The 72,089-nt window shown below is 44.8% G+C and overlaps 1 protein-coding gene and 1 long non-coding RNA gene across 2 annotated transcripts in view; one reads left to right on the top strand and one right to left on the bottom strand.

Moving 5' to 3' along the window:
• The first annotated feature begins 21,843 nt into the window (after window positions 1-21,843).
• LOC308457877 lies at window positions 21,844-28,261 on the top strand. The gene is made up of 2 exons (XR_013977130.1): window positions 21,844-22,012; window positions 27,261-28,261. It is a non-coding gene; the product is annotated as an uncharacterized lncRNA (long non-coding RNA).
• Window positions 28,262-69,894: 41,633 nt separating this feature from the next.
• The window catches only part of LOC308486800 (uncharacterized protein), a 4,618-nt gene continuing 2,423 nt past the window's right edge, over window positions 69,895-72,089 (bottom strand). The window contains exon 2 of the mRNA XM_081023920.1: window positions 69,895-70,814. Within this exon, the coding sequence (XP_080880046.1) occupies window positions 70,240-70,814 (575 nt within the window). The 3' untranslated portion in view covers window positions 69,895-70,239. The remainder of the gene's footprint in view (window positions 70,815-72,089) is intronic.

Below are 72,089 nucleotides of genomic sequence, written 5' to 3' on the forward strand. Positions count from 1 at the left end.
CCAGCATGTCCATTCTAGGACTGTTGTACTTGACTGCTATGTGTTTCATGTCCCACATTACTGAGGTGTACATTTCATTGTGTAGCAATTTTGGCTGAGAGTCCTGGAAGACCTGCTCTTGCAGGACTTTTCCCACCTGGCCTGGGAGGGCAGGCATTGACTGACTCCGGCTACAAAAAAGAAGAGGCTGGTGACCAGACTCTTGGACTGGGTTGTTGTTTTCGGGAGGTGGTGATAATAATATTGCCCGGCGAATCATTCAGATTAGATTCCAGCCTTGCAAAGCAGCACGGGGCTGGCAGCGCGGGAGAAGAAGGGTGCAACAGCCCATGTGCCCTTTGATCCCAGCCTCGCCCTTGCTCTGCAAGGCTCGGATTGAAGGACACATGACTGTCACAACCTTCTCATGCCACCCTGCCAGCCCTTTGAGAGGCTGGGATAATCCAAGAGCCACATCAGCCGGCCAGGCTCTTCCCTGCAAGGATGGGCAGGTGGCATAGCGCAGCCCAGCTTGGCTCCAGTGGGGGGGGTCACTTGGGCGGTGATGGTGAGGGCTGGGCTGGCATGGGGGGCTGCATTCCCCATCCACATCCTGGCCCCCTGGCACATGTGCGCAACTGCCCTGGGCACCAGCTAACAACTACTCTATTCCGAACTTTAAAATGGAAAGCATAATGGGTAGTCAACAAAAGAGGTTCAAAGACTCTCTCAAGGTAAATCTTTTTTAAAAATGTAGTATATACGCCAACAACTGGGAAACACTGGTCTGCGAGTGCTCCAATTGGAGAACAGCCTTTACCAAAGGTGTCATGGGATTTGAAGACACTCAAACTCAGGACAAAATGGAGAAACGTGCTAAGAAGAAGGCACATTTGGCAGACCCTCACCATGATGAAGTCCCACTCGGAATCCTTTTTCCCCACTGTGGAAGGATGTGTGGATCCAGAACTGGCCTCCACAATCACTTACGGACTAGCATTAAGACTGTGTTCATTGTCATCTTACTCGGCTACGAGTGATCACCAAAGAAGAAAAACACTCTGACATTGAGGACCAATAAAAGAAGGTATTTATTCATGCAGAACGTAGTTAAGCTATGCCATTTACTCCCAGAGGAGACAGTGGTGGCCACAAACTTGGGTGGCTCTAAAAGAGGAGAGGACAAATTCATGGAGAAGGCTTTCTGACTACGATGGTCCATGGAAGCAGTGCTTCTGAATAGCTGTTGCTGGAAACCACAAGAGAGGAGAACTCAGGTCCTGCCTACATGTAGTTTGGCCTCTCTGGGAAGAGGATGCTGGACTAGATGGGACATAGGCCTAGGGATCTTAGGACGAGATCTGCCAAGAAAAATAAAGAATTTATTTATCTATGCTACAACAGCGGCAAGAGTCTTGCTAGCACAAGGATGGAAGAATGAGGAAATCCCAACGAAAGAACAATGGCAAGAAAAATTGATGAGTTAGGCGGGGATGGCCAAGTTGACATATAAATTACATGAGAAGGATAATCGTGACTTCAAGGAAGAATGGGAACTTTTACAAACTATTTAAAAAGATAACAAAATGATCTGGGCTCCTTGACAGGTTTTGAATAAACATCCACAAATTTATTATTAGAATACAGTCATACCTTGGGTTGAAGTAGCTTTGGGTTAAGCATTTTTGGGTTGTGCTCCCAGTGACCCGGAAGTAACGGAGCCCGTTACTTCTGGGTTTCACCACTCGCGCATGCGCAGACACTCAAAATGACGTCACGCGCATGCGCAGAAGCAGTGAATCGCGACCTGTACACGTGCAGACGCGGGTTGCGTTCGCTTCAGGATGCAAACGGGGCTCCGGAACAGATCCCATTCACATCCAGAGGTACCACTGTATATGATAGATAAGGCAATGATATGTACAAGTTTATAATATGCAGAGATTAAAATGTGTAAACAAACCAGAGAGGTGAGCTGAGGGAAGTCCTTGGTGGGTAGGAGAGGGAGGGATGGGAGGGAACAGAAAAAGGGGGGAGATGTAATCGGTTATATTGATTGATAATTTGTTTTGTTAAAATGGTTTAAGAAATAAACATTTTTTTAAAATAGATGGGATACTGGCCTGATCCAACAGGCGCTTCTTATGTTCTTAGGATTGCAGTTGGGACCAATGAATCCAGAAAGGGGTAAGAAGCTAGAGCTGTGGAGAAACAGCATCAAGGAGGATAGGAGGGGGAAGGAAATTCCAATAATTAAAATGTGGGGGTTTTGATGTGGGAAATGTTTCTATGTCCACCCTGAATTCTGTGGGTTGGATCAAAAAATCAAAATATTTGGCATAGTCCTAATATGAACATGAGTTGCTCATGTACACTCAGAGGTGACCAGAGCATATATTACTGACTTAGAGCACATCTTGCATGTGTTCTGGCTCTTATCTCTTTTGGAAGTACAATATAAGCTGCCTAAGGAACATCGCTGGCCTGAGCTGTATCGGATATTCTTTGTCCTGCGTTCAGATTATATTACAGATATGACATTTTTAACTATTGCATAAATATTTAAACACCACTCATCTCCACCTGATTTTAATTCTGCTGCCTCTCCCTCTGCATGCGAAAATTTAGTTTGCAATTTGACAGGGCGATATTATTGAGCAATATGCGATTTGGTTTAAGAGTAACCAGATTTGAAGCATCCATCAATCACAGCAAGTGCACACACAGGTCACTAAAGCTGTCAATTTCAATCAACTCTGTAATTAAATACATCACCAATATGGATTTTGTGTACGAATGTCACTTGTTCTTCAGATGTCTGCTACTAGGACAAATCACGCTTCCGTCTTTGAACGTGCTTTCTAAATATAGGGTGCTTCTTCTTCTTCTTCTTCTTCTTCTTCTTCTTCTTCTTCTTCTTCTTCTTCTTCAATGCAAAACATCTCCATCCCTCTCAGTCTAATGCTCCTGATCAGTGGTCGTCTAAACAGGCCATCTAAATGGCGTCTAAACAGTATTTATTTAAAATGAACAATTCCACACTTCTGCTTCAGTAGAACAAAAGTGCTGCAATATGGGGATTTTAGTTCCCAATGATCTTTCCCTACACTCTGGTAAGGGTCTGCACTAGACATTTCTGCCACCAAATGCTAGGCAAGAAGAGTCTCAAGTGTGTTTTGATTGTATATGTTAAAAATGTTGAAACTTAATAAAATATATTTGGTGGAAAAAACACATTTCGATACAGGGGAATCCCCAGCAGCCATGAAAGTCAGTGGGACACATGTAAGGCAACATTTCATAATGTTCTGCCCAGTTCTGCTCCTTTCCAGGTCTTCCCCGTCTCCTTTTGACACTGAAAATGGCACACATGTCAGCGGTTGCACACATGCCAATTGCACTCAAGTGAGGAGTTGCCTGTACAGTCATGCCTTGGAAGTCGAACGGAATCCGTTCCAGAAGTCTGTTCGACTTCCAAAACGTTCAGAAACCCAAGCACAGCTTCTGGTTGGCTGCAGGAAGCTTGTGCAGCTAATCGGAAGCCCCATTGGACGTTCGGGTTCCAAAGAACGTTTGCAAACCGGAACACTCACTTCTGGGTTTGCAGCGTTCGGGAGCCAAAACGTCCAAGTACCAAGGTGTTCGGGATCCAAGGTACGACTGTACTACAAATATATCAACAACGTGCAGCACCCCACAGCAAAAATAACACGGGAGCTGCACACCTTCAGTTTAGTCCTGGAAACACCCCTCTGACAAGATGTTGCTCACACAGTCCCTCTCTTACAGTAGTTTCTTACAAGGTTTCCAAGGGCAAGGGGCAGGGGAGCTGGCCTGGAGTACATGGAGATGTAGGAAAGTTTGTATTACTTCTCCGGTTAAAATGCTAGTGCTTCTGTTCTGCTTTCTAAGGCAAACTGTTTATTTCTGGAACCAATTAATGGAAAAATACATGCTGAACTTCCACTCTATTTTGCTATATTTCTGGACGTGGCTTTTACATCATGCGAATGCTTAAGTATAATGGAGAAATTAACAGGTAGGGGAACATCAGGGAGATGTAATAAACCTCTGCATGAATGCAGCCTTGGTCCCTCTTTGATTTCCTCTTGAGTTTTCTCCGGTGCAAGATTTTAATACTGTGTTTTTTTATTTTTAAATAGATTTATTAAAGGGTCTTTTTGCAGGGGAAGGTGGTCATTTTTATGAAGGTTGCTTCTAAAGCTCACCCAGTGGGCTGAGCATGGGATATGCAGGAGTTTTGTTTTGTTCTTTAAATGAATACATTTTTTATTTTTTTAAAAAATGATAGTTACATTGAAGCCCCTGGAACTGATATTTGGCATACAATAAATTGGAAATGAATGGAGCTTTTTTTTTTTTAAGGGAACCCTAGTCATTTGTTCTCAAAATAAAAAATAAAAAGCTTTGATCTTCTGTCATGAAGAAGTAAATTTTTAATTCCAGTTTCACCAAGAGAGCAAAACTGTTTCAGTTCTTTTTTCTTTTTTTTTTTTTAAGTGAGATAATAATAAAATAAACCACCACCCCACAACCCTCTTTTACTGCTGTCGAGTGTCAGAATCTTCTATTACACTTGCTGGGAGAATGGGGGAAAGTCTATAACAAAGCTGAATTACCAAATATATATTGCCTGCCATTTGATTTAATCTTCAAATAAGCTTCAGGAAGCAGGTCCCTGGACAGTTAATCTTTAGTTTTGTAGCCCATGCACATTTTCAATAAAGTTACCAGGGAATCATGAGTCGGCCCAGTAGGGAGGGGGAAAGCATATTGTCTTATTCTACAGGCAGATGCCTTTGGCTCGGCTAGCAAATTAAAACTTCCTGAATATAAAAACTTTATTAGATGCTCCTTTCCAATCACAAGGCATTATTTTCTTAGAGGTTGTGGCTCCGTGTGAGTCTCTCTCCACCCCAACACAGAAACAGATACCATATCAGTTAAAAATGCATTGTGCACTATCTTCCTAACTGGGTTGTTTTGTGATCCAGGTTTGCAATACAGTCATACCATGGGTTGCGAACATGATCTGTGCGGGAGGCACATTCACAACCTGCAACATTCGCAGCCTGAAGCGCCGCATCTGCGCAGGCGCGTGATGCAATTCAGCACTTCTGCACATGCGTGTGATGTCATTTTGTGCTTCTGCAAATGTGCGAGCACCGAAACCCAGAAGTAACCCATCACGGTACTTCCGGGTTTGGCGCGGTCCGCAACCCAAAACACACAACCCGCAGCGTTCATAACCCGAGTATGACTGTATGTGCTATATCTAAAAGAAGAACTAACTCGGGCTAGCAGGTAGGATAGGTATCTGTCAGGGAACTGACATCGGAGTCAGAGGCGGAGGCTAGCCTCTCAAGCGATGCTGGAGAAGGGCCCAGCAGGGGGAGAGGCAGCTCACCAGCTGGGGAAGGAAATCAGCGTAACACCAGGGATAAAGGGGGGCAGATGGGGGAATCGGCGAGGGGGCTCCAGGACTCCTCGCCGGAGACCAGCGAGGAGAGCACGGGTCCTCCGCTACCCACACCCTCCCTGCGCAGAAGACTTCCACGCAGGGAGAGTAGGAGGAGACTTGGGGTCAAACAGCTTTTATGCTGGAAAAGGTTTAAGAAACGCCCACTGACGGATTCTGCTAGCGACTGAACAGCCACGAAGTAAAGGGCTGTCCAGACAGAAAAGGTTTAACAAGGCAACCTAGCCAGGAGTGGCACCAACTTACGCACGAGCAACCCCTACATTTATTACAGCAATCCGTCAGTCTCTGACGTTGCTTGTGCGCAGCGACAGGCAGGCAGCAGAATGAGCCAAACCGGAGAAGCCGGCGCCACGGAGGGAGCAGCTGGAGTGCAAAATCTGGTGGAGAGGAACCGAGATTTGGAACAGCATGTGGCTCTTCTCACGGCGCTGTTGGAAGAAAGGCGGGCTCAATATGCACAGGTCAGACCCACCCCCGTAGCAAGGAAGGTACCGGGACTGGTACACAAGTTTGGGGGGAAGCCCCAGGACTACAACGCGTTCTGAACGGAAATAGAATACGCTTTGGAACTGCAGCATAAGGATTTTGCGGACGATGGGGAGAGGGTGGCCTACATTGTCGGGCATCTGCAGGATGGGGCCAGGGAATGGATCAGGCCCCTAATGGCAACGCAAAATGCCGCCTTGAAAGACCTGAGGAAATTCTTCCAGGCGATGGATGCGATGTATTCCAGTGATGTGCAGCAAAGTGTGACTCGGCGGGAACTGATGGGTTGTAAACAGGGGAACCAGTCAGTTAGAGACTACTGGTCGCGCTTTGCCATGTTAGTCCACCGGCTCGGGTGGGAATTGGACTCGGAACCCATTCAGATGTTGTTTGAGGAGGGGTTGTCCCCAACAGTGAAGGACGAGTTTTCCCGCGCGCCCCGCCCGCAGTCGATGGATCAGCTGACCAAGGCTGTGCTTGCGATTGGCGTAAGACAGGAAGCGCGGGCTCAGGAGAAGCGTGAAGGGAGAGGGGAACGTTGCCATGACTACCGCATTCCTGAAATACCGAGGCAGCCTTCCCCGCCGGCGGAGCCAATGGGAATAGATGGCGCGCGCACGTGGGAGATTTCAAACTCCAGTGAAGGTCGCAAAAGGGAGGGAAAGGATTGGAAAACCAATAAGAAGTGTTTCCTCTGCCAGCGGCCAGGACATTTTGCCAGGGTCTGCCCTCAAAGAAAGTGCTGGCAAGGGATGGTGGGAGCTGCTGGAGGTGAGGAGGAGGGGGGAAAGGGGCAGGAGCAGGGAAACGCCAATGCTTGGCTGCCACTCAGCGGGCACAGCAGCCAGGCCAGCAACCAATAGAAGTGCCCCAGCCAGACCCCCCCAGGGTGGCCATAGCCATAGAAGTGGTGCTAGAACTCCCGAATGGGCACCCAGTCAAGGTGAAGGGGCTGTTGGATTCAGGCAGTTCCTGCAATTTCTTCAGCAAGGACTTCGCCATAGAGCACCAGCTCCACCTGCTGCCCCTGGATTTTCCCTTGCAAGTGACCACCATTGATGGCAGGGAGCTTCTGGGAGGGGAAGTGACGCACCAGACCCCACCAATGAGAATGAGGGTTTCCAAGCACACGGAGACCATTGCCTTTCACGTAGCCACACTGGCAGGACCCCCAATAATATTAGGGATGAGCTGGCTGACACTACATGATCCAGTAGTGGCATGGCATCAGCGGACGGTCACCTTTGGGTCAGCCTACTGCTTGGAACACTGTCTAGGGGGGGAAACCCCAAGGATGACCATGGCCAGGGTGGCTGGGATAGCTGTGGAGCGGAAAGGGGAGGTGCTACCACAATATGCTGACCTGCAGGAGGTCTTCAGCGAGAAGGAGGCAGATAGACTACCCCCCCATAGGCCCTTTGACTGCCAAATCAACTTGCTCCCAGGGGCGCAGCTGCCGGTGGGTAAACTGTATGCCATGTCGGACAGGGAGATGAAGGAGTTGCGGGAATTTATTGACAAGAACCTGAAAAGAGGTTTCATAAGAGAATCAAAGGCGGTGGGGGGCAGTCCGGTGTTCTTTGTGGACAAAAAAGACACTAATCAACCCAGGCTCGTTGTGGACTACCGGGCCGTCAATTTGGTGTCAGAACCCGTGACCTTCCCAATGCCCAGGATTGACGACATTTTAACACGGGTGAGGCAGGGAAATTTTTTTACCAAGCTAGACCTCAGGGGAGCATACAACTTGATTAGGATGAGGGAGGGGGACGAATGGAAGACCACAATGTTCACACCCCTGGGGGCCTTTGAGTACTTAGTTATGCCATTTGGATTACAGTCGGGCTCCGCCTGTTTTCAAGCTTTCATGCACCATGTGTTGGGGTCCCTGCTGTACAAGAACTGCGTAGCCTTCTTGGACGACGTCTTAATCTATTCGGACAATGAGAAGCAACATGTCAGAGACATCAGGGAAGTGCTAAAGAGACTGCAGAAGCACCAGTTGTGGGTCAAGCTAGAAAAATGTCAGTTTCACACCAGAGAAGTCAAGTTTCTGGGGTACAAGTTGTCAGACAAAGGCCTAGCTATGGACCCAAGCAAGGTGCAAGCGGTGCTGGAATGGAAGGCCCCCAAAACCCGGAAGGACGTGCAGAAGTTCCTAGGGTTCAGCAACTTCTACAGGAAGTTCATCAAGAACTTCGCCCACTTGACAGCGCCCATCACAGATTGTCTCAGTAGCAAAAAGAAGTTTGTCTGGACAGAAAGTGCCCGGCAATCCTTTGAAAGACTGAAGAAGGCGTTCGCTACGGAAGAGCAGCTCCTGCACGTTGATCTGGAGAAACCCATGAGGCTAGAGACCGACGCGTCCGACTGAGCCATTGGGGCGGTTCTTTTGCAGCCAGGGAGGAGCAAGCAGGAATGGAAGCCGTGTGCCTTTTTCTCGAGGAAGCTGAGCAAATCAGAGCAAAACTATACGGTGTATGACCGTGAACTGCTTGCGATCTATGCGGCATTTCGCCTATGGAGACATCTGCTAATAGGGGCACAGCACAAGATCCAGGTTTGTACTGATCACAAGAACTTGGAGTACTGGAGGACCGCACGAGTACTCAACCAGAGACAGATTCGATGGGCACAGGACTTCTCCAAGTTTTCCTTCAAAATCCGATACGTGCCAGGAGAGGAAAACGTAAGAGCAGATGCTCTCTCCCGGAAGCCGGAGTACATGGAAGGAGAGGGACCACCGGAGATACGACACGTGATCCCCGAGGACCGATGGGTGTGTGGGGGAGCCTTGGTTGGCAAACGAGAACTGGCCGGGCTTACTAGAAACGACGTGTTCGCTCAAACTAAAATCCGGGAACTCCGAGATGGCAGAGAAAACCAAGGGGGTTTTGAGGAAAAGGAAGGGGCGCTGTACTATAAGGGAGCACTGTATGTACCAGGGGAGACCCTGAGGGGGAAGGTACTCAAACAACTCCACAACAACCCCACAGCTGGGCACTTTGGACAGCACAAAACCATGATGCTCGTCACCAGGCAGTTCTGGTGGCCAAGGGTGAGGGAGGATGTACGGGAATATGTACGGGGGTGTGACCGCTGCCAAAGGGCAAAGGGGGAGAGGGCTGCCCCCGCAGGGTTACTGGAACCCTTACCCACGCCGGGAAGACCCTGGGAGGTGGTGTCCATTGATTTTATGACCGATTTGCCCAAGTCCCGGGGGAAGACAGCAGTCATGGTAGTAGTCGATCTATTGACAAAGATGTGCCATTTCATAGCTTGTTCACATGTGGTGACCGCAGAGGAGACAGCCAAGTTGTTTGTGGATCACATCTTCAGGTTGCATGGGCCTCCCTCGAGGGTAATTTCGGATCACGGGAAACAATTTACTTCCCGGTTCTGGAGGAAGCTCATGAGCTTGCTACAAGTCGAAGTGGGCTTCTCGACAGCGAGACATCCGGAAACCAACAGGCAAGCAGAAAGAGCGAACAGTGTACTCCAGCAATACCTACGCTGCTACGTCAGCGAGAGGCAGAACGATTGGGTAGAGAAACTAGCGCTGGCTGAATTTGCGTACAATAACGCTGAACATGTGTTCACGGGAATGAGCCCGTTCATGGCCAATTATGGGTGTCACCCCAGGGCCTTCCCGGGGAGTGGGGAGGAAGGGTGGAGCGTACCTGCGGCAGAGCAGTTTGTGGAAGAAATGGAGGCCCTGCACCAACAACTTAAGATGAACTTAGAACGGGCCAAGGAAATTTACAAGAGGCAGGCAGACAAGCACCGCAGGGAAGGGGAGACCGTACGGGTGGGGGACCGGGTGTGGTTGTCAACCCAAGGGTTACCCTTTAAGGGGGGGTGCAAGAAGTTGCAGCCAAGGCGGCTGGGGCCGTTTGAGGTAACACAGCAGGTGAACCTCGTGGCATTCAAGCTCAAGTTGCCTGACAGCATGAAGATACACCCGGTGTTCCATAGGTCCCTACTCTCACCGTACAGGGAGGGGCGGGGATTCCTGGGGCGGGAAGGCGAAGTCACCACACACCCGCAGATAGAGGAGAGGGAACACCACAACCGGGCCACGGAAATACTCGATTCAAGGTGCCGAGGGCGCCAGGTGGAGTACCTGGTAGCTTGGGAGGGAGAACCCGGGTCAGAAAACACGTGGGTTCCCGCGGAGGCAATCAATGACGGGTATCTTGTGGAGGAATTCCACAGCCTGTTCCCGGACAAACCTAAACCACTAGCGAGATTCTGGAAGGAGCAATTTGGAACCACAGACGATGAAGAGGATTTTGTGGGTTTTTCTGCCTCCGAAGAGGAGGGAGGAGAGGCTTCGGAGGAAGAAGAATCAGACTGGGAGGCCCACCCCGCGGGGAGAGATCGGAGCGGGTGGGAAGCGGGTTTTGAATCCACAGAGGATGGCGACAGCTCCTTTCGGGGATTCCCTGCATCGTCGGCCGAGGAAAGGGACGAAGTGGGATCGATGGGTCGGGCCGGGGGTGGAGGGGGTCCTGGGGGGGAGGTGGATGTCAGGGAACTGACATCGGAGCCAGAGGCGGAGGCTAGGCTCTCAAGCGATGCTGGAGAAGGGCCCAGCAGGGGGAGAGGCAGCTCACTAACTGGGGAAGGAAATCAGCGTAACACCAGGGATAAAGGGGGGCAGATGGGGGAATCGGCGAGGGGGTTCCAGGACTCCTCGCCGGAGACCAGCGAGGAGAGCACGGGTCCTCCGCTACCCACACCCTCCCTGCGCAGAAGACTTCCGCGCAGGGAGAGTAGGAGGAGACTTGGGGTCAAACAGCTTTTATGCTGGAAAAGGTTTAAGAAACGCCCACTGACGGATTCTGCTAGCGACTGAACAGCCATGAAGTGAAGGGCTGTCCAGACAGAAAAGGTTTAACAAGGCAACCTAGCCAGGAGTGGCACCAACTTACGCACGAGCAACCCCTACATTTATTACAGTATCTTAGCAAGATGGTCCTCAAACTTAGATGGCCTGCAAAGAGAATTAGCAATATTGGTGGAAGATAGGGCTATCAGTGGCAGCTAGGCACAAAGACTATGTTCCACCTCCATGGTCAGAGGCAGAAATGCTTCAGAGTACCAGTTGCTGGGAAATTACAGGTGAACAGAATGTTGTTGCAGGAACTGGAAGTGATGTTAGAGACCATGTGAGGCCTCGGATGCCACTTCCAGTTTCTCGCAAGGAACTGGAAGTGACATTGGAGCCCGTGTGGGGCCTAGAATGACACTTGCCAGGCCCTACAAGGCCTCAGATGGGACCTCTGGTTCCTCATGCAGTCCTGGAGATCCCGTCCAAGGCCTTGCGGGGCTATGGAGGTCCTGTTTGCCTCGGGGGGCCTTGAAAGCAGTGTCCCAAGCCTTGCAGGACCTCAGACACCACCTCCGGAGGCGACGTAACGTGACATCATGAAATCACATTACATCAGCGTTGTTGGGCACCCATGATCTGGGGCCTACGTCTGTGCCCCTGCAGCCCACCAAGACGGTGCTGACCTTCAGCCCCTGCATGGGGTTCTACCTATTTCCTGCTTCTCCTTCCCAGAAAATGCTTTGCCAAGCAACTCCTTCTCTTCTTTCCACTATTCCAAGCCTGGTTTAAAAGATGACCATCTTCCGTCATGACACCACACCCACATTACCCTGGCAATCTTCCCCTCTGTGGAGTATTTTGTCTTGTAGATGGCAAGGCCATCATCTCCCTCTGTCCCCTGTTTGGCAGGAAAAAACCATCAACCTGCTTGCTCTGATTAAATTTCAGCACCCAAGAATCTAGAAGGGGCTTTCTGGCATTCAAGGATATGGGGGTCCCTGTTCCCCTATTAACCCATAACAATATGTTCTACTTCCACTGCAGAGGCAGTAATACTTCTGAATACCCATTCAATGCCAAGTAAAGAAAGCCCACACGTTCATTTGTTTTACTTGTGGTCAAGGACAGTTATTAACTCTTTTATTTGTATAGTTGTAAACTTTCAGAATGCATTTTGTATAGTAAACCATCTAGCTATATCTGCAAATCTTTAAAAATGTAGTATAAACACTGACAACTGGGAAACACTGGCCTGCGAGCGCTCCAGTTGGAGAGCAGCCTTTCCCAAAGGTATCATGGGCTTTGAAGATACTTGAACTCAGGACGCAAAGGAGAAATGTGCTAGGAAGAAGGCACGCTTGGCAAATCCACACCATGATCAACACCCTCCCGGAAACCAATGTCCCCACTGTGGAAGGACATGTAGATCCAGAATTGGCCTCCACAGTCACTTACAGACTCATTGTTAAAATCGTGTTTATGGAAGACAATCTTACTCGGCTACGAGTGATCGCCAAAGAAGAATCCCTCTATATCTGTATTTTATTGTATTTAATCCTTTGCTATGGCTTGTGGCTGATGTAAACAAAGATTTTATCTATCCATCCATCTTCTGAATACCAGGTGCTGGGCGCCTCAGGAGGGGTCCCGCTTGCTGGCTTCCTATGGGCTTCTAGTTGGCCACTGTGAGAACAAGGGGCTGGACTACACGGGCCACTAGCCTGATTCAGAAGCCTCTGTTTATGCCGTTATGTTCTGTTTGATAAAAGAATCTCTCCCTCTTTCTCTCTCTCCTGTTCAGAACAGGCTATTTCCTATATGCTAGAACTGAAAAACATCAAAAAAGGTTTTTAAAACTTTTTGACCGAAATGCCTCCTGTGAAAGCATAATCACTCTACAGCCCAACCAGAGAAATTGGAATAAAGTTACAGGTACATTAACCTCAATTTGCTGATTTAAGCTTCTTGCCCTCGCTCCCCAAACCTCCCCAACCACTTTTTTTCCTGGTCATCAGCAGTAACAGGTGATAACTTCTTGGCAATTTCTAGTGAATTATATGACACAGTTCATTATATTTCAGGAGAATCCCTCAAGCAAGGCTATAAGTCACCAGCCCTCCACATGCAGGCTTCAGATATAATGATAGAATCACCCAAGTGTATGCACATGCACACAGGCACTCTGGCACGTACTCACACACAATATATTTCCTTGGGATTTTTGTTTGCTTATTTTTCTGTGAAGCCAACAAGGACCCTTTGAAATAGTGAACAGGGTCGGAAGCAAAACAAAGGAGAAGAACCAGGAAGAGGTTGGTAGGAGAAGTCATAATGAAATCAAGGATAAAGACTCGATTTCAGATTCTAGTGGTGGGAAGAAGAAGAACCAGAACTCAGCATGATGGGACAGTTGTTTGGGTCCTCGTGCTTAGGCAGGGCCAATTAGGGTTGCCATACATCTGGAATTTCCCAGACATATCCAGAATACTGCAGCCGGACATATGGTAGCCCATAACATCCTCAGAAATAGCTCAAAGATGTGGGACTACCTTTGAAGGTGACCTGGAAACTACAACTAATCCAAAATGTGGCAGCTAGACTGGTGACTGGGAGTGGCCGCCGAGACCATATAACACCGGTCCTGAAAGATCTACGTTGGCTCCCAGTATGTTTCCGAGCACAATTAAAAGTGTTGGTGCTGACCTTTAAAGACCTAACGACACCAGCCCAGTATACCTGAAGGAGCGTCTCCACCCCCATTGTTCAGCCCAGACACTGAGGTCCAGCTCTGAGAGTCTTGTGGTGGTTCCCTCTGCAGTGAGGGAACAGGTAGGCAGAGGGTCTTCTTGGTAGTCATGCCTGCCCTGTGGAACGCCCTCACATCAGATGCCAAGGAAATAAAAAACTAACTGACTTTTAGAAGACATGTGAAGGCAGCCCTGTTTAGGGAAGTTTTTAATGTTTGATTTTTACCACTTTTTAAAAATTATTATTATTAATATTCTGTTGGGAGCTGTCCAGGGTGGCTGGGGAAATCCAGCCAGGTGGGTGGGGTATAAATTATTATTATTATTATTATTATTATTATTATTAGTGACTTTATCACCCTGGACTTAACAAAGTCCAGCAGCTTACCTTTTGGGGCAGGGCCCCTGCGCTAGCTTCCCAGCAGGTGAGTTGCTGTTGCTTACCAGAATGAAAAGGGTCAAGGAAGCAGGAAGGTCAGCACAATGCAAATGCCATCACAGCAAAAGCAAGAGGCATTCACAGATCTGAAGGGCATGTTCCAGTCAGGCAAAAACATTCTGTGTCCAAAGGATGGCCAGGCAAATAAAATCAGGGAAGGTACAATGCAGAACCGGTGAGGGCTGTGGCTTGGGGAGAATCCTGGGGTCCACATAGAAAGGCCTGGAGCCCAGAGTTGGCCTGAGGTTTGGCCTGAGGTTCCCCATCCCTGGTCTATCTGAAAAGTGGAGTGTTTGCCTTTTGAATCTCTAGAGGAAGCCCACAAAGGGAAGCGTGTGCAACAATTGGCTGCTTCTGAAGCAGTGGGGAGCCAACCGGGTTTGTGCGCAGAAGGTCATCAGGCGGCAACAATGATGCAGCAATAAACAATGGAGAAAGACCAGAAATAATGGAACTTCAAATAAGTGAGATGAAGAAAAGCGTCAGATTGACTTTGACGGAAAGGACAGATGGAAGATATGGGAGATTGCGAAGCTCTGCAGCTAAATTCACCACCTCAGACGTGCTATAAAACTCAACAATTATACAACAGAAGTTACCAAAACTAGCATTCATCTTTTACAGTGGCAGTGCACAGCCATATCACTCTCGAACTAAACTATAGTTGTTGATGCTTAAAAAACATTTTTTTAAAAAAGAGCTCAGTCACTTTGTAGGTACCACCCTCTTCCTTTGTAGGTGCTACCCTAAAAAATTGGACATTTTTGAGCTTTTCCAATTTTGTCCGGACACTACTTGTGGATATGTACAGGAAATTCTTGATGTATGTCAACCCTATAATGCAAACTTCATCTGCAGCTATACTCAGTGCAGGATACACACAAGCCCTCTTTAGATGCTTCCAAGATATGTTCATTGGAAGCCACCCTGCCTCCCCAATTCCTGACCTTTCTACACTGAATTGCAAGGTCTGAATGGAGATTCCAAGGATGCTCAGGAGAACGTGCTTGCTGTCCTTCCTGTGATCCAGACCCTTACACACTTAAGGGTTCCAATCACAAGGAGAACTCCTAGCACATTTAGCTGAACATGCGTGCAACCCTCCGCACACTTTTCTACTCAACATCAGAAAGTCAAGGAGAATTAGAAGCAAAAGAAAAAAGGGGGAAAGGGCTTTTACTAGAGAGTGGACTGGTGTTGTTAATACATTTTATTTATGAATCACTTCCTATGAAGCATCCCAAAGGGATTTTTACATCTCTGGTGGATAAATAAAATGACTGTTCTTCTCATAAACAAGACCATTGCCATCCCAGAGACATAATCTGCCTAGCTGAACTGTTGATCTGTCTGTCTGTCTGTCTATTTATCTCTTACTATTTATTAAAGTCCTGAAAATTCATAATTTATGTATGAATTTCTCCAAATATACATATTTTTGTATCCAATTTTACCTAATATAATGCACTCTTGTATGTTATATTCATTAATATACACATTTTATGCTAATGTTGCCCTAGTATATGCATCATATATACATTACTTGGCTGGAGGACTGCCTTCCAAAATTCAGAGACATGCTAATTAAATAGGTTTGCTTTAAATCAATCAAATCCCCTCTTCCTAAATATATATAACAAAGGTGTTATCCATACAGGACAATCAACCAACTCGCTCCCCATCTTTCTTTCTTTTTTTAAGGAATAGGGTTTTATTCATTTAAGCATTTTCATTATATATCTCACATTTAAAGCACTATGATACACTTGACACTTCCCTCCCAAACCCCTGTGAACTGTAGTTTCCTATAGGTGCTGAGTGTTGGTAGAAGACCCCTATTTCCCTCACATAGCTTCAAGTTTCAGTGTCCCCTGGGAAGAGAGCTTGATCATTAAACCCCTCTGAGAATTCTAGCACTATGAAAGAAACAGGAGTCTCCTAACAATTCTCAGCACCTGTAACAAGCTACAGTTCACAGGGTTATTTAGGGGAAGCCAGGATTGTTAATGCAGTGTAATTGTGCTTTAAATATATGGTGCAGATGTGGCCTAGAAGCAGAAACCAATAGTGCACAGAAGTATTTCCATGAGAGACACCCTAGATTGAGATGTTCAGGGATGAGGGCGTGACGCTGATGTTCAGGTGCTGTCTTCCATCAAAATTAGGTTTCTGAAAGTTACATGGACTAGGAGCATGGCCTTCTTCGTAATGGCACTTTATCTGTAGTATACATTCATTTGCTCGAGAAGCCCAGAGGGTATATTGCTTCTTGAGTTGCAGGAAGCAGACCATGCAGTTATGATATTGCTCCTGTTTTTCTTCTGCTGCTATCAATTTATATATTGTTGTGTCCACATTTTATTCTTCCCTTTAGCTGCTCAATTTGAACCCCCATGATGGGGTGAGCTCCTGTTGCTCTGTCCCAGCTCTGCCAACCTAGCAGTTCAAAAGCACACCAGTGCAAGTAGATAAATAGGTACTGCTGTGGCAAGAAGGTAAATGGCATTTCCATGCGCTCTGTTTTCCGTCACAGTGTTCTGTTGCGCCAGAAGTGGTTTAGTCATGCTGGCCACATGACCTGGAAAGCTGTCTGTGGACAAACACCGGCTCCCTTGGCCTGAAAGAGAGATGAGTGCTGCAACCCCATAGTCACCTTTGACTGGACTAAACCATCCAAGGGTCCTTTACCTTTTCCCCCCTCTTTTAACCTTATGTTAATGTTATGCCTACTGTTTTCCCAGCTGAATTAAGGGCACAGTGAAACAAAACAAAAACGGGGGCTAAAAATATTCAAAGGAAATAAATGGTTGTCTCTGAAAAAGCCTTATTTCTCTGTTTAAAAAAAAGTGTACTCAATAGAGATATGTTCAACATGGCGTCTCCCCTGCCCCCCGCCTTGCCTGACTCGCTGATTTGGTATGGGGAGGGGGAGGGAGCAAGGCGCTCGAAAGCCTTCAAGTCAATTTTGTTTATAATTTGAGGAATATCCATTTTGCCGATTATTAAATTAAAGACAATCTAACCTTGAAAACACCTCTATCTGCAGAAAGAGCAACACTCCATCACCTATTTTGATTCATTAATGTATCGTTTTAACTTGGTATGACACATGTTCAGCAGTCCTAATTACATTACGGCCTCCCTATTACATCAACTCGGCTCCAAGTTTCTGTCACCGCAAGTCCAATTTTCCAACGCGGAGCAATCCTGTGCACTCCTTCCTTATTAGTGTCATCTTTAATGTAGCAGGGAGTGTGAACCATTTCTTGGCACTGAGAGTTTAACAGCAATTAACCCCTGCTCTGTCCCCAGGGAGAAGTACATCAGCAACTTGCCAAAACAGTGTAAACAAGCTCGCCAAGATCAATGCGGAACCGCACTGGCTGCAGAGCACCTAGTGTATTAATTTAGGATTTATATATAGATATAGAATATAAAGCCAAGCAGCAGGAAATTCTCAGCATGGAATTGACCTAAGGAGATGGCTTACACCAGGTAAAATATTTTCTTAAGGCTGGAAAGGGGGAAAGGATCCCTGTATTGCTGTATTTACAAGATATATGTTGGGTGTGTGTGTTTTTTTTAGGTATGTGGGGAAAATTCAATCCATTTTGCATTTAAAGGTGATTTTGCATTTCCCGAAACAACAGGGGAACTGAATGGGAGAGCCAGCCTTTGAAATTCTCACTTCTCTGAAATTTGCAATGCAGTTTTCCAGTTAAATATTATGCACGAAAATGCATCTATCAGTGTAAAATGTGCCTAACAATGCATATATTAGGTAACATTTTTTAAAGAAAAGAATGTGTTATGTTAGACAAAACTGCACACAAAATAGACATCTTAGAAGAATTTTGCACAAAAATGCTGATGAATTTTCACGAGGAGCTTTTTTTTTTTTTTTTGTAAATACAATTTGATATGGAAATGTGGAGAAATGAATTTAAGACTGAAATAATGAGAAATGGAGAGAACCCAAAACTGAGAGATTTGTCTATCCCATGTTGTTTCCCATGATCCACCATACAGGCTGATTTAGGGGTGGTAAAAGGTAAAGGGACCCCTGACCATTAGGTCCAGTCGTGGCCGACTCTGGGGTTGCGGCGCTCATCTCGCTTTACTGGCCAAGGCAGCAGGGGTACAGCTTCCGGGTCATGTGGCCAGCATGACTAAGCCGCTTCTGGAGAACCAGAACAGCGCACGGAAACGCCGTTTACCTTCCCGCCGGAGCGGTACCTATTTATCTACTTGCACTTTGACGTGCTTTCGAACTGCTAGGTTGGCAGGAGCAGGGACCGAGCAATGGGAGCTCACCCTGTCGCGGGGATTTGAACCGCCAACCTTCTGATTGGCAAGCCCTAGGCTCTATGGTTTAACTCACAGCGCCACCAGCGTCCCTTTTAGGGGTGGTATAAGACACCAAATGTATGTGATAGTCAACAAATTTACTAAGTATTTCAAATCTCTTTGGGCCTCTCAAAAGAATCCTCAGATGTTCTTTGTCCAAGCAGGGATCCCCAAATTTGCTGTAATTTTTGCTGTAGAATCCACTACCTTTGCATATTAGGCAGGCATTTTCTGTGCTTCATTTTAGACACAGCTTAAAATATTTAAATATTTTTATTTGTGGCTCAGTTCAACCCATATTTGCCTCTTTATATTTGCCCCTTATCTATGATTTTATTATGTTACCTTGATCTACCTAGGGATCTAAGAGGCATTGATTTCTTTTTGGCTTTGTATGTATCACATGCAGTGCTGTTTCCGTTCTGCTGCAGTTTGCCTTCTGACAAAAAACACATTATGCATCTAACTGTGCACTATGGCAGAATTTTACATGATTATCATTGCATTATTCCAATCCCTCAATTTTATTGCAATGGACATAATGCAAATTGGGGTGATTATCAATGACATATTGTATACAGACTGAAAACCACAACAGCAAATGCCAATTGTATTCACTGGATTGCTTTCCATTCCAAATATGGAATGAATAAGTGAACACCAGTGACTTCCTCTCCTGTTTCCATTTTCCTTGGAATTCTCTGACATTTCTATAGACACTGCTTTGAACAGATTTTTTTATTGTAGATGGTGATGATTTTACAATACAGAAATATATGCATAAATATATTGGGCTGTAGTTGAAATTGAGCTATGTTTTCTTTCTCACTGTGGCTTGAGGTGGCTTAGACAAGTCGAAATCAAAAGCACCCATCAAACAGTGTAATTAAAAATAATTAAGCATTCCTCAAAACACTTTAAAATTGCAAATATCAAAAGAACTTGCTGTTTCTCTCCTAGTTGCCATGGGTTTGTGCAAAACAGATGAATCTTACATATATATTTTTAAAGTCTAACAAGATGGAACATTGACAGACCTTTTCAGAAAGGCTGTTCCAAATCATGAAGCCCAAAGTGATAAAAAAAACCCCTTGATTGAAGGAGCCTTTGAGAGGTTTCTATTATTTTCTTACATTTGCATCCACACCTTGATTCCTCAACAGAACCCAAGGTGGCAAACTTGTGATTCTCAGGAGGCTTCCCATCTAGGCACCAAGCAGACCCAGGCTTGCTTAGCAGCAGTAGGGATGCGGGTGGCACTGTGGTCTAAACCATTGAGCCTCTTGGGCTTGCCGATCAGAAGGTTGGTGGTTCGAATCTGCACAATGGGGTGAGCTCCTGTTGCTCTGTCCCATCTCCTGCCAACCTATCAGTTCGAAAGCACACCAGTGCAAGTAGATAAATAGGTACTGCTGCAGCGGGAAGATAAACGGTGTTTCCATGCACTCTGGTTCCACCATGGTGTACCACTGTGCCGTTTAGTCATGCTGGCCATATGACCCGGAAAGCTGCCTGTGGACAAGCGCTGGCTTCCTCGGCCTGGAAGAAAGATGACTGCTGAACCCCATAGTTGCCTTTGACTGGACTTAACCGTCCAGGGGTCCTTTACCTTTTTATTTATCCATAGGAATAGTTTTGTGAGGAAACAGGGGTTTCTATCAGAGAATTCTCAGCACCCTCTTGAAAATACAATCTCCAAGAGTCCTTGGGAGAAGCCATGGCACCTAAAGCAGCATGGTCAATGCCTAGGGATGGTGAAAGTCCTCTGCCCCCTCAACTTTGGGTTCTAGACTGTGCATGAATGTACATTCTAGAAAGTGCAGAGTTTGTTATTCATGAAGTGCCTGGCAGGTGGTCTGAGGAACCTGAAAGCTGTTTCTGTGGGAAGCATTTCTTGAAGCTGTGCTGAAAGTCGTCTGAAAGAAGGTGTACAAGGCAGGTATGGAAGCTGGCATGATGCTCAGATTCCCTTTGATCTTTAGGTTTTCAGCACAGCAGAACGGGACCTGTTGTGGGCACAGGTCCTGGTCTAGGAGTACTTATTGTGTCTTCCGAGAGTCTCAGTCTGCAAGAATATTGGTAGAAAGTTAGGGCAGGGTAACCTGGTAACAGACACATCAGCTATTCAGGTCAGCTGCAAGCCAAGATGGGCAGTTGCCTTTGTGTGTGTGTGTGTGTGTGTGTGTGTGTGTGTGTGTGTGTGTGTGACGCCATTACCATCAAAGGTATTTAAGGCTGAGCACCAGAACCCACATTCCTCTTTTTAAAAACCAAACTCTTAGGAATTAATCAAGCACAGGCCAAGCTAACTTTCCAATGAGGAAGAGTTTCAGTTTGAGTGGCTTTGGGGTATTGTTAAAAAAAAAAAAATTAGTTTGCACTTCAAATGGTTTACAAATCACCCTGGGACAGCCCTACTTTCAGTGGAGCCCATCTTTAATAATTGACGGCCTGGACACCTGTTACTGCCTCCATATCTTTAAAAAAAGATTAATTTAAAGGGAATTATTGACATAATACAGCACACCAACTCCTGTTGATGAAAAATGCAAAATCTTAATTGAATGCTGGCTCCTAGCCACCAACCTAGGACAACTTCAAAAGCAACAGCTGGGAAAAGCATCTTTTTAAGATTTTAATTACGTAAACCACTTAGCTTTCAGCTCCCCCCCCCATCCCAATGTCAGAAGGTACGTCTGTCACTTGTAGTCACTAGTCAAGTGATGAGAGGTGCCTTTGCTTGCCTTCGAGGCATAATTTGGTGTGTATAGTTGTAGAGAGCAATGGAAGCTGAGGATGTCCAATAAAATGTTTTTCTTTCTCTATTTCTTTCCTGGCACAGGTTATCATACAGACGAACCACGGGCATACCTGTGCCAAACCCAGTAGCAGACAGTGGGCTGGGATGGAGATGTTTCCCTGAGCTCCCAACAGGTGAATGGCTGTAGCTTACCTGGAAGGGAGAAGTTGTGGGGAGGGTGGTGTGCTAACATCACACTGGCAGGAGCACTTCGTTGGCTCAGCTGTGTGTTTGCACTGTGCTGACCCCACCACTGCCTCGCCCTGCTCCCACCTATTAAGCATCAGTGGTTTACCTGGTCAGGTAAACAGCTCTGCCACACCTTCCTATCCATGGCTGCCTAAACACCAACAGAAATGGAAGCAGATAATTGTGGAAGGCTGACAAATCTGTCCCTGTAAGCTGCTGTTAAGATGAGAGGCATCTTGGCGATGTAGCTCAAGTTACTCTGCATGTTCTTAAGAGGGGCATCATTCCCATCAATCTTATGGACTAGAAACTTGGCTTCATTTTAAAAAAAAAATGAAAGCGGAGATTCACAAGGGAATTCTGTGCCCATCACTAATAGATGTTTTATTCACCTGGTGTACATCCCTCTCCTTCAAAGCAAAATCTGTGTTAGAACTGGAACTATGGCATCCAAAAAGGGGGGAGAACAACACATTTCTCTGTGTGTCTGTCTGTTTCTCTCTCTTCCTCTTTAGCTTGACAGCACCTTCAAAGACAGTTCAGCAGGTCTATGTGCTGTACATACTCCAAAGAAAGTTAACAAGGAACTGTGAGGCAATGTAGCAAGAGTGACAGCATATGCTAAGCATGAATAAAGGAGGTGAGCACCACAGGAGATATATAAATGGACCGGCAACCTTTTTAAAAGGTCAGTAACTCTCTGTTATAAATTGATTCCAATCATTTCAACATGGCTTTGCTGGTATTGGGTAGAAGAGCAGCCTTGGCTTCTTCCGAGCTTGCAGGCTACTGGCTCATGTCATCTTCATCTTTTGCCAGTGGATATTTTGCACATTGTTTAGTTGATTAATTCAGACCCATTTCGAGATACCGTTTTTTCATACCGGCGCAGAGCTTGACATTTTGGCTTATTATGACCCGCGAAGCAAGCATCTTCAGCATCTCAGAGGCCAGTGATCTTCAGCAACCTGAGGAAAATATTCTCCCTCTGTGGACGCTCCTTTGCAGCCCTTCTGATACAGTGACAGAGTTGGCTCTTGGCGGACTGTCGCTAAACACATGGAAGGGAAAATCAGGAGTGCCCTTGCTGTTCCTTCTCTGTCCAGAGGCATTGTGCGTACAACTGCACATGTGTAAGCTCTGCACACAAAATCCCCATGATCTCGGTACATGCAGTAGCAATCTGCAAATATGTTGCATGTGTGAAAACTCATTTTTATCCCCAATTCTCCCCAAACCCCAAGAACCTTGTAACATTGAGAATGTGGTGCCTGAGCTTGCTTACTTTCCTCTTTCCTCTTTCCTCCCCCTCCCCTTTTCCTTTAGTGCCATGTCTTTTTAAAGATGTTAAACCTCTGAGTAAGGCCCATGGTCCTTCAATTGATTTGTAAGCCATTCTAGGAGCTTTTCTTGCTAAAGAGATGGGGTATAAATACTTCAAATAACTAAATCAATTTTTATTGTGCAAGGGTTTCTTGGAAGTCATCTAGTCCAACCCTTTGTAGGACTCTAAACCCTTACCAATACCTGTCTGTCCTCTGCTTACATACATGTAGTAAAGGACATCCCACCATCTGCCACTGTTGAACCATTCTTACCATTAGGACGTTTTTGAAACATTTAGTTGAACTCTTCTTCGCTTCAATGTCAACTCATAGGTTCTAGTTCTCCTTTTTTTCTAAAGCAACAGAAAACAAGCCTTCTCCATCTTCAGCCCTGCAAACATTTTAAAGCAGCTCCCCTCCACCTTCTCTTTAGGCTCAAACAAACAAACAAACCCTCTTTAGTCCATTTCCCTTGGGCCTTCATTTATTGACCCCTCTCAAACCTTGTTAGCCTCTTCTGGACACACTCCTGTCTGCCAATGTCCTTCTTAAAATGCAGTGCCCAGAACAGGAGTGTGGGACACACAATATAACCAATTGCAGATAAAATGATATCCATAGTTGCAGACTGCATGGTGTGGAGGCACACAAGGCCACTACATTACCAAAGCTAAGCAGGTCCGGGCCTGGTCAGTGTCTGGTTGGGAGACCACTTGGGAATCACATGTATTCTGCCTTGGGTTCCATGAAAGCAGAGAGAATAATAGAATCATGGAATGGTAGAGCTGGAAGGGACCCCGAGGGTCATCTAGCCCAACCCCCTACAATGCAGGAATATTTGGCCCAACATGGGGCTCAAGCCCATGGCCCTGAGATTAAAAGTCTCATGCTCTACCAACTGAGCTATCCCAGCTTAAAGATAGGATATAAAGATAGAGGGTGGGGAAATACATACCCACTACTGTGAATAAATATCCTGAACGCAACATGCCAAGGAGGCAGAAATAAAGTCAGTGTTTCACACATCCCTGTTTAAAATGTAGCCATAATGAATGAACACAAGCACAAGTCACAGATCCTTTCAAGACAGATTTCACACGGCATCCATGCATTTAGATGTTATGGGGGATTCTGTCTGTCCGATGTCTTAAAACAACCTAATCATTGGCTGTCAACCCTTAGAAAATCTGGCACCACTTTCGATTTCTGTTTATGACAGCTCACAGGGAGTCATACTGTGAGTTGCATCCGCCTGTTTCAGCACCCAATTAGGAGTGACAAACGCATGTGTGGTTAATACAAACAGCATACGCATAGACTTTAATGAAGCATGCCCCTTCCTTAAATCATTGACTTGCTGCACTCAGCTTCAAAGGCCCACTGAAGGAATGCCAAGATTATGGGAATCGAGAGACCTGATCCTACCAATTTTTTGAGGTTTCGATACACTGATCTTAGGATGATTCAGGCTAAACTTTTGCAGATGACATCTCAAGCAGCACCGGATGCTGAACGGCATGGCGTAAGCTGCAGAAGCCCCACTAAATTCAATCGTATCCTATTTCCCTCCATTGAGTTCTTAACTGAAAAGTTCCTTCTATTTATGTGGGCCAGTGACTTTGGACACATGACATTACTTAGCTGCACACCCAGGACTGTTGATGTTGTTGTGAAATGTACACCAAAAAGTATGCAAGCAGGAATATACAGACGCACCTCGGAAGTCAAACGGAATCCATTTCAATTCGACTTTCGAAAAGTTCAGAAACCAAGGCACAACTTCCAATTGGTTCCCGATTACGCAGGCATGCCGGAAACAATAGCAGAAGCTGTGTTGTATGTCCTGCTTCCAAAAAAAGTTTGAAAACCGGATCACTCATTTCCAGTTTTTGATCATTTGGGAGCCAGAACATGGGACTCCCAAGGCATTCGGGAGCTGAAGTTTGAATGTACACTACTCAGCCTACTTCTTAATTGTTTTAAAGTAAGGAGGATCAAGAGTCAAAGCCCTGTTACCCAGCCACCTGAAAAAATGAAGATACACTGAAACAGAAGTCACCAGACCCTTATATATAGTGGGAGGGTGGGGTGGGGGTTTTCTCAGAAGGGTAGTAGGAGATGGGTGATTGATTGATTGACTCAGTGGGTATGCTAAACCTGTTGACAACTGTTAACGACTGCAATTAGTCCTACAGGAAAAAGCAAGGGATAGTATGCAGATGATTAGCATATGTAATGAGACACCCCCACCCCACCCTCCCACTATATATAAGGATCTGGTGACTTCTGTTTCAGTGTATCTGAAGAAGTCTGCATGCACACGAAAGCTTATACCAAGAACAAACTAAGTTGGTCTCTAAGGCGCTACTGGACATTTTATTTTTTTTATTTCAAGTATAGACTAACTCTGCCATATTGTATGCAGATCCATCAAGGTTTTTTGGGGTGAGGGTGGGGAGACAACTTTAAAGGTTGATTCTTTAAACAAAAGAAAAGTAATGGATCCACATGTGGAAAAAAATAATCCAATTTTTCACTCCCTTCGCCAGATCAGTGTGATTGGAGAGCCTTGGGGAAACAATGCAATGTGATTGAAAGCTAGATCCATCCATCAGAACAAAAGATTCTCACACTTTTCACCCCATCACCTCACAAACACCAAGTCTTCCCCCATTAAATTTGGTTCAGCTTCTCAGAAGAGACAAATGGCCATTCATTTTTTCTGACAACAGAGACTACAGAATAACTGCGCCTTGTTGATGCCTCAGTCTTATTCAGGATTGTTGGGACTACCCTCAAATCTCATTCATTCATTCATGGCCCCCACAGAGTCAATGCACACCCCTCGTATTTAGGGAATTCCTGGAATATAGCATATTTTCTAGGTCTGCAAGGACTTGCCATGTGTGAAACACCCATTGCTATCATGACTGCATAGATGTCTGCAGGGTGATTTTTTTTTTTTTTCTGTTAGTGCAGTTAAGTATTCTCTTCTGCTAGAAGTCAAACGAGATGGCCTAACTCAACGCAAGGCACTTTTTGTGATGATATAAGCTAAGTCTGCTCCAGCCTGTGCACCACATGACTTCGGTCTAATTTCAAACAGATTTTGTATCAAGTGGAGACAGGACATTTTTGTGATGTCCTGTGGATTAACTGAATCCCCAGGGGCTCTTCATGACCTTCTAAAGGAAATTTTACAGGCTAAGTTATCTCCTAAGGTCAAGTATAATATCACTTTAATATCTGATTAGCCCGCTGTACCGGCAGGGGCATAAACATGGCTTTCTAATAGGTCATCTCTACGGAACACTCCTTCTCACTCCTTTGTGTTGCCTGAAATAAGAGCCATTCTCAAGCTGAAGACCAGGCGGTCATGAGAGTTGTATGAAACCTTGACTTTGCACATCAGCCTCTCTCCCCAGCAATCCATTGGCTTGCCACCAGGACCATCTCAACTGTTAGCCTCGCTGAGGCAGGCTGGGGGCAGCTGGGAGGGAAGGCAGGTCTGGAAAGGAAAGAGAAGGTCTTCATTGTGCGTGCCTTAGCCACTCCTTCCTCCAGCTGAAGATGCAGTTTTCCAAAGATGCCACCACAGCCTGGGCAGAGGTTCAGACCCAGCAGCCTCAGGCTGTGGCTTCCCCATGGAGGCTGCCACGGGACAAAGGAGGAGGAGGAGGAGGGGGAGGAGGGAGAGGAGGAGGAGTGCACAGGTCCCAGCCGCTGCCCCTCCTGCCACCCTTGGCCACCAAGCTCAACTAGGATGGCCACTTGCATTATCCCCACACAGAGCTTGGTCAGGGGCTTGCCTGCCACTTCTGCTGCTCATTCCTAGGGAAGCTGCAGAGTTATAAATGTCATGGTCTCTTGCAACCTTGAGGTAATGGTTTACTATAGGGATGGAGCCATCTGCAGGGTGTTCCCCCTCTTCTCAGAGCACACCCCTTTCTGGCTCTCCTTTACATCATCACTGAGTGCCTTTGGCTGACTGGAAATGCCCTTGAACTCTGATAACGTCTCTTGCTTGCCTGGACGGAGGATACAGAGCGTGTGTGTAGCACAGTGCGCCACTTCCTGAGATGGTCTTTTCTACTGTCAAACAGCTCATGTCACTATTTCCCCCAATGTTTAGTGGAGATGTGCATTCTCAAAATCTCTGCATTCTCAAAATCTTCTGCCCACTGGAGCCAGGTGAGAAGTCTATCGAACCAGGGCTTGTCAACCTTCTTGGGCCCCTGGACTCAGAGAAACTGTTGTGGACACCACAAATGCACATAGCACAACCAAGCACATGCCATCACATTGACTTTAATATTTAAAAAAACAGGCTTAATTTCAGCAGGAAGAATATACCCTGTGGGTACCAGGGAAGGTCTCTGCAAGTGCAAGTGATCATGTTGGTGATCTCAGTGCTGCATCATCATATAGCTCTTTTTAATATAAAAGGGGGGAAATCCATTGCTATATTCAATGGCAGATTTCCGTCAACCTAAATAGTTCAAATGTTTGGGAGTTTCATAAATATGTACCATTTGTGATGAATCTGTTAGGTCTTTAAGTTTGTGGTTCACTGGGGGTTCATAGCTGATATTGCACTTTTGTTGTTTTCAGCTGCCTGGCTTTTTGAAAGAAGAAATGAAATATATGCTGCTAACACTCTTGAAATATAGGGAACTTGATTAAAGTGACTGGAAAGAATGATTGGTTCCTAAGGCACCACTTCTGCAAGCAAACTTCTCAAGAAGAGCATCTCCCTGTGCCCAGCTTGTTGCTTCACAATTCTGAAAGCATTTTCTCCCAGAGGAGGTGTCCTGCTGATGGTGGACTTCGTTTCTTCTGAGAGATCATCAGCCTGCTCAGGGCACAAAATGTACACATCTGCTGTCATAGATAGCTACTGTGAACATCCATGAAGTGATAGGCAGGGCCAGTCCAAGACATTTTGCCACGAGTGGCAAATGAGTGAAATGCTACACTCTGTCTCCCACACTCCTTGGTATCTTCCATCCAGGTGAGCTCACAAGAGGCATTATCAGAGCTCAAGGATACATTCCAGGCACCCAAGGGTGATGTAAAGGAGAGCCAGTAAGGGGTGTGACCTGGAGACAGCCTGTGGTTGGTTTCCTGCCTAAGGTTCCCCACCCTTTTAGCAAACCATTAGCTTGAGATTGCAAGAATCCATGGCATTTACATCTACAAGGGGCAACATAATGAAGTAGAGCAGCTAGGCCTGCAAATAAATTTTGGCTGAGAGAGTATGAACTGTTCATGGCAATCTTCTTGGGCTTCTTCTGGGGACACCCCTAAAAGAATTGCCCCACTGAACAGTTGCTTGTCTTGCTTTTCAGTGATGAAGCTGCCCATGAGTGGAGCAGAGATCAAACCTCTCCTAGATTCACACCGCTTCCAGGTCAAGCATTGCTGTTCCTTCCTTGCAGCCTCTCAAAATGATTCCTATGAAGTCAACCGTTCAATATCTTGTTTCCCCTTAGATAATTTCTTGAGTTACTCATTCAGTGAAGAGGGTGTAAATTATGCTTCATTTCTATCCATGATTATTAATATATTAGACAAGCATTTTGAAAACGAAGATAAAAGCCTTCTCCAAAGTTCTCATGTGGTCTTTCTTTCAAAGCTAATGATGTGCGAATTCATTATAGAATCTCTCATCAATGGGTTGCCTGACCCAATTTCACCAATTGCCATCAGATGCTCATGTTGTTTGTTAAAGATGCTAGATCAGTGATTTGCAAATGGCGGGTTAATGTACCAACCCGCTAGGGTCATGCCTTGCTGCTGCTCCAGTTGCTATCAGTGTGTTTAGCTTGGCATTTGGGGGGCCTACGAAAGCTAGATCACATGAGAAGGGATTCCATGTCTTTGTGACCTCGGTGCCTGTCTACTGAAATATACTGTATGTGGAGCTGCCCCGATAGCTGTGTAGAAGCTTCAACTTGCAGACATACCCCAACATACCCTCTGGAGATGGGTATGTTGGTAGGAGCTAATTGCATGAGGGACTTGGCACCAGAAACACTTCCCTGGCAGTGGCTCTTTAGAATTGCAGTCAGGATGTTTCCCCAAACATGTTCTGTCTGTTTCTGGAGGACGGGTGTTATCTGTGACGTCTTGCATGACCAGCACATAGTCTGCCATTAAGTTATGAACCTTCTGGGTCCCTTGGTTCAATCCAGTTCTACACCAACTGGGGAGGAGAGAATCTGGACTTTACCCATCTCAGTAGAAGCTCTTGAAAGAGGCCTGGCTACTGGGGCTCAGCCCTCTTAAGAATGTCAAACTTTGTTTTTGGTTTAATTGCTCCCCATCTACACATTCCTATCCCCCCCTTATACATCCATTTGAACTCAAAGAGGATTCTAGATATTTCTGTCCATCCCCTGTTCTCTGGCCCATCAGCTCTCTGCACTACTCCACCAATCCCAATCCAAAAGTATTGCAGTGGGGTCTCATCATGTGTCTATATAGGCAGAAAAACCATTTGTGTATAACTAGGACAGCTGGCTAATCAGCCAACCTCCTTGGCCATGCCCCTGTGATCTCATTGGCTCATGCCCTCCTAGAAGCCCCAGCAAGTCCATCTGGAACAAGCTGCCCCTGTCCCTACCTGCTGGTACCTAGGAACTTCTGTGCACACTGTTCCATCATGATTACGATCCTCCAACCCTAACTCTGGATCCTGTGCTTTAATTTTGGCACATCCAAAGCGCTTGGACCCATCTTAAACAAGAAGCTTTCCAAGGACATATTTAAACTTAAAAATATTTTTTTTCACACAAAAAACCCTGTTGCCTTGCTGATTACGTTGTAAGCACTACAGATTAGGCCTCTCCATAAATTACAAGCAGCTGAACATCCTTTAGCATCAAACAGAATGACAAAAAGCTACACCATAATGAGTAATGGTTAAGGCCAATTGCTATTTAATTATGTAGATGACTTAACATCCTCCCATTGATGTTATCAGTATGTTTCAGCATGAAAGTTCTCCCACATTGCTTTGCTATTCCTTGTCCTACAAACACACTCACTTATTCACTCACTCACTTGCACAGATATGAATATTTTGCCTCTGACCATGCAGAAACGGCAGAAAAAGAAGAAAGTGCGCTTCCCAGTTAGAGGCAGTAATGCTTCTGAATACCAGTTGCTGGAAAGCACAGGAGGGTAGTTTGATCTTGTGTTCGAATCCTGATTGCGGGTTCCCCACAGGTGTCTGCTGGGCCCCTGTGAGAACAGGATGCTAGACTAGATGGGCCATTGGTCTGATCCAGCAGGCTCTTCATATGTCCTTATGAATCATTTGCAACCCACATGCAGCACAGTTCTATACTCAGAAAGAATTCCCATGGAATTCTATGGAGAATATGAGTTAATCCAGCCAAACCACCACTCTCCCTCTCTTTGATAGGATTGATAACATTGCACTCACACCCAGAATAGAGAGGCAAAATGCATATATTGGTTTCTATGGGCATGTGCCCTGGTCCCCAAGCAGCAGCCAAGACTTGCAGCAGGGGTGAGTCAAGTCTCCACATCGCTGGCAGAGGAAGAGGACATGGTCCTTGCTCTCAAATGTAAGACTGGTGCTGTGGAGTCTAAGTCCACAAAGCAGGATTGCCTTAGTCAAGGACCTCCACACCAGGGATGGTGAATCTGTTGCCCTCCAGAAGTTGCTTGTCTTGGGGGATTGGAGTTCAACAGCATCTGAAGGATCACATGTTCCCCATTCCTATTTAAAATTCATATCAAGTCTAGTTGTAAGATGGAGTTTCACATCAGCCTTGGAAGATGGAGAAAGACCCACCTTAGAAACTTTGAAAGTCTTATTGAAACTCCCTTTGCTTGCACCAGTATCTATAGAGCTTTTGCCTACATATTTGCATCTGATTTTGTGTTAGGCAAACCTTTGGCCACAACTCTATTTATTCTATTTATAAATAAGTGGATTGTTTTGCGGCAAGCCAAATGGGTAGAGTTAATGTCTGTACAAGGACATGCCTCCTGCATGAATATGATCATGAACAAAGCAACTGCATTAACATTTGTCCGCTCCCGCATTTTTGAGTCGCTTAAGATTTTCCTCTAAAGCACTCTGATTATGCCCTCTCTCCTTTTGTCTTCCATTTCTTAGTTAATTTGACAGGTGAGGAGATTCTATAGCTCCTAGATTTTTTAGTTGGCTTCCTTTTCATAATAACACTTTTCTGATTTTGTACCTAATCCTTTGGTAGCCTTTGAGTCTTGATTACAAATGCACTATCAATTTATTTGGAGTGTCTGTGCATTGTGCTCTCTGCAGGAGCAGTAATCTTTTCTCAATTAACACTTTGCAGAGATCAACCAAGATCAGAAGAATGGCTCATTCTCTTTAGATTGAGAGGATAGGAGTTGGGTGAAATTCCTTATTCAGCAGCAGCCCATCTACCGCCAACTCTATATGCGTCCTCCCTCCACCCCGTCCCCCCCCCCAAAAAAGTGCATATGCTGGTTGTAATTTTATGAAATGCAGATGCTGCACAGACTTGAACTGAAATTTATTAATGGAGCAAATCCAGTACTAATTTTTGCAGCTGTGACATAGACAAAAGTTCTGGCAACAGGAGCAGAAAACAGCTTTGATTACCTCTGGATGGGCCTGGAAATAACTTTGCTGATGCAACAACAGATGAGTGCTGAACCTGTTCTACAATCACCACTCACTTCCTGCTTCATGAAAAGGGTTGTGTGATTTTTGTCTCTGATTGTTAACATTTTCAAGCAGCCTCAACCTACTAAAGTCTTCCTGCCCCTGATTGTGCATGGAAAATGTGAGCTGTTTTAAGACCATTGTGTTGCCTTCATCCATCTACGTACACGTACCCTCTCACTACTCGTGATGCCGATCACATAAGTGACATTTCAGCACTGGTAAATTACCTTTCCCTGAGCTGAAACATCAGTGCGGACAATAGTCTGCCTACCCTTCTGGAAATGACAATCAATTCACAAAAGGGCATGGACCAGTCTCTTTGGGGAGGCATCTCAAGGCAAAGCAAACACCGAACTTCCCCTTCATAGCTCAAACTGAAAATGAGTCTGAGGTGGGACAGGGTGGGAAGCAGGGTCTATCCACCACGCATGTCAGTTTCCAAAATATCATTACTATAGCAAGAAATGTAGTCAATCAAACACACAGAAGAACCAACACCCATCACATTAGGCTTGGACAAGGGTATACTGGTGCATAGCAACTGGGGTGCCTTGTGCTTGAGGAATTCAATCTTTGCATATCCCAGTTTAAGAGAGACATCCATACCTTCTGGACTAATGTGCAGATCGCAACTTATTCATCCACTGGCTTTCACATTCTCTGGATGTTCTGACAAAATTCATGGCTATGATTCCTAACTGCTCTAGCGGAAACTCATTGGGTGATAAGTGCCACTGCTCAATGGCAGGTCAGTAATTGGAAATGATTTTGATCAGGATTTAATCCTGGATGAATCAACTGATCTGACATGTGCTACCAGAACCTGGCTGAGCAAGGATGGAGGGAGATCAGTTTGATGTAACTGTACCCGCCATGTTTTCAAGTGCAGCAGAGGGTTTGGTCCAACAGGTGGAGTTGCAGTGATCTACCATGAATCCATCCCCTTGTTGAAAGTCTGGTAGTTCCAAGATTGGAGTATGTGCACCAGGAGGTGGTGGGGCATTAAGACATGATTAGAAGTCTGCTGATGGATAGCCCATCCTGCCATCCATCACTCGGAGCTGATAGATGTGGTCCTGGAAGTGATGTTGACTTCCCCCAAACTAGTTGTGTTGATGGACTTCAACACTCAGGCCAGCTGATCAAGAGCTGCCTAGAATTGTATCTCAATATCTTCCCCACCACATATAGTATGGCACAATCCCAATGTAGTTTTGGCTGAGCAGAATGAAAGTTATCCAGGGGAAGAAAGTTCAAAACAACTCTGTTATCATGGCCAGATCTCAATAGGGTTTAGATTAGCTGGAATTCTAAACCTCTACAAGGACACCCTTGTAGACTGGTGGATCCAGGTGGGTTCCTGACTGCTCTGAGGACTTTCCAACCATTTGTGCTGGTGATCCTGCTGGATCCATGGTTGATCTGTGGAATGGGGAGATGGCCCCAGGCAGCTGACATGAGCACCCCAAAGCACTCTCTCATGCTCCACATAGGTCAGGCTCCTTGGGAATCTGAAGAGCTCGGGGAAAACAATCCACTTATGTAGAAAGCTACAACATCAGAGGAAGAAGACTTGGGAGAAATCTGAACAAAGGCTTATTCCACGGCAGTGATGGCAACAAAGAAGTTGTTCTTCTCTGCTAGAGAGTGGTGAGATAAAATGGTGGCAACATGCTGTGAAAAATGTGCAAAGCATTTTGCAGATAAAACCATTCACATCCACTCCAGGTCTACATAGGGAGAATAGTGGTAGTAGTAGTAGTACAGTGGTACCTCGGTTTACAAACTTAATCTGTTCCAGAAGTCCGTTCTTAAACCAAAACCATTCTTAAACTGAGGCACGCTTTCCCTAATGAGGCCTCCCACCGCTGATGCCCTTCCACCGTTTGGATTCCGTTCTTAGACCAAGGTATAGTTCACAAACTGGGACACTATTTCCGATTTTGCGGAGTTCATAAACCAAATCATTTGTAAACAGAACTGTTCTTAAACCAAGGTACCACTGTAATAGTAATAATAATTTTATTTATACCCCACCTAGCTGGCTATGTTGCCCCAGCCACTCTGAATGGCTTCCAACACATACGAAAACATAATAAAACATCAATCATTAATATGAACAGTCTGATCCAATACAAAAAAGTCACAGTTAAAATAAACAACTTATATCAAATAAAACAATATTCAACAATCCATTAGAATCGAATATTAAACAGTAAAATTAAATATCAGCAAATAATAAACAGTTTACACTTATCAATTACAATAAAGAATTACTAAACCACAATCAATAAAAGTAATGGCAAGTCACAATGCATAAGGTACCACAAACTATACCCTCTGGGGCAGCTGCCAATGCTGTGACGGAAGCAAGGAGCCACTTGCCCAATTTTGATGAATTAATCTCATCTTGCGCAATCTGACAATGTGGAGAAGTTGCTTAGAGAGGTGAAGCCTACGACTTGTCCATCTTAGTTAGTAGAAGGTGCCAGAGAGGGCTGGCCAGTTGAGTGCTGAAAGCTATAAATGCTTCTTCAAGGGTGGGGACACCAGCTCACTTCTCATGTCCCACCATCCTGACCAGAAGTTGGGGGAGCAAAACATTCCCTGGCATAGTGCTGTAGGAACAATATAGTGATTATCTAGCTTGGGGCAGGGGGAATAAAAAGTTAAAACAGATGAGCAGGTTGAAATGACGGAAATCCTCTTTGTGCCTTTTGCAAAACTTGACCTCACTGCACTCAGCTCTATGGTAATGAACTAGCAACAATGAGCCATTGATAATGAACAAGCATGGCGGGTTTTTAAGAAGTCTTTTCTAATAAGCGGTTTTAGTGGCTTTCTTAATTAAAGCACTGATCCACTAGAGGCATGCCAGACTCATATGGACAACAACAATATATCAGTTTTAGTTCATTCTTCTAATTACTCCCCCCCATTACCCCTCCAGAAGATTTCGTCAGTTACAGGCTGCCACAATCACTCACTCAGTGGATTTTTAAAAAATAAATACTACTCAGAGAAACCCGGAAAACCCTACTGAATTATAATTGGCACATCTTAAGCTTGTTCATCCTTCTTATGTTACATCTGTTCTTCTTCATACTGTTTCTGAAGAGTTTGACACATCTGGTTGGGTGCTATTTTGACATCTGGACACTGCATCTGAATGTCTGATACTCACATCTTAAGTTCATACTGCAACTGTCCAAGTTCATAGGATGATTGCTGTTACACTTCCTGTGATTTTTCTACTTAATTTTCATCTTCAAATGGATGTGTTGGTATTGGTGTTGTTGTTTTTAAAATATGAATTTGAAAATCAAATTTCACTCTGATTTCTGTCACTGACACAATTGCTTCCAAGGGCCTCTCTGGCACTGTAGGGCCAGCTTCACTTAGTATACTGAAGAGTTGCTGTCGATGAAAACCAACTGGGTGAGGACTGGTGCATAAGTGGTGTCAAAGGCAGATCTAGGGGAGTATGACCAGTCAAACTGGACACAGAGCTTCTGGGGGCGCCATAGCAGGCACAGCAACTATGGTGTCTAATGGAAGGCATGAGGCGGGGGCACCAGATTCCAGTGTCACACAGGGTGCTACTGAAATTTGAGACGCCAGGATGGTATAAATCTCATTCTGGAGCCAACCAAGTAGGTGAAGATGCTTCCAATGCAAAGAGAAAATTCTGGGATAAATGGATCAATACTCTGACTTGGTAAAATGTACTGGCCCCGCATACCTGAAGCAGCATCTCCACCCCCATCGTTCGGCTCGGACACGGAGGTCCAGCACCAAGGGCCTTCTGGTGGTTCCCTCACTGAGAGAAGTGAAGTTACAGGGAAATAGGCAGAGGGCTTTCTCGGTAGTGGTGCCTGCCCTGTGGAACTCCCTTCCATGAGATGTCAAAGAAATAAACCAATATCTGACTTTTAGAAAGCATCTGAAGGCAGCCCTGTTTAGAGAAGTTTTTAATGACTGCTGTTTTAATGTATTTTAAATCTTTTGTTGGAAGCTGCCCAGAGTGGCTGGGGAAACCCAGCCAGATGGGCGGGGTATAAATAATAAGTTGTTGTTGTTATCACTGTAGTTTCTTGCACCTGAGTATCTAACACATATCTTGATCTTAGGCCCCCGATCTCCACAACATATTTAAAGCAGAGTTTTCTGGGAAGAGGGATTGATAGTTAAATCATGCTGGGAATTGTAGTTCTGGGAACAGGGGGCTCGTAGCAACTCTCAGCGTCTTCAAACAATGACAACTCTCAAAACCCTTGGTGGGGGAAGCCATGACCATATAAAGTGGCATACTAATGCTTTAAGTGCTGTTGGGTCCTGAGGATTCACCAGAATGTTCAAATTCACATGTTCATTTATTTGATAGCTGATCCAGGGCACCTCACCTTGGTGCAAGGCCTACAGAAACTTGTGCAGTTGTGTTTTCTCATAGTGGATGGATTCTGTCCAGTGTTTTTAAAAATAAAAGGCTAGTCGTTATCTTGTTAAGTGAAGAGGAGGTAAATAAAGCACAGGCAGATGAAAAGGAATAAATGAGAACAACTGAGAATGCTCAATCTAAGAAAGCCGCAATGGTTTCTAATCAGAAAATTATATTTTTAAGTGAAGGGGAGAGGAGGGGGAATCATTGTAATTTCTCAAAAGCTTAAACATTAAAGACTATGGGAATTATATCAATTTCTTCCTAAAGGGCAATCATTGTCAGATGAAGAAATTACTAGATGATCACAATTTCATTTGTCCGTACAGCATTTAAGGTCTCCTGGTACTGAAGATTTTATAATACTGATAATTATCTACTTTTCCTCCCTGTTTTTCTATAATGCAGCCCAGCATCCCATTATGTTTTACATAATTAGCAATATTCTTTGTATAATACAAATCTGACAAATCGGGCTTTAGAAGTTGTACAGAAGCAGATAGGCTATTAGGTTGGAAATTAATGATCTTCATAGGTCAGAAGCATTGTACAGATAATCATAAAATGTTTGCATTGAGATCGTCAGGGTCTTATGCGCTCATTAATATTTAAGATCATTTTATTTTTCAGAAAGAGGGATCTATCAGAAACTCTCTCATTATTTTTTAGCTTCGATGCCCCAGGCGTCCATCACACATAGCTGCAATACCACAAGGACCACTTTTGGTGGTACTGTGCCATACAAGGTGCCATACTTTAAGAACATAGAAAAATTGGAACAAGTCCAGAAGAAAACAGAGATGGTCAGAGGGATGGGAAACAAGTCCTTTGATGACAGGTTGAGGGAGCTGCATCTGTCCCACAGAAGAGGTCACAGATGTGAAGAAGACAGTCTAGATCACATGGGCTTATATTACAGAGGGCAGATTTTCTTTGAACATTAGGAGATGTTTCTTGGCAATGAAAGCGGTTCCTTGGCAGAACCAAATACATAGAGGAATGGCAGGATATTTCTGGATAAACTAACAGGAAGATTCGAAATCGGCGGGACCAGAAATTCACAGAAGACGGGAGTAAATTTACGGATTATTTGAAAAGTATTTGTGAAGACCAGACGACGTTTGTAGGTTTGCCGGAAGTTTTGTGAGGAGTATTATTGGAATTATTGCAAAAATGGATAAGGGGGAGGATGATTAGTTAAGATATTTAAAAGTAATATAAATTTAAGAAATGGTTAAAATGGTGGATCATCATAGGTGCTGATGGAAGTCCAGAATGATTGTATAAGTAACAAAGTTTTGTGGTATGTATTATAATTTATATGTTAAAATTAATAAAAATTATTATTAAAAAAAGGAATGGCAGGATATTTCTCACTGGATGTCTTTTTTTTTTTTTTTAAAGGCTGGATTGCAACATTATATGCTACAACATCTGGAGGGCCACATGCTCTCCACCCCTGCTATACATGTCTACTCACAAGTAAGTCCCTCTGATTGGTTTTTTCTCCAAAGTAGACCCACTTGGGACAACACTGAATTCAGCAAGGTATACCTCTGAGTGCATGTGAGTTGGATCACACTACAGTGGTACCTCGGGTTAAGTACTTAATTTGTTCCGGAGGTCCATTCTTAACCTGAAACTGTTCTTAACCTGAAGCACCACTTTAGCTAATTGGGCCTCCCGCTGCCACCGCGACGCCGGAGCTGCCACCACACGATTTCTGTTCTCATCCCGAACCAAAGTTCTTAACCCAAAGTACTATTTCTGGGTTAGCGGAGTCTGTAACCTGAAGTGTATGTAACCTGAAGCGTATGTAACCCGAGGTACCACTGTATTAGGTTGCAATCCTAAACACACTAATCTGGCATTAAATTCCATTGCACTTGGTTGGGTTTACGTCTGAGTAGCCATGTGTAGGACTGCACTGTCAGAAACCGCACAGGATACAAATAAATAACAAATCAAACCATGATGCAGTGACAAGCAAAATGATCTACAGGTCTTGTCAGTGTCACGTGCTATGCACACCCCAGGGGTGGGATTTAACTTGTCAAGCTAAACCATCGTTTCGCCATATGTTTGAGATCTTAACCTGGATTAAGGCAAAAAACCATGGTTAGGCATTAGGCCTGCATCAACCCATTCAGTCACATCAATGGCAGCACTAGCAAGGCTTTCAACAATTTCACGTCTTTTGGAGCTTAAGCTTTATTTCTTTAAAGCTTTTATGATGCCCTCTTTGGAATATTTTAAGATTTAATACTGTATAATACTTCCAGACATGATCTCTTTCCCCCACGCTTTGAATTTTAGTTCTTTCCATTATCAGACAATCCCTTTGCTTCTATGGACTGTGGCGTACGCTCTATTATTGTAAGGTATTTTATAATCCTCTGTCACAAAGCAATAAAATGTTTTTTACTTTATTTATCCTTAACAATAAATATGATTTTCTTCCCCCCTCCTCCCCGGATTGCCTTCATATTCACCATGAGATTGATAAGGGCATTGCTAATTTATTGTGCATGGCATTATGGCACATAAAATTTGCAATTTAATAAAAGTATTTGGTAAAGGTGCCATTACATTTGCAGAGAGTTGTAAATGTTTCAAGCATTTGTTAAGTTTTATGACTAACTTGGATTCACAATGGTCCCATTGGCTGAAGATGGCACTTCTCCACACTTTGATTCCCTTCTTCATAGTGAAATCCATTTTCTGGCCAGTGTGAATCATCTGAGTCAGGACAAAGACACAAGGACAAAATCCTGTAAATCAACCGATTCAGCATTATGTCTATTTTGATTAAAAAAAAAAAAAAAAAACTTGGACAAAGATTATGGGTGGTCTCTCATACTTCAAAATTTACACGGCTCACTAGTCCATTTTTTTTAAACCACCACATCACAAAAGCGCATTCAAAATTTATTTAATTGCCAGTGAAATTCTCATGGTTGTTGCTGCAGTTACGTCATTTTCCATATAGTCATGGAGTGAGAGTCCTTTCCTTCACTCTATACATCATCTCTGTGGTGGTCTGCACTCTGCAGCCTTCCTGGGTGCTTCCTGAAAACCCCATGATGTCGACTTGGTAGCCAGCCTCCTCAGCATCCCATGTTTCAATTAAAGCTTAGGGGACGATGCCATGGTGTAACTTCTCCCATGTGACTTTTTTAGATCAGGAAGTGCAGGCTGCTGGGGAGACTGCAGAGCACTCAAGAAATGTTTAATGAATAGAAATAAACACCTTCAATTATCATCTTTGGAGCAATAAGGTAAGCTCAACTCCACATCCACTAAGGAGCCTAGATAATGAGGCAGAAAAATGGACGTACCTTTCACAGTGGAAAGAGTTTTGAGAAATTTGGGGGAAAGACCACAACCTAGCACTATTCATTTGCCTGTTTACTGCTCCAGCAATTTTGCCATGTCTTCAAGTTCATCTACTGTATTAGCTTGTTTTGTATTCAACCGTATCACAGTTTGTGTCTAGTTGGCTGATATTCAAACAGGGAACCCCCAAGATCTGTGTCTTTACATGCAAGTAAAGCTCTGCTGGGATGCGGGTGGCGCTGTGGGTTAAACCAGAAGGTCGGCGGTTTGAATCCTCACGACGGAGTGAGCTCCCGTTGCTTGGTCCCTGCTCCTGCCAACCTAGCAGTTCGAAAGCACGTCAAAGTGCAAGTAGATAAATAGGTATCGCTCCGGCGGGAAGGTAAACGGCATTTCCATGCACTGCTCTGGTTCACCAGAAGCGGCTTAGTCATGCTGGCCACATGACCCGGAAGCTGTACGCCGGCTCCCTCAGCCAATAAAGCAAGATGAGCGCCACAACCCCAGAGTGAGTCACGACTGGACCTAATGGTCAGGGGTTCCTTTACCTTTACCTTTAAAGCCCTGCTGGAGCAGGCCAAATCCTATCTTGCCTAGCATCCTGTTCTCACAGTGGCCAACCAGATGCTAGCAGGACCAGGGTGCAACAGCATTCTCTCCACCTATGTTGTCTGTGCTAGATAATAGAATGGCATTTGGATGAAGAAGTGTTCTGTTGAGCCATAGGGGACCCACAGAGAAATTCTCTTGCAATTCCACTTTCCAAAGCCCACTCTTGAGTGCTGCGCGAATGTAAGAGACTTGTCATTTCATTAATGAAGAATGACCAGTTGTCACCCCACATGGGGGAAGATGGAAACACATGACACATTAGCAATGAAAGACCATGAGACAACCAAAATGCAAATACTGATGGCTGGAAAAGATAATTAAAGCTCTTGAGACTGTGTTTATGAAAAGGTAGCATGACAAGGCGCTCGGATGTCGACACGGTGTATTTATATTGACAGGAAATGTCCAAGAAATCTTCCTTTTACAATATAGCTGTCAAGAGTTTTTGTAATTTTTCAGCACGATACAAACATTTATTGACTTTGTGTAAGGAGAGCCCCTAAAACTGTCCCTTTCCCTTGTTATTTGATGGCACTTTGGTTAAAGACATCGCTGTCTTTATAATATGGGATCTGGAGAATTCCTCTTCCACTGTCAAGATGTTCCGTGTTGCTAACGTATTTCATGCAAGCAACATTTGAAAAACGTTTTTTTTAAAAAAACAAACCAGCTAATTGCAGTTCTTGGCTTTGACTTTTAAATCCCTGCACGGTCTGAATTCCAAAGATCTTGGGATACAAAGACCATCCAGATCATAACCTCACCCCCAACCCAAGGTTTACAACCAACCAGCCAAACCATCATATAGGCACCATGCTTTTAAACTATCTTTCTTACTGGTGACCAGCAAGCTATTCAACGGCTTCCTTTGAGAAGTCTATCTTACTTGCTTCCTTTCGGAAACAGAAATTAAATTTGAAGGGAACTGAATTGCTATCTGCTGCTTCTTACTCAATCACATACTGGCAAATTCAGGTTGTACGATTACAGCTGGTGCTGTGCTCTTGCTCAAAAAGCTCGCTCCCCCCAAACACTGGATTTTTTGTGATAAAGAATGCAGCAGAAAAAGGCACTAGCTAGCATGGGATAACACTTGCTTTGATGCAACATCATCTAACCTCATCTGAGAGTGGCCTTATTCATGGGTTTTTCCACTTTTATGTTTATTATGGCTGAAAACTGGCTAACTTAGGCAAACACTTTGAGAAGACTTGGGAGAAAATGTAGAATATAATTATCATATATTTGCACGAAAGTACAGTGGTATATGGGGTTAAGAGCTTAATTCGTTCTGGAGGTCCGTTCTTAACCTGAAACTATTCTTAACCTGAGGTACCACTTTAGCTAATGGGGCCTTCCACTGCGCCACCACCACATGATTTCTGTTCGCATCCTGAAGCAAAGTACTTAACCCGAGGTACTATTTCTGGGTTAGCGGAGTCTGTAACCTGAAGCATATGTAACCTGAAGCGTATGTAACCTGAAGCGTATGTAACCCGAGGTACCACTGTATTAGGTTGCAATCCTAAACACACTAATCTGAAGTGGTGCTTCAGGTTAAGAACAATTTCAGGTTAAGAACTGACCTCCGGAATGAATTAAGTACTTAACCCGAGATACCCCTGTATACCCCTGTACAAATATATACATCTGTTTGGATAATTTACCCAATTATATACATTTTTTCTGTGTAGTACTTACAGTAGCTGGAGAACTATATTATAAAATCAGAGAAGTGTGGATTTCAATGTTTCACTTTGCTTTTTGTTCTGGGAAGTGCATGAACTGAATAGAATTTCTACCGCATCCCTACCAGGCAGTCTAGATGTACCCAAATTGTGGTGAACTTTTTGTTTTATTGCATTTCCATGACCGTGAAGCCTTGAGCCTCTGCAGCAAATGAAGAGTGAGCTTTATTGTAAGGACAAAGTTTCAGTGAAATGGCACAGTGAACTGGACTAAGCAGAACTAGACCTATTTTTGAAAAAAACCAAAAAAAACAAAAAAATAACCTGGCGCATGAAAGATTTCACACTCTCACTTTGTTCTACATTTTGGCAGAACCTGCTTATGACAGATTTCGTGGTGGGGATTGAGGCCAAAAATGACTATCCCCCTAATTATGAACTGTTCCCCCCCACACTCATCATGAACTGTACTCACACACAGTATGAAAAGGTTCATTTGGGAAAGAGAGAGAGCACACAGCAGCAGCAAGATGCCATACTATATGGACAGAGTGGAAGGGAAATAAATCCTGGGATTTGAAGCTGTGCATTGGTGGCCTCTGAACGTTGCCAACAATCTCTGAAAGGGATTTTTTTCTTTATTTGATTTAAATACAGTGGTACCTTGGTTCTTGAACTTAATCCATTCCAGGAGTCCGTTCGACTCCCAAAACAGTTCAACAACCAAGGCGCAACTTCCGATTGGCTGTAGGAGCTTCCTGCACTCAAGTGGAAGCCACGTCGGACGTTTGGCTTCTGAAAAACAATCACAAACTGGAACACTTACATCCGGACTTGCGCGTTTGGGAGCCGATCTGTTCGACAACTAAGCCATTCAGGAACCACTGTATCAGCCTTTATCTGAAGATCCCAGGGTAGTGTACAACATTAAAAACATAATTTACATACCATAGCAAAAAATAAACAAACAAACCCACAATGAAACAATCACAGAAAAAATGATAACAGTCTTCCTACATTTAAAAAGCCTTAATTGTTTAATGGTGGAAGGCCTGTGTAAAGAGGAATGTTTTTGCCTGGCACCTAACAACATGTATTGAACACACCAGGTGAGCCTCTCTGGGAAGAGCATTCCACAAATGGGGAGCCACCACAGAAAAGGCCCGTTCTTGTGTTGCCACCCTCCGAACCTCTTGGGGAGGGGGGACACAGAGGAGAGCCTTGGATGACAAGATAAAGAGTCCAGTTTGGTTCGTATGGCCATCTTGTGCAACTTCCGGCTGCCTGCTTTCGCCATGATGCACTGGCTTTCACGAATGTAGCAGCTGCTTATTGAAATCCTTCTTTAAGAGATTCCGAAATGCAAGTAAGCAAGAGAGACTTATAGTGAGGAAGAGGCACTGATATGGAGGAAGACTTCTGTCAGGCTTCAGGGAATGCAATCCCCCTCCCTCATGCCAGGCTGCCAGTAATGGAAAAACAAGGATCTCTTACCAATGTACTTTATTCAATATTAACAGAGGATACCGTCTCTAGGATAATGGCGTGGCTCCAAGTAATCTCCTCCCCCCTTTTACTCTCAGTCATCAGCAGCTCTACCCCTCATACGGTGGCTGCATAAGGTCCTTTGTCTATTCACTTTCTGCTTCACCACTTTCACTGCCCTCCTGGTCCTAGGAGAAGGGGGATCTGGATTGCTTTCTAATGATGACGTGTCAGCCAGCTGCTCCAGCTCTGCTGCTCTCCCCCTCCTCTTCTTCCATTATCTCCCAGCTTTGTCCCTCTTCTCTCTCAGCATCATGACCTTCTGCAAACCACCGTTGAAAAACTATACCTGCATTCATTCTTTCACCCGCTTTTGCCTTTGGTCCCATCCATCATGGGCATGTGGCCCCTGGAAGGTTGTCTGAAAATGACTGTGGCCCTCCACTGTGAAAAAAAGTCTCCCTACCCTTTGTGAACCAATCTGAACCATGCTAGCAATTGTAGTGTACCCTGTGCATAAGCCAGTCCGTACAAGTTACACATGAGTGCCTGGTTCTGTTGCACCTCCAGGCAAAGTGGGTGTTGGGAAAAAGCACCAAGGCAAAAGCCAGCTCCAGATGGCTGGAATGCAAAACAGGATGTTATGTTTTGCAGATGTACTGTTGGAGAAAAGGTGGAGCCTATTCTCTGTACTGAGCACCGGATGTTAGCTCAGTGTGTCATCTGACCTGTACTGGAAGTACAGGGGAGGAGTTGAGACTCTTCTAATGGAGACTGAAGGGTGCAGTCACATTTCTATGTACTGTTGAGTGACAGGAATAAAACATGTAGAAAGGACTCCTGTCTGTCTCATTTCTCCTCCCTGGGAGAATGCAGGGAGGGAGAGAGAAGCAGAGAAGCAGAGGGTGTGTTCTATCTCACGACTAATGAGAAGAATCGCCGGGTTTGTTTACCTAGCCTGCCGGAGGTCGCAGACGGACGGTAAACACAGTATCTCGCTCAATTGCCTCGGGGGAGGCCAGGTACCTCTGACTGTGAGCCGAAGATACTAACCTATGGCAGCCTTCGGATGGTTGCGATTCATCGGACATCTGCATGAGAGGCTGGTGGATTGTCCTCCTCTGCTCCAAGGGAGAAGGCAAGCGTCTGAAAGAAGTCAGAGGCTTAACAGACACCTGGTGGAAAGAAGAGGTGTTTTCCAGAGCAACAAAGTTCAAGGTATGCTGCATTTCGGGCTAAAAGTGTGAACGCAGTTTGATTAATTCACTGGTTCACGGAGCTGCGTTTCAACGAAAACAAGAGCTCCGGGAGGAAGAGGCCTGCAGCTTAAAGGCTGAAGCCTGCATTCCACAAATTCTTGTGGTTGATAAACTGTCCTATTGGAATGCATTGTTGCTAAGTAACGGAAAGTTGGAAAGTTACTGGCAAAGGGGCTGGACTGTGAGTGTGAGCCTGGGAAAGCGAAACAAAACCAGAGAGTGTTTTGGCTACAAGTTTACGTGCCCTTGGAAGGGACTTTCCATAGCAGCCAGAGTTTAGCTGCCAGGTGCAAAAGAGCGTAAACAACTTGCAGTTTGCCTGCCTGAGTGAGAAAGGAAAAAAAACAACTGTTGGATTTTACAGTTTGTTTGAGAGTGTGGGCTGGAAAGCTGAAGAGGCTTGGCTTCAAGATGGATGCCAAGAAAGGAGCTTTGCCTTACCCACCTCCCTTAACCAGAGACAGTTATTCATCATGGTCTGGATGGATAACTACCCCAGAAGGGGTGAGCCAAGATGATGCTGGCCAAGTTCCTAAGAGCTCATCGAAAGCTGAGGAGAGCTTTGACCCCAGAGGGGAGAGTGCAGGAACTGTGGCTGTTGGAACTGTTGGTGTTCCTGAACAAGGTGCAATGGGTGTTGCTGACAGGGGGAGGAAGGAACGGAGTTCTAATTCCCCCACTGATGATGCTACTGGAGAGCATGGAGTAGCATTGAGTGCTGTCCGATGCTACAATTGTGGACAGACTGGGCATCTACAGCGAAACTGTAAGAAGCCGCGCCAGTCAAGAGGAGCAAAGAGCAGCTCTACGAAGCCTGAGGCGTCAGGCAAAAGCCGTACCAAGTGCCAGGTGAAACCTGCAAAGGCTATGATAGAGAAAGGAACCACGCCAGATGTTGGGAACTCGTTCATAATTGACACGGGCGCGACGGTTCATATGTGCCCGCACAGACAACTGTTTACGACGTTGAAGAAGCAAAGCTTCGCTGTGAAACAGGCCAATGGTCAAGAGTTGGAAGCGACTGGAATTGGGACTGTGTATCTTGAGAGTCTGAACTTGACTATAAGTGATGTTTACCTGGTTCCAGAACTGAGATTTAATCTGCTGAGTGTGTCGCAGATTGCAAAGAAAGGACTGAAACTGACCTATGATGCTAAAAGCTGCAAGATCTACAAAGATGGAGAACTGTTTCTTACTGCCAAAGAGAAAGATGGACTGTATTTGTTGACTTTTGATCAAAGTGATTACATGAAATGTAATTCTTCTGATTCTAACGAAATCTCTCTTGCAGGTGTGACCAGTGTGAGCGCCAGGAAGGTGACCAAGAAGGTCGACAGAGCATTTCAGCGGGTGTATACTGATGTGATTGGTCCTCTAGAACCATCTAGGGGCAGTGCACGATATTACCTTTTGTGTGTGGATTGTTTCACTAATTATTCTTGGGTTTATATGATGGAGAAACCGCAAGAAACTTTAGAAAAGTTTCAGGAGTTTTGTGACAAGGTTAAAAATATGCATGATGCTAACATTGATTGTCTTTTCACAGATAAGAAGCAAGTTTTTCTGTTACAGAAGTTTCAGAAGTTCCTGGATGGAAAAGGGATAGACCACAAAGTTGCTGTTTTGACCGAAGCGTGGAACAGGGGGGTCTGTGTAAGAGTGAACAAAGAATTGCAAAAGGGGATGAATGCGCAATTGCTGAGTTCACATTTGCCACATGACTATTGGGCCGAATCGCTAGCGTCCTATCTTCATGTGTGGTTGAGAAAGGTCTCAACAGAGTTGGGATGTTCTCCTTTTGAGAAGCTGTTCAATAGAAAACCTTCTGTTGCCTACTTTAAGGTTTTCGGGTCTCATGTGAGAACAGAAGCTCCAGGTGGTGTAAAGAATGCCAGAGGCATTTTTGAAAAAGGTCTCTACAGAGTAATTTTGTCTGAATCTGGTCAGGTGATTCTCACAAAGTTCCTAGAGAGTGCTCCAGAGCAAGAGCGGGTTGTAGAACACACATTTCCCACAGGAAACGATTCAGATGATGATGATGATTTTTCTGATGTCACAGATTACAGTGGTACTGATGATGATGACAGTGATAGCTCAGAGAGTTCAGTTGTAACAGTCATTGAGAGGAAATCTCACACAATGGATAGACCTTCACAGGTGAAGGAAGAACCACTGATTGCTACTGGTTCTCAACAGAGTCCAAAGGTTGAACCAGTGAGCACAGAGGATCAGAACCTCATACACAGGTCTGAGAGAGTTACAAAGGGTGTACCACCAAAGAGGTACTCAAAAGAGTTTGCTAACTTAGCTGTTGCATGTGTTGCTATTGTTAACAACTCAAAGCAGGTTGAAGCAGTGTCTAAGTCAGAGACAAAGACACAACAGAGAGTAGCTAGCCAAGGTAATGCAGAAGCACTCATTCCTTGGAAGCCAGACAACCAGAGAGGTACACTGGTGAAACCAGTGGTGGGGAGTTCCAAGGGTGGAACTGAAACAACAGGGGACTGTTATATGTATAACAACTGTTTGTTCTCTTCTCTGGATCATGTTTTGCCAATTGATGCTTTTGGGGGAGGATGTTGGGAAAAAGCACCAAGGCAAAAGCCAGCTCCAGATGGCTGGAATGCAAAACAGGATGTTATGTTTTGCAGATGTACTGTTGGAGAAAAGGCGGAGCCTATTCTCTGTACTGAGCACCGGATGTTAGCTCAGTGTGTCATCTGACCTGTACTGGAAGTACAGGGGAGGAGTTGAGACTCTTCTAATGGAGACTGAAGGGTGCAGTCACATTTCTATGTACTGTTGAGTGACAGGAATAAAACATGTAGAAAGGACTCCTGTCTGTCTCATTTCTCCTCCCTGGGAGAATGCAGGGAGGGAGAGAGAAGCAGAGAAGCAGAGGGTGTGTTCTATCTCACGACTAATGAGAAGAATCGCCGGGTTTGTTTACCTAGCCTGCCGGAGGTCGCAGACGGACGGTAAACACAGTATCTCGCTCAATTGCCTCGGGGGAGGCCAGGTACCTCTGACTGTGAGCCGAAGATACTAACAGTGGGGTGGGGTCACCCTTGTTCTTGTGCTGAGACAGGGAATGCAACAATGGCGTATCACAAGTGGGAGCATGCCACGTTGCAAAATCTTTGTGCAAGCCCCACCTGCCATAACCAGTAGTTCTTTATAGACCTATATGCTCTATGAATATGTCACACACAAGAAAAACCAACACCACCAAACCCACAACCCCTGCAGTGGTGTCCAAACTTTTTTTCAAAGAGGGCCGATTTGATGAAGTGTAGGGCCTTGAGGGCCAACTAAAGGGCCAACCAAAGTTGTTGAGGGGTTAAAGAAATTGTTGAGCTTTTTTTTAAGGGTTGGACTTGTTGTTGTTTTAGGATATTACCCCAGAAAATAAGCTGCCCCAGGGGCTGGATTTAACCAACCAGCAGGCCGGGTTAGGCCCCCAGAACCAACTTTGGACATGCCTGCTTTAAAGCATTCTAACCCAGTAGCGTTCAGCTGCAAGCGACTGTAACTGGAGGAGTTAGTCATGAAAACTGGGGTACACCCCCCTTGCAAAAGCAAAGATATGCAGACCCCCAAAATGTCCCTGTTTTCCAGGGACAGTCCCAGATTTACAGAAGCTATCCAGGTTTCTGATTTGACCCTGGAATGTCCCACTTTTCCTTAGGACATCCCTATTTTCATCGAAGAAATGTTGGAGGGTATGGAATAGGATGTTCCTATTTTCATGGAGGAAATGTTGGAGGGTATGAGGCAGAAGAACCTTCTTCTTGCACTTGGATTCTTCATGGAGTTTTGAGATCAACTGGGAAATATCAGAGTTTTCTCATGTTTACATCCGGGCTCCCAAGAAGTTAAGAATTGCTGGCATGCTACTCCCAGAGTTTGTGACACACCCCCCCCCAACACCTCTCCAATCCTGGACCTGCCTTGTGGCTGTTTTGCCATATACACTGAAAAAACAATTGGTTTGTGAAGGTAAGTGCTAACAAGTACTAGTCGAGGCAGAATCAGGTTTCTTGTAATCTTTACTTTGAAGGTACAGTGCGGGTTCCGAAAGGTTAATGAACCACTTGTGGTAGCACTTTCTCTCACACTTTAACTCTGCTTTATTCCTGATAGAACCATTAACTTCTCCACTAACCTTTCTACTTGCTACTATTACAGACATTCTGCCCACTAAAGCTTTCTATTGATTTTTGCCAGGGTGCTTTTATAAAATGTAGCTTTAAATACCTGTTTTTTCGTGGTTGTGTTAGCATCTGGCAGTACATGTAGAGACAAAGATTAATTCGCAGGTTTCTTTTTTTCTGCCTCTCTCTCGCTTTGGAAAAAAAGCACTCACCCAGTCACACTAACAATAAAATTGACTCCTAATTTTTACATCACAAAGCATTTACTTAAATCATGTCAAATATCTTCATCCCACCCCCACCACCCCCAGACTCAGCAGTATTGAGACAAGTCTCCTTACTGTGTTGTATTCAGAGCAGAGTAAATTAAGTGGACGGCACCCACTTAAACGCAACACAGCCTGCATCCTCCTCTCTTCCTTTGGCCTAGAACCCTGGTGCAGGCTAGTGTTAAGACTCCTTCCAGGGAGCTGTAAAGAACCCAACTAAAAACACACACAACGGATAATATTTTAAGCTGTCATCACCTCTGGAGAACCTGAATACTATGTAGAATTCCATAGACAAGGTGGCTCAACAGATAACGCACTAGATCTCTACATAATGGCCCTTTTAAATTTATTTCTAAGCTGGAATTATGTATCTTCCTGATGTTCAAATTTTCAGAGTTTGAGCCAGGAATCAGGCTACCTGGAGGTGCTGGGGGCTAAACCTTAGATCAGGCACCCTCAAACTCGGCCCTCCAGATGTTTTGGGACTACAGTTCCCATCATCCCTGACCACTGGTCCTGTTAGCTAGGGATGATAGGAGTTGTAGTCCCAAATCATCTGGAGGGCCGAGTTTGGGGATGCCTGACTTAGATTATAAACAGTGTTCTCTGCCACGGATTTGTGAAGATACCTGCTTGCAGAGCAGCAAAACTGTTTCTCACAGAGAAACATTTGCACATGCTATTAGTGTGAAACTGGGCATGAGAACCTTGTTGTGGCTACAAGGGTCATGGGAAGAAAAAGAGGACATCGTTAGAGGCTCTAAGTGGGAACTGGAGATATGAAGGGCAGGACTGGAGAACACAGTGAGCCTATCTCTCCACCTTGAGAATTTTGTTTTCCATAATTTGCTTTATGGTGTACAAAAATACAGGGAGAACTGGCAGGACTGGAGATAGAAATATGCCTTGTAATCTAATTTATTTATATTTATGTATGTCTACAGGCCACTCCTTCATCTTAACATATACACATTGATAATTATCTTGCGCTGGGCAAATAGGAAATGGGAGCATTGTTGGAATGTCCAAAGTGGAGCAGGATTGTGGATATTTTTCCACATCAAGTGCTACATTCCATTCTGGGCAACCATCTAGGGGGCAGTGGTGGTCAGGGCCAGAGGTACCCTCACAACTCTCCCTAGTTGTGAGAGATTCAGGCAAGCAAGACATATATCAGACTTCAGTGACACATTCCAGCCAGGTAAAAACCCTCAAGGAGGCTTTGAAGTAGGGCTGGTAAGGGGTGTGGCCTGAGGAGAGTGGGTGAGTTCCAAGAATCAGATAGAGTTGCCTGAAGAGCTGCATTTGGTCCTCATTTGCTGACCTTTAAAACCCTAAACGGCCTCAGCCCAATATACCTGAAGGAGCGTCTCCACCCCCATCGTTCTGCCCAGACACTGAGGTCCAGCTCCGAGGGCCTTCTGGTGGTTCCCTCACTGCGAGGTTACAGGGAACCAGGCAGAGGGCCTTCTTGGTAGCGGCATCTGCTCTGTGGAACACTCTCCCATCAGATGTCAAGGAAATAAGCAACTATCTGACTTTTAGAAAACATCTGAAGGCAGTCCTGTTTAGGGAAGGTTTTACTGTTTGATGTTTTACCGTGTTTTTAATATTATGTTGGGAGCTGCCCAGAGTAGCTGGGGAAACCCAGCCAGATGGGTGGGTATAAATTGTTGTTGTTGTTGTTGTTGTTGTTGTTGTTGTTGTTGTTGTTGTTACCCTGATGCTCCCCACCCAAGCTGTGGGCGAAGAGAGTTACTTAACTGGGACAATTTGTACTGGTAGATTTCTAAAGGAGGCACTGTGAAGATGAAATATCATTGAGAGACCCTATGTCCCTACATTCCACTCATGGAATATCCATGCATATAGAATAATAGAATTGTAGAGTTGGAAGGGGCCTTGGAGTGTCCCCTAATCCAACCTCCTGCAATGTAGGAATCTCAGCTAAAGCATCCATGACAGATGGCCATCCAACCTCTGCTTCAAAACCTCCAAGGATGGTGAGTCCACAACTTCCCACAACATACTTTTTATGTTCCTAGTGGAATGCTGATCCTCTGTGCTTACCATCTGGTGCTTTTATAATTCCATTCTGTCCAGTGTGGCAAACTCAGCATCATAACCTTGACGACATTTTCACAGGGAGAAATGTAAAGTATTGCACTTGGGCAGAAAAAATAAGAGGCACAAATACAAGATGGGTGACACCTGGCTTGAGAGCAGTACATGTGAAAAGGATCTAGGAGTCTTGGTTGACCACAAACTTGACATGAGCCAACAGTGTGACGTGGCAGCTAAAAAAGCCAATGCAATTCTGGGCTGCATCAATAGGAGTATAGTATCTAGATCAAGGGAAGTAATAGTGCCACTGTATTCTGCTCTGGTCAGACCTCACCTGGAGTACTGTGTCCAGTTCTGGGCACCACAGTTCAAGAAGGACACTGACAAACTGGAACGGGTCCAGAGGAGGGCAACCAAAATGGTCAAAGGCCTGGAAACAATGCCTTATGAGGAACGGCTAAGGGAGCTGGGCATGTTTAGCCTGGAGAAGAGGAGGTTAAGGGGTGATATGATAGCCATGTTCAAATATATAAAAGGATGTCACATAGAGGAGGGAGAAAGGTTGTTTTCTGCTGCTCCAGAGAAGTGGACACGGAGCAATGGATCCAAACTACAAGAAAGAAGATTCCACCTAAACATTAGGAAGAACTTCCTGACAGTAAGAGCTGTTCGACAGTGGAATTTGCTGCCAAGGAGTGTGGTGGAGTCTCCTTCTTTGGAGGTCTTTAAGCAGAGGCTTGACAACCATATGTCAGGAGTGCTCTGATGGTGTTTCCTGCTTGGCAGGGGGTTGGACTCGATGGCCCTTGTGGTCTCTTCCAACTCTATGATTCTATGATTCTATGACATCCTCAGCAAGTGTTTGCTTTATCCCTTTGTATAATGGATGGCAGCCTCTTCCAGTGATGAAACATTCTTTTAATGGTTTCCCCATTCCTAACACATTCCCATAGGCATCCCACTTGAGAGCCATCCAAACCGGGACACACCTGCAACCCAGAACATTCTGCCATGCGCCACAAACCACAACCTGTCAGGTAGCACAGCTGGCCCACTTGGTCCTCACCTACCTGCCCTGCCTATGATGCACTGCAGGTTCTTTCTAAAAAAACAACAACACACACACGTTTGCAGCTCCATCTCCCAGCCTACTCTCCTGGCCTGCTGACCAGTATGTTTCACACTGAGGACTTCATAATATGTCTAAAATATCTAATTTGATTTTAATTGGCCTGGAAGCACTGCAGTGATATTTGACTTGGGATGCAGAGATTAAAATCTGCTCAGCCTGCTGTAAAACCATTGGACGTTGGATTTACAAGAAGAATATGGCCCCGTTCTAATTTCTTTTCCATTCACCATTCCATTCATATAGGAGAAATCTAACTTTGCTCGCCTGCTATCAATCAATGGCTATTGCCCTGTAAATTAATTACAATAAAATATCTTAACAGTGCATTGAGCTGGCTGACAGTAATACATCAGGTCAATGGTGTGCAGAAAAGCAAATGGCCAAATGTGAGACAACCTTCTGCAATTAGGAAATATTTAAAATGTCTTTGCACGCTGAAGGGAGAGGGGCTTAGAGGATGAGATTCAAAGATGGCAACTCACTTGCTCGAGATCTCCATAGGCTTTGCAAAGTGTTGCCCTTCTTCTCCAGATCTTTATTCATTATTAATCAAAGCTGGTAAATTATTAATAAAAATGTGTTCATTAGTTTCAGGAAGTTTGGATCAAGATCTGGATTTTAGCATGGGCCAATGCCTTGATAACAAGATGTTCCCATCCACCCCCAGAAATGGAAAGATAGCAAAGAGGGGGAGAGAGAGAGAGAAGAAAAAAATGGAACACTTTCCAGCAAAAAGTTTTTGCAGTCATTGCTTGATCATTCTGATTCATAAGCCAGTTTTCAAAGGACGGAAGAGTAGAAAGCTGAACATAGCTCAGATCCAGTTCACAGAGTTTATGTGGGGAGCAGGATTGCAACAAGGGTCCATTTCCCTGATATGATGATGGCTGGTCTTTTGGCTGATATGCAAAATGACTGAATCACTTCTGTAATTTCCTATCTCTACCCATTTTTCAAAGATCCCCTAATAAGGATATGTTGAGCTGTCATATAGATATGAGCTGGGTCATTTGCAGATCTGGTACCCCATGCCCAGATCTCCTGGGGGATCAACTGAGGAGTCTTATTAGAGGCAATAAGAGCTCCCATATTTAGCAATCCAAAAACAAGGATGGGCTTGTGCTGCGTAGCTCTGCCCCTGGTGTCGCATGGTCCTTCCCCGGCAACCTTCTGTACAACAAAAACATCTGAAGGAAAGCAGCCTTTGTCCATATATTTGGATGTGTCAAGTTCAAGGTGTTAGTACTAGCGTAAAAAACCAGGTCTGTTGGCAAACCAACTCTGTGTTGCAAAGATGCCTGCCAACATGACATGAAGGCTGGTAACATTAACCCCACCATGTGGGGATCCCTTGCAGACAGCCACAGAACCTGAAGACAGTCAGATCATGTATCCACAGCAGTGACTAGAGGAGTGACTGCTGGAAGGAGTGCAGAAAGAAGAAATGCAATGGTGCACAACCAGAAGCCTTCATCTGACCTGTCTGCAACAAAACATGTCTCTCCAATATCAGTCTGTACAACCACAATAGGCACTGTAACTCTCTGATGGTTTGATGTTACGCCCAATGGCACACCCTTCTATTGTCTCTCGAAACAGACGAGTGCCAACAACAAATAGGGACAGGGAAACTGGCCCTCTAAATGTTGTTGGACTACAACTCCCATCTGTCAGGGACCGGGCAGAGGAGGAATGGTGGAGACGCTTGCCCATCCTGACCCTTTCAGGGAGGAGAAAGAGGTATAGATTTACAGCAAGGGTTTGAGGGAGGTCACAGCTCAGATGGAGATGAGGGGAAATGTTGGGAAATCATGGGAGAGCCAGAGCAACAACTGGCTGACATGTTGTCATTAGAAAGCATTCCAGACCCGCCATCTCCCAGAACCTGACGGGCCTTAAAAGTAGGAGAGCAAAGAGCTCAAAGAGGAGGTGATGATGATGATGAATGAGGAAGTGGGAGAGACTCACTCTGGACACCACCATTATCCAATGGGGGGTGGAGATTCACTCTGGACAGCACCATTATCCAATGGGGGGTGGAGATTCACTCGGGACAGTACCATTATCCAATGGGGGGTGGAGATTCACTCGGGACAACACCATTATCCAAGAGGCTGTGTTCTGTAGCCTCTCTCTGTAAATTCTGAAATAAAAAAAGACTGTAAGAAACTTTTCCTTGTCTTTATACTTTCCTGGGCAACCTGCCGGGAGCTGTTGACAGCATCCTGATACCATCATCCCTTGCCACAGGCCATGCTGACTGGAGTTGAGGCAAGTTGGAATCCAGTGGTGCTGTGGTCTAAACCACTGAGCCTAGGGCTTGCTGATCGGAAGGTCAGCAGTTTGAATCCCCGTGACCGGGTGAGCTCCCATTGCTCAGTCCCAGCTCCTGCCAACCTAACAGTTCGAAAGCACGTCAAAGAGCAAGTAGATAAATAGATACTGCTCCGGCGGGAAGGTAAACAGTGTTTCCGTGCGCTGCTCTGGTTTTGCCAGAAGCAGCTTAGTCATGCTGGCCACATGACCTGGAAAAACTGTCTGTGGACAAACACCAGCTCCCTCAGCCAATAAAGCGAGATGAGCACCTCAACCCTAGTCATTTGCGACTGGACCTAACTGTCAGGGGTCCTTTACCTTTACCTATTATGTCATAAAGGCTGCAGGCTCCTCACCCCTGCTCTGAATTCTAAATTTTATGCAAAACTGGGCATAGCAATGGGTGCAAACAGGCAAGTTTCTGCTTACCTTTATGTGCCCCTCTCTTTCCACCATTCAAGCAAGCAAGAAGCATCAACGGAGTTCAATGTTACATTCCAAGCAGGCATAAATACTTAAGAAAGGCTAGTGAGAGTCATGACAGTATGGGGAGAAGGAATGCAGCTGGTGAGGTGGGTGCTTTGAGGACAGATAAAGAAGTATGGAGGGCCATTCTTCTGACCATACACACCCAAGATCCAAAGCTCTCTTTGAGTGCAGCAGGAAACACCAATCCTTTTGGTAGGCCTTAGAGGACTCTGCAAACTGGCCAGGCCAGTTGCACATTCTAGGCACACTTGATATTTTGTCCTTCCCAAGTGAAAGAACAGGACTCCCCGTTGCACTGACAACCCAGAGTTCATAAATGCACTTAGCATGCATTGACCAAAATATTATTTATTTGTAGATTCACATTGATCTAGCAAAAAGGAAAACCCAATAGATGAGGCTCTGTTCCTGGGGTATTTGTTTTCTTCAATGATTACCTTGGCAATATAATGTCATCCTTTTGCAAATCAATGGTATTTATTACAGGACTATGATAGCTCTCTACAAGGCTAATGAAAGATAGGGAGGAAGAGCTGCTCAGGTTAATGAAGTCTCTGTGTACAAGAGCTAATGGCTCCAAATTGTCAACAAATTAAAAAGGGGAGGCAGAATCTTAACTAATAGTATGACATTATGGAAGAGGGCTCCTGAAATGTTTCCACGATGAATTTGTTTGTTTCTTTGTTACTTCTGTATCGCATCCTTCCTCCACGGAGTGGATGTTTGTGTGGGATAACCAGGCTCATAAAACCAACATGCTTAAGTTTAATTAATGTATGAGTAAACTGTCCTGCCAGGCTTAGCATTATGCATTTTGTATTTTTATCTTGGTCTTTTATGTTGTGAACCGCCCTGAGATCTATGGATGAAGGGAAGTATACCAATAAATAATAGATAATAATAATTAGCTATGACCATTTCCTGTACTTTGGGAGGACACGGGTAATCATCCTTTTCCCTCTGCCCTGGCTATCTGAGAAGCTCAGTGTGTGAAGATGTTTAAGCTGGTTGCTTCAACTCAGACCTCATGGCTTTCACAAACCACTACTGAGCACATTATATTTGCACCAGGTAGATGCCCAATCCCAGCATCCAATGAAATGTACACAGGTTTAAGAAAGGGGGTGTATTCATTGGGGCTGAATCAATGCAAATACAATAAAACCTCAGCTCCCAAACACCTCCATTTTGGAATGTTTTGGCTCCCAAACACCGCAAACCCAGAAGTAAATGCTCCGGTTTTCAAATGCTTTTCAGAAGCCGAACGTCTGACGCAGCTTCCGCTTGAGTACAGGAAGCTCCTGCAACCAATCAGAAGCCGCGCCTTGGTTTTCGAACATTTCGGAAGCCGAACGGGCTTCCGGAATGGATTGTGTTCAACAACCAAGGCTTGACTGTAGCAAGCGTAAACACAGTCCTTTGTGCAGTTTGGATTATGGTGATATTTACTGAGAACCTTTGCAGTGTAAGCAATCTCATGGGCACCATGTTGGTGATCTGTGAATTACATGGTAGGGTGTCCCCCCCACTCTTTCCCCCTTAAGATTTGAGTGTCCCTCTCAAGGCTATCCCTCTCCGTTTTCGAAAGCAACATGGGACGCAGCTCCAAGCCTGAGCCTTGCATTCTTTGGAGGTTTCCTTTGGCCTGTCAGGCGAGAGCGCTTTTCTCCTTTTCTCCTCGAAACAGACTGTTGCCACTTTCCTCCAGCTAGAAAGGTAAATCTTCAAAGGGGTCTCTCTACCCCTGTCAGTCCTTGTGTCAAGAACTTGATACAGCAGACATTCCCTTACCTCAGCAAATAACTAGAATCTATATCTTTCAAATAGATAGCAAGATAAAACATCTCTCTGCTTTTTTTTTTTTAATCTCTACTGCAGGGAAACTTTAATCAATAAAACCTCTGGTTTTGATCTGCAAGCAGGCTGCACGATCATGCACAGTGCGCTTTCCATAAGATGGGGCTTATTCTAATCATGCTTCAAAATTAAGCGTGGGCTGGAATAAGTTCATTAAAGCAATAAAGGCAGAGTCTAATTATATAACTGGGCCACTCGGTAACAAACCTGTACACTGTAGGCAGAACAAGGGGCTACAGAACTCCTCTGTTTGAAGGAGTCAAGGCTGTCTGTATCGGGGAATTAAAGTTTAATTTAGATTTTCTTATCATCTGACTTACAAGAAGATTCTGAGGAAGTGTATTAGGTTCCAACCGGCTGTAATTAATTTAAATTTCTGATCATAATGGAGAAAGCACAGTGTTTTCTTTTTCTCTTGCTGTCGTCTTCTTTCTGTTTTTTAAGGGAATACTATTTGATTGGCCGGGTTGAAAAGACCTTAGAACGATAAATTGAAACAAAGCATAAACGTTAATGTTGCTGGCTGTCAACATGACAGACACAGCATCAGTGTAACAGAGTCTAGGGTTCCTTCAACAGACTATGGCCACATTCACCATGAACATTTAAAAGCACTATGATACCACTTTAAAAGTGAAGCATTCAAGCAGGGCAGATGAAGGCCAGTAGTTCCATGGGATCAGGCCCAGCAGTGGTTGAGGAGACAAACATTAGCAGACCTTCCAAGTGTCCCTATTTCCCAAGGACAGTCCCGGGTTTACAGAAGACGCCCTGGTTTATGATTTTATCCCTGAATGTCCCATTTTTTGTTAAAGGTAAAGGTAAAGGGACCCCTGGCCATTAGGTCCAGTCACGGCCAACTCTGGGCTGTGGCGCCCATCTTGCTTTATTGGCCGAGGGAGCCAGCATACAGCTTCCAGGTCATGTGGCCAGCATGACTAAGCTGCTTCTGGCAAACCAGAGCAGCGCAAAGAAACGCCGTTTACCTTCCCGCCGGAGTGGTACCTATTTATCTACTTGCACTTTGACGTGCTTTCGAACTGCTAGGTTGGCAGGAGCTGGGACCGACAATGGGAGCTCACCCCGTCGCAGGAATTCGAACAGCCGACCTTCTGATCGGCAAGTCCTAGGCTCTGTGGTTTAACCCACAGTTAGGACATCCCTATTTTCATCGGAGAAATGTTGGGAGAGTATCGTAGGATGTCCCTATTTTTTTTATCAGAGATGAAACTAACAATACAACTTTTAGAAGACAACTGAAGGCTGCCCTGTTTTTAAGATTTAATGTTTTATTATGTTTTCATATGTCTTGGAAGCTGCGCAGGGTGGCTGGGGCAACCCACTCAGATGTGTGAGGTATAAATAACAAAATTATTATTATTATTATTATTACTACTACTACTATTATTATTATTATTATTATTATTATTATTATTATTATTATATAGGACGTCCATATTTTCATCAGAAGACATGCTACCCACAGAAATTCAGAGATATTCCCATACTCCCCAAAGGATGTAAGATGGAAGAGTAGGGCATCTGCTAGGCATCTAAAAAAAATGTCCCAGCTTCAATTTCTGGCAGCTCCATGTAAATAGTCATTTGTGCAGTTTGGAATTCTGTGATATTTACTGAGAGAACCCTGTCTGAAATCCTGGAGAGCTGCTGCCAGTCAGTGTAGACAATACTAAGCTAGGTGGGTCAATGGTTTGACATGGTATAAGACAGTTTTCTGTGTTTCTAGTTGACGGCTATATTCTGACTCTTGTGGAGTGATGATGATGAAGAAGAAGAGTTTGGATTTTATATCCCGCCTTTCACTCCCTTTATGGAGTCTCAAAGCAGCTAACATTCTCCTTTCCCTTCCTCCCCCACAACAAACACTCTGTGAGGTGAGTGAGGCTGAGAGACTTCAGAGAAGTGTGACTAGCCCAAGGTCACCCAGCAGTTGCATGTAGAGGAGCAGGGAAGTGAACCCGGTTCCCCAGATTACGAGACTACTGCTCTTAACCACTACACCACACTGGCAGGGGATATGTCAGTTTCTGTTCTCTCCATTTCCCTTTCCCCCAATCTACAGCTCTCCACATTTGCACATGAGCTTGCAATTTAAATAAAAGTCTTTATGAAAACCCATAAGCATTTTCATGCAAATATGAACAACTTTGTATGGAAACTTGCCAAATATATACATTTTTTGCAATGTTCTTGCCAATATGTGCTGCTTTTAACTCTACTGTATGCATTTTTGTACATATTACATGGCCAGAGAACTGCATTGCAAAATTTGGAAAAGTGTGAATTTTGCATCTATATATATGTGTGTGTGTGTGTGTGTGTGTGTGTGTGTGTGTATTAATTACGCACATACAACCAAACATATACTCACTTTTCTTAAAAAAACCAAAAACGCAACACACACAGACACACAAACTTGAATACAAACAAATGCAAAGAATAAAAAAATAAATACTACACCTATGTGGCTTCCCTCCACCAGTGTACATCATTTCTTATTCCTTAATAATTTACATTGCAATTTTTATCTCTCATCCTTAATCTTGTTATTTTATTAATATATTGTTTTCTGAGTCAGCTTTGCGCACTTGGTCTAAACATATCAGCATGTTGTTTTTAGAACAGTGTTTACTCATGTATTTTTCAAACCATTTCCATTGTGATCTTAATTTCTGATTTGTTTGATATGATATCTTATTACTGCAGTTAATTTTGCCAATTCGATGAATTCAGAAAGTTCATTTAGCCCATCTTCCTTTGTAGGTATATAGTTTCCTTGCCAAAAATTGGAAGTGTGAATTTTGAAGGGTGGCTGATTGGTGCATTTTTTTTTTTTAAAAAGGTGCAAATGAATTGAATTTTTTTAAAGTACACATGAATTGAATTTTCCCCTCACCCTTATTCTGGGGTATTGGCTGGACTGCTAATTGAGTCCATTCAAATTTGCTCTTGCAGAGGTGCTCAGAAAATATTCCTCCTTGCACTGTCTTGAAGTGCGATTTCCCCCCAACCCAACATACCAAAAATGCTAATGGCAAGTGCATGACTGACTGCCCACACATCCACATTAGTTCCATGACACTGTGGCTCTGTGGATAAACCCTGAAACCTTTGACTCCCAAAGCAAAGACCTTTGGTGCTCCAGCTAAAAGGAATACCTCTATTATCTGTCAGTAGAATTAAGGTTTAGAACTTTTCCTAGGCTTTCAGCCACTAGAGAGAAACACCATTGCTAACAGAGAAGCACATTTAATTCTATTTCAAAGAAGCCAATGTGCACAAGGAGATTTTAAACCATGGTGGTCGTTTCGTGTGTCCCCTTTCCTCCAAAGGGGTGGAAGAGTTTCGGCAGGTGGAATATATACGATTTGGGGAGGATGCAGAGAAATTTCAGTCATGGATTTGACCCCGAACAAGCTTTCTTGCAAGCAAGGCAGCCAGTGAAGCTTCTTCTTCTTCTAAGCAGTTTGATGAATGGGGCCAATGCAAATAGTTCTCCATAGAAATAAAGCTTAGTCTCAATCAGGATGCGTCCAAAGTATTACGAATATCAATCACTGCAAAAAATCTGAAAACCATTAAAAAAACAACACTGTCATATGTTTTTTTAAAAAAGTATCTCCTTGGTTTTTAAACCACCTTTTGGTACCCTGCCAGAAAGCACACTGACAAAACAGTGTTGCGGTTCATGTAACCACGAGGGCTAGAGACTAACTTTTAAATATAAGACAATGATTTATTATTACAGAATGAATTTGGGCTACTTCCCTTAAACCTATGCACACTCAGAACTGGTATATTCTATACTTGAAGGATCTCTGTTGGAGAAGTTCTCTATTGGAGAAGTTCCTCCCATATAAATACAGAGAATAATAATAATAATAATAATAATAATAATAATAATAATAATAATAATTTATACCCTGCCCATCTGGCTGGGTTTCCCCAGCCACTCTGGGCAGCTCCCAACAGAATATTAAAAACACGATAAAACATCAAACATTAAAAACTTCCCTAAACAGGGCTGCCTTCAGATGTCTTCTAAAAGTCACATAGTTGTTTATTTCCTTGACCTCTGATGGGAGAGCGCTCCACAGGGCAGGCACCACTACCGAGAAGGTATATTATTATTATTATTATTATTATTATCATCATCATCATTTACATAAATCTCAAAAGGCATAACAACTTATGGTTTTAAAACAGTATCAGAAAAACTGAAAATAGGTTTAAAAACAACACAAAATGATCACATAAGGTAGAAATAAAAATGTATTCAATTTTTTTGTGAAAACTACAAAAACCTGTGGGTGCCTGTCATGCCACACCAGGAACACTGAACGGGAACAGCTGCACTAAAAGCCCTGCTCTGAGTTGCTATGGAGAAGGCTTCTGATATCTGGGTGGCCTTAAGGGGAGTCTTAAACAAATCTGAGCACCTGGGGTCATTGTCCACAAGGTAGAGGTGAACTTGCAGAACACTAGAACACCAAGGGATTGTTATATGGGCAGGAAATGAAGCCTCTCTCCAAGCAGGGTTTTAAATACAAAATGTGTATCAGGCCCAGAAGACCCTGTCAGAAATCCCATCAGCACTTCCCACTAAATGGCTCGTGAGCAGATTTCCAAAACCGCTGAACGTGTCATCAGGGATTACAACAGCTGATTAGTGAGAGGGGAAATAGATGATCCTGCCTCAGATCAGACAGTTAGAATTTATGGGCCTCCAACTCTACTGTTCTGTGATGACTTCCTAAGTTAATGGGCAATGATCCATTAAGAAAGTCAAGGCCTAACTGCAAGAGTCTAATCTCATATATATGGAAAAGCAGAATAGTCTACATAGCTTCAGATCTGTGATAAACATAGGAAACTGCCTTGTGCTGAATCAGGGCATTGGTCCATCTAGCTCAGCAGGGTCCGCAATGACTAGCTGCAGCTCTCAGGATTTCAGATAAAGAGATATTCCCAGCCCTACCTGGAGATGACTGGGATTGGACAGAGGACCTTCTAGATGAAAAACATGTGCTCTACTACTGAGCTATGGGTGATGTCCATGGGAAAAACCATTTGTGCCAATTGGCAGGACACAGAGAGTCAACATGATGCCCTCCATATGTTGTAGACTGATGGAAGTTGTGGCCCAAAACATCTGAAAGGAAGCAGATTGGCTGTCCCTGACATAGGACACCAGAACCTGGACATCAGGGCACTCCAGTCTTCAAGCTGAGGACCCTCACTAGCCTACTTACTCCTAGTCTGACTGTGGACAATTGAAACAGCCTTCCTAACTGCTACTGCACTTAGGAACAACCGAAATTGGTGCCCAGGCAATGCTTGTTATGACTCAAGATGCAATTTTGCCTGGGCTTGGGCCTAGCTCAGAGGCCTTGGGCATATGGAAGTTGGGTCCTACATTTAGGTTCTACATTTCCAAACCCCTCTGGTTCTGAAATTCACGGACATCACTGGTAATTATTTGAAGAGCTCAGGTTATTATCCAGTTTTAAATTTCAGGTAGAAAGGAGCACTTTGTGAAAGAGAGTCATTTTCCCAATGAAAAACTTAGATGGTATAAATACTTAACATTAAAAATAATAATAAAACTTGTGGTTTTGCCCTGATTGTGGCTGCTTCACTTGTTCCCGAGAGCTAGTGTGGTATAGTGCTTAGATTGTTAGACTAGGACCTGGGAGAATAGGGTTCAAATCCCCACTTGGTCATGAAACTGACTGGGTGACCTTGGGCCAGTCTCCCAGCCTAACCTGCCTCTTGGGGTTGTTGTGGGGATTAAATGAGAAGAGGGTGAACCATAAACACCACCTTGAACTCCTTGGAGGAAAAAGTAGAATGGGGGTTGGACTCAATGGTCCTCATATCCCTTCCAACTCTACAATTCTATGATTCTATTAAATGCAATAAATAAATAAGTAATCCCACCCAAACAGGGATCATGCAACAGAGGAGATGATGACAGGGCAAGTGATGGCAACAGAACTGAACAACTCAACTCCTGCACAATCTTGAAAGGGGGGAGGCAGTATCCATAATGTGTACATGACACAACAGAACTGGGAACAGTTTTGAGTAATTATAAGCTGAGTAATAAAGGGCATGTTGCCTTTTTCCTGAAGATTAAAGAAAATGGTGAGAAATTCTGTGCGCGCCTATGAGTGATGAATTAGCCTCATCACAATCATCTTGGAGGAAATTAGCAAGTGTTCCAGCTTTTAAGACCCTGGGTGGACTGCAACTACGGAGAGAGTGATTTGGGGGTGCTTCAGCCTAATCAAGCTGGTACCTGCTACCAAAGGCAAGCTGGGATTGTGAGCTGACTGCTGGGAAGAAACTTGAAACATTATTTTCATGCCCCGTTTTCAGCCATATGTAGGTGTGTTGCATTTTCAGGGGAAGAAAGGGAAACTCAAAAATCTCAAAAGTGGAACTCTTTTCATTTGCAATATTTATACCATGACATACAGTTCTCAAAACATAGTATGTTGTTACATGCCACCCCAATTACCAAGTAGTGCAAGATTCCAGGGGTCCAGGCATGCTTAATCCAGGTTTATGTCTGCTTTTGGAAATGATGGACAGCGGCGTCTTTATGACATATGGTTTATTTACACATATATACAACCTGGGCCTACGATGGAAGGGCTCATAGCATTAACACCCCAAGAAGGTCTTGAGTCTCCCATAAGTGCAGCCTTGGATTCAAGCAGAAATCAACCATGGCTCTTTGACCCTTAGCTGGATTCCTTTCCCCTGCTTACATCACAGCAAACTCAAAAACTCTACTTCAAACTCTCTATCCTGGCTGTTTAGCCATAATAATATGCTATACTCCAAGGCATGACCTCCATCTTCAAAGCCAGTCTACCTACTTCCATTAAGACTTTGGTCTTCTTACCAGGGGAATCTGATGGAATAAATCATGTGTTTCTTGTTGCCTTCTGGTCCACCATATACACATTGTTAGGCATTGCATCTACAGACCTTCCGCCCATATCTGGTAGCTCCCAAACTGTATTTGGACAAATTGTCCAAGGCGCAGGATTCATTTCTCTGTTTATTTTGATATCTCCTCCATCCTCCTTACCTTCTCTTCTAGATGATGTCTCTTTACCTCCCCCAGTCCACACTTCCCATTACGACACAGTCAAACATAATTAGCCTGGCATTAAATATGGAAGAAATTTTGTAACTACCAGTTGTTCTGTAGCCATGGTTACATCCGAGATTTATGCCGAACAACTCCAGTCCAGGCACGCACGAGCAGTTAGCAGGAACAGCAGTAGGGTAGCACTTTGTATGTATGTGCAGGTGTGCCGATGTGACGGTTTGCCAAAAAAAAAAGAGGAGCCACAGGAGGTGATGGGTAAGGGTTTGAAAAAGAGAGGGAGAGAGAGAGGTAAGGAAAGACAGCAGGAAAGGGAGGGAGGGAGGCAGATTGGTAGAGGGAATATTCAGTGACATTTAAGGTGCTAATATCCAGAAGTCAACCTTTAATTTGACAGCTTTTAGTGCTAGTTAATTTTGCTCATCCAGACGAGGTGTAGGAAATTTGCAGCACCTTTAAATTATCACGTTTTTCCACACTGCCTCGGGCCTATGTGGAATACCTGATCCGTACTTCGGTCCTGCCACCAGAACCACCCATTTCTCTCTCGCTAGCCTTCCCTCTCTCTCTCTTTCCCCTTCTTCTTCTTTTTCCAGGTCAGCTGAAGTAAAACTTTCGTTCCCTTTTGCAGACAATTAATCTTTACCTAATTGAAGCCGGGATGCTACAGGACGGCCCTCACCGGGGCCTGTAAATCTCATTTAGCAAAGTGGATTCCAGGCACACACAGCACCTAATGATGTGACAGGTGGGCTGCACCGCAAGACAGCAGCCTCAGAAAAGTTGATTCTCATTAGGCCCACGGAGTCCCGCAGCCAGTTTTTATGACGGCTGAAAAACACTAATCGCATCTGTTTGCTGCTGGGCGGGGTAAAGCGGGGCGGGGGGGTGGGAGGGAGAAGAACAGAAGAGGAGAGCTTGAGATAGAAATGCAAGAGATTAGGAGCGGGGAGAGGAAAGATACAATTCTTTTCTTTCATGAGTTAATATCCTTGACTCCTGCCCAAAAAAACAGCAGGTCTGCCTCCCACCATGAGATCAGCATCCATTCTGCTGACTCCTACAGGGTGCAAGCTTTCCTCCCCCCCCCCCCAATTAACTGGTGCGGCAATGGAAAGGAGAGCAGGCCTTGTGTTGGGTGAACCAATTATTTTGAAGGGTATTAAGTCATCAGATTTACTTTTATCTTGATTGCATTGTGGAAATCGTGCATAATTAATGGTGGGAGCTTATTAGGAAAATGATTAGGCAAATTACACAGGTGTCGGATGCATTTTTTATGATAAATTTGCTAGAACAATCCTGCAATTCCATCTGTTCGGCTCATATCAGAATGTCACTCTGGAAGAAATTAATGGTGCAGAGTCACACCAAGTTACTGGCAGCCTCGACGGCAGATTTATGTAGCCCTCTTTTTTCTTCTTTTAAAAGATAAAGTTGAAAATTACCCAGGATTTTTTTTTTCCTCCAGGAAATACTTGATGATTCAGTTCAATGAATTACATATTTCAGCTTTGTTTTAAATAATAATGACAATGATACCAATAAGAACAATAACCAGTTGGAAACAGTGTGGGGAGTATATTCCTCTCTATGTCAGGTTGATGGGTATGTAAATAAAGAACTATAATCAGAAAGAACTAACAATTCTTTCTGCCAGAGTGCTGACTGTATAGAAGCAGTTTGGCCAGGTCTATGCCCCTCCAGCCCACAAAATGCACACACTGGCTGCATTCACACATGCAGTTTATTGCGTTAGTTTAACTGATTATAAAGCTTGTGCTTCTGTCACATTTTTTAATGTTCTCTTCACACTAGACACACCTCTTCGATCACATATTGACCACTATACCACCATGTAATGGTAAATCGTAGAATCACAGAATTCTTGAGTTGGAAGGGATCTTGAGGGTCATCTAGTTCAGCCCTCTGCACTGCAGGTATCTCGACTATATCATACATGACAGATGGCCATCCAACCTCTGCTTAAAACCTCCAAGAAAGGAGAGTTCACCACCTTCCAAGGGACTCCGTTCCACTATCACACAGCTCTTCCCGCCAGAAAGTTCTTCCTTTCTTGTAACTTGAATCCAATGTTTTGGGTCCTAGCCTTCAAAGTAGGAGAAAACAAGCTTGCTCCATCTTTTGTGTGACAGCTCTTTAGATACTTGAAGATGGCTATCAAGGCTCCTCTTAGTCTCCTCTTCCTCTAGGCCGGTTGTGGCCAAACTTGGCCCTCTAGCTGTTTTGGGACTACAACTCCCATCATCCCTAGCTAACAGGACTAGTGGTCAGGGATGATGGGAAGTGTAGTCCCAAAACAGCTGGAGGGCCAAGTTTGGCCACCACTGCTCTAGGCTAAGCATACCCAACTCCCTCAACCATTCCTTATCAGGCTTGTTTTCCAGACCCTTTCTCATCTTGGTTTCCCCTCCTCTGCACACATTCCAGCTTGTCATCCACACATGTCATTCTTCCACGCAATCACTCTCCCTCGGCATTTTGCCATTCTTCTCAGCGTTACCTTTTCAGCATGACTTTCTATGCTGAAACACCAGCGTGCTTTCTTGCTAGGCAGACAACATCAACAACCAGCCACAAGCCTTGAAATGGGCAGGGAGTGCCATTGTTCGTCTTCCCCACCACCACCACTGACATGTGGGCCCCAGAAGGTTGCACAGGAAGGGAATGCAGCTCTCTGGCTGAAGAAGGTTCTCCATCACTGAACTAGACCATTAGAAATTGATGTGCAGGATTTGCATGTATCCTGTGAATGTCACTGACTTGTGCAGGAGTTGGTTGCCGGCATGCCTTTCGCTAGCAAGCCCTCTTTTGTCTCAGATGTCTAATTCCCTCTTATAGGCCACTGATCCAATCAACCGATCAGGTTGCGTCTGGCTAAGCAGCTTGAAATCACACTTCCACACCCTGCCGGAATAGCCTGTGGATTATTCAGCAATATAGACGCATTGTATAGCGTAACAATTTATTTTAATGTAATGCTGCCCCCTTGTGCTTTTGTATACAGGAAAGTTGAGTCAACAGTGAAGGACTTATTTTAAAGCAAAGATCAGAAAAAACCCAAAATCCTAGCTTCTGCGCAGGCTTTTCTTTTTATAGGCAGCGGGCTTCGTCGCTTGTCTATGCAGTTTGTTGTCTCTCTTTAAGCAAGAGGCAAAGCTGTAGAAACAGTCAGAGTATGAAGGTGTATATAGCACCTTGTCACATTAGGATTCTATTATACTGCATTTACGAAGCAGAGGGAAGTGGCAGCAAGAGCCTGCAAATCGAAAGACTTCAAACGAATGCCACTGATTCTGAGGTCTCTGGAAGCCACAGGAGGCTGCCATCGGGAGTTTGGGACTGAAGTGTCACTAATCTGCAGATGACACCCAGCTCTATCTATCAGTTCCATCTGAATTGGGAGAGGCAGCTGAGGTTCTAGACAGGTGTTTTGGAGACAGTGACGGGCTGGACGGGGACCAACAAATTGAAACAGAATCCTGAAAAGACAGAGGTATGATGTGTTCTAAGTTTGCAAGAGCAGAAGGTAGGAAGACAGCCTTTTCTAGACTCCCTTGGAAGGAGCAGGTTCATAGCTTGGGGGTATTCCTGGATCCAACATCATCACTTGAGGCTCAGGTGGCCTTGCTGGCTAGGAGTGAGTACTTCCAGCTCCAGCTGGTTTGTTAGCAACTATGTCCCCTTTTGGACAGAGATGTGTTGGCCAAGGTACTCTGTGATCTAATAACTTCCAGACTGGATTATCACAATGCACTCTACATGGGGCTGTCCTTGCAAATGTCTGGGAAACTTCAACAGGAGCCAGAACTCATATTGCCCCTGTTTTAAAACAGCTGCTTTGGTTGACATGTTATTTCTGGGCCCAATGCAAGGTGTTCACACTAGTGTTTTAAACCCTATATGACTCAGGCCCCAATTATCCAAAAGATCTCCTTCTTTACAGACTCTTTTGAGTGTTAAGCTCAATGGAGACCCTCTTGGTAGTTCCACCATCCTCAGAAGTTTGGAGGGGGAAAGCAGGATAGGGTATTTTCTGTGGCAGCTGCTCAGTTGTGGAATTTGCTCTCCACAGCAGTAGGTCTGGCACCTTCATTATATAATAAACTCCCATGGTTTTCTGTGTTAACTGGGTTGCAAATGGATTGTTTCTGGAAGCAAACAAAATGGAAATAAGCACTAAACTGCTAAATTCAGCTAGTTTTATCGAAGAGGATTTCACGTTATGTGAAAGATAACATAAAATGTGGAAATTATTAGCTAAGGAAACATCAGGAAAGTGGAATAAAGTGTTGTCTGAATGAAGCCTTAGGCACATGGTAAAGGAGAGCCATGACTTGTTCTACTATGGACCCTTTTAATGGCTTGACCAGTTTTTGGAAGCCTGACAGGCAATCTAAGCAGGCAGAGAAATGATGTCATTCTCAGACTGTACCAAGTTAGACAACAGGTGTGTGTGGTTCATAAAAATAAGAGAAGAGTCCTGATCTATTAGACCGTCTCACAATGGCCATCCAAATGCCTTTGAGAAGCCTGAAGGCAGGAGATAAGTGCAATAGCCTATTTCACTGTTTTCCCCAGCATCTGTTATCTATATTGTCTCTGAGCATGGAGGCTCAGTTTAGACATCATGGGTAGTTCCTAGTGAAAACCTTGGATTGGTAAAGAAAAAGTGATTTATATGCATTGTATATGCAATATAACACTGCGCCTCCAGATGGTGCTATGGAGGCCTGTTTATCCCTATCGGATTTCCCTGTTTATATTTACAGGGTAACTGAAATGCTTCTTTGATGTGTCTTGATCCAGCCCTTATCCTACCATGAATTTCTCTAATCCCCTTAAAAAACAACAACCACACACCTAAAACAGTGACCACAACCACTATATATTGCGGCATCAAATTCCACCAATTCATTCTGCACTGTGTGGACAAATACCTTCTTTTGTCTGCCCGAAATAATTTCATTCACTTCATTAACACTGGTATCAAGTAGTATGTATGGGAAACAGCCTTACTAGAAAAGCTAACCAATAGACTGAAACTGACACGGGGACAAAAAGAAGAAGACGCCATCACTCAGGTATGGCTTCCCTTTGTCACATACACAGCCCAACAAGACAACAACATGAACCCACTGACAGCACACGATTCAATATGGCTAACTTAACCCAACAACCCCCAACACAAACAAATCCCACTGTAACCAACCAAAGGCAATCAACCACACCCTAGACAACCCCAACCTCTCTCACCACCAAGGAAACGTAACAAGCGAATAGAAAGAGAACATACCTAAGTGACTCTGACTCAAAAACCCCACACATACACTAAGTAAAAGAGCATAAGCTTTTACTTGCGTGTTGAGTTCCGCAGTGCCACCCCCCCAAAAATTCACACAGTACGCGTTAATTTTTGTTTAAGGTTTTTGGCATAATTTTGGCCACAACTTTATTCAATACAGAAAATGTGAGTGGTTGCTTAGGCATTGGTTATGACTATCTGTCCTTGCCCCCGAGGACAGAGCTGGCATTTCCGGGCACCACCGGAAGCCAGCGTGGGAAACAAGTATTGGGGAGAAATGAGGCTGGGAATTCAGTCCAACACCTCTCACCCTCATGTTCCGGTGGGGCTTGCACGGCCCAAGCCCGGCACCACGGACAAGGACGAAAGAATGGCAAGCCCCTGGATTCCTTTAACGGAATTCCCATCGCATCATTTGGAGGGATAGGCACCTTACCCCTCCAAGCACCAATTTAACCAATGCCTAACCGCCAACCTTACAAGTTGTGACGATTTGCTACGTAGTAGGCAAAAACCAAATGGCAACAGCCAATCAGCCACATGGCAAAATTCCTACCAGGCCCCCGCTCAAAGGCGAACGACCCCATGACAGGCATAGCAAGGTCAAATGAACCCAAGAACCACCCTATAAAAAGGGAGGGGGGGCGGGTGATCCGATGCAAACGGCCAAGAAGGACGTCCCCTAGCCTGACCCTCAATTTATAGCCTCTGACCCCTCCTCCAAATTAGCAACACACAAAATTCCCCAGCAACCCAATTTAACCCCTTTTCGGCTTGGGTTCCCCAAATTCTGCCTAGTCATAATGGTGGCCTGCTCCCCAACCGCAACACGTGCTCTCTGCTAGTGAGAACACGCTTTGCGTGTTGAGTTCCGCAGTGCCACCCCCCCCCAAAAATTCACACAGTACGCGCTAATTTTTGTTTAAGGTTTTTGGCATAATTTTGGCCACAACTTTATTCAATACAGAAAATGTGAGTGGTTGCTTAGGCATTGGTTATGACTATCTGTCCTTGCCCCCGAGGACAGAGCTGGCATTTCCGGGCACCACCGGAAGCCAGCGTGGGAAACAAGTATTGGGGAGAAATGAGGCTGGGAATTCAGTCCAACACCTCTCACCCTCATGTTCCGGTGGGGCTTGCACGGCCCAAGCCCGGCACCACGGACAAGGACGAAAGAATGGCAAGCCCCTGGATTCCTTTAACGGAATTCCCATCGCATCATTTGGAGGGATAGGCACCTTACCCCTCCAAGCACCAATTTAACCAATGCCTAACCGCCATGGAGCCCACAGCTCACCGCCAAACCACTCACAGCCCCAGCCAAGACCTCAGCTTGGCCACCACCGCACCTATCCAAGCCTCATTACCCGAAGCCGAAAGGTGCACGCCATCATCCCGAAATAAGGATGGCCTCTGAGAAGAAATTTCAGTATGAAAAATCACATCTCCGCCCAACTCCAAGACTTTCCTCGTCACCGCAGTGTTGATGCGGCTTCTGGCTCTCTCAATGGCGGCCGGGCAACGACTGCCCCTCCAAGAGCGCCGTTGTAACAGCCTTGACCAAAATATTTTTGCCGCCGGCATCAAAGCTCGCAGCGTCTCCAAGTCCGATAAAATGGTAGCACGGAGGGAACGACAGTCCAAAGAAACCAGGTCGTTCTCACCCAGTTGTACCACAATGGCCAACGGGGGTTCTTCCCCTAGCAACTGCCTCCGAATCCGAGGCAGGAACTCCGACCAGCGCATTCCCCTTCTGGACAGCCAAGACAACCGGATATGTCGAGGAAGACCGAGACCAGGACCCATTCGCGATTGCCGTGCTGCGACACCAGCCCAATGGACGATGCTGTGCCCCACCATCCATATGCGGACAGCCGCTAAACCTAATATGAATAAACAAAACAATGTAAGGCGCTTATTAACGGATATAACTTCTGAACACTTCAGACTTCCAGCGACCCAAATTCTGTATTCTTGCTGCTGACAAACCCCAATGTGCTGCCGTAGTGGCAGCCCCAATCCTAAACGAGTGTGCGGCAAAATCTGTTGCCATGCCGCCACCCGCCGCAATTGCTTTACGCATCACTTTGGCAAACTGCTGCCTCGAAAGGGGCGAACCATTCTCATGCCTAAGTAGAGGACCATCCCCAGGGGTGCGGATAGACAAGTACCTCCTAACATCTTTTACAGGGCAAGGGCCCGCTTCCCCGGTAGCCGGGAGACGAATGAGGGCCCCCCTGCCCTTTTGGTCTGTTTTTGAATGCCTGATTGTGATTCGAAGTTCAGCAGGAGACAACTGCACATCCTGCATCAAAAGGCCCCGGGTACGGCCATCCTTAAGATCTTCAACCACTATCTCACCCACCCTTAAGGCACCAAAAAAGGCAATCGAAAAGGCGGCCGAAAACAGGCGGGCCTCATAACCAGACCAGCAAACCACCCGCAGCTTTCTGCGCATTCCGCACAACATATCAAAAGATATGGGCAGTCGAGTTGCTGGGCGAGAAGGACAAAGTCTAGACCATCCCTCCAAGGCTTTGCGAACGATGAACTTTGAACAAGGATCCTTATCAAAGAATACCTTGCAGAAAAATGCTATAGCAGCAGCATGTATCCTAATCGTTTTTGCTGCCCTACCCAATTGAAATAAGTGCGCTAAATAACTTAACACCTGCGAAGATGTGGGCGAAGCCCTTTTGACTTCGCAGGCAGATTGCTGCATGAACGTTACAAAATCACCCCACACTTTTGTGTATGAACGTAAGGTAGAAGGGGAGACCGATGCCGCTACTCCCTGTAAAACTAATTGCTGCCAAGGCTCCAGAGATGTTCCGGGAAACATTCCGGACGTAACCGAGCCTCTGGAACCAGGAGTCTGAACCGCTCCATCTGAAAACGGGACAGAGCATCAGCAATTTCGTTAGACACCCCGGGGATAAAACGTGCCGAAAAAACTATATTATAGCGTAAACAATGCAATACAAAAACCCGCAACAGGGCCGACACCCGGGGGGATCGTGACGACAGCTTGGCCAACACTGTCACCACAGCCTGATTATCAGTCCAGAAGCAGATACGACGGTTCCTGAACTCCTCGACCCACAAATGCACTGCCACTGCAATGGGAAAAAACTCGAGAAACGTTAGGTCCCGCGTAA

The sequence above is a fragment of the Podarcis pityusensis genome (genome assembly GCF_964106645.2).
Source record: "Podarcis pityusensis genome assembly, chromosome: 10".
Taxonomy (NCBI): Eukaryota; Metazoa; Chordata; class Lepidosauria; order Squamata; family Lacertidae; genus Podarcis; species Podarcis pityusensis.